This window comes from Hirundo rustica, chromosome 31 (genome assembly GCF_015227805.2).
Source record: "Hirundo rustica isolate bHirRus1 chromosome 31, bHirRus1.pri.v3, whole genome shotgun sequence".
Lineage (NCBI taxonomy): Eukaryota > Metazoa > Chordata > Aves > Passeriformes > Hirundinidae > Hirundo > Hirundo rustica.
Window position 1 is genome coordinate 103,365 of NC_053480.1, and position 70,203 is coordinate 173,567.

General features: G+C 50.7%; 4 protein-coding genes across 4 annotated transcripts; 3 read left to right on the forward strand and 1 right to left on the reverse strand.

The window, feature by feature from the left end:
• Positions 1 to 14,889: 14,889 nt before the first annotated feature.
• On the forward strand, positions 14,890 to 17,974 carry LOC120764526 (zinc finger protein 239-like). Its single transcript, XM_040088516.2, has one exon. It carries the CDS (start codon positions 14,890 to 14,892, stop codon positions 15,715 to 15,717), a length of 828 nt encoding a protein of 275 aa, XP_039944450.1. The 3' UTR covers positions 15,718 to 17,974.
• Positions 17,975 to 24,519: 6,545 nt separating this feature from the next.
• LOC120764527 (uncharacterized) lies at positions 24,520 to 26,552 on the forward strand. The gene is made up of 2 exons (XM_040088517.2): positions 24,520 to 24,765; positions 25,936 to 26,552. The coding sequence occupies exons 1-2, from the start codon at positions 24,520 to 24,522 to the stop codon at positions 26,437 to 26,439; spliced, it is 750 nt and encodes a 249-aa protein (XP_039944451.2). The 3' UTR covers positions 26,440 to 26,552.
• A 1,745-nt stretch (positions 26,553 to 28,297) lies between these two features.
• On the reverse strand, positions 28,298 to 45,179 carry LOC120764579 (zinc finger protein 391-like). Its single transcript, XM_040088583.2, has 2 exons — positions 45,098 to 45,179; positions 28,298 to 30,738 (listed from the first exon to the last, which is right to left on the reverse strand). Exon 2 carries the CDS (start codon positions 30,709 to 30,711, stop codon positions 30,055 to 30,057), a length of 657 nt encoding a protein of 218 aa, XP_039944517.1. The 5' UTR covers positions 30,712 to 30,738; positions 45,098 to 45,179; the 3' UTR covers positions 28,298 to 30,054.
• A 2,380-nt stretch (positions 45,180 to 47,559) lies between these two features.
• On the forward strand, positions 47,560 to 51,877 carry LOC120764581 (uncharacterized). The gene is made up of 3 exons (XM_040088591.2): positions 47,560 to 47,629; positions 49,317 to 49,423; positions 49,781 to 51,877. Exons 2-3 carry the CDS (start codon positions 49,409 to 49,411, stop codon positions 50,366 to 50,368), a joined length of 603 nt encoding a protein of 200 aa, XP_039944525.1. The 5' UTR covers positions 47,560 to 47,629; positions 49,317 to 49,408; the 3' UTR covers positions 50,369 to 51,877.
• The last annotated feature ends 18,326 nt before the right edge of the window (positions 51,878 to 70,203 follow it).

A 70,203-nucleotide genomic window follows, 5' to 3' on the forward strand; every position in this document is an offset into this window, starting at 1 on the left:
AAATGACTTATTAAAGAAATGAGGGTATTGATCTAGTATCGATACCGAATTGTGATAGACAAAAACTCTCTAACAGTTTCAAATTAGAAAGTGCATGTTTGTTACGGCTGGGCAGCACGTGGGATATCTCTCTAACGTGCACTGCGAAATTCACAGGTAATTACAAAGCCTTTTATCTACAAAAGTGTTGAATATCTAAACTACAAAGGCATATTTATACCCCTGTCACCTCCCATTCCTCGCTTCATATGCTAATTGGCAAAAAGGCTATTAAGCGTGCGTACTTTGTTTCTTAAAATGAGTCGGGGGTCTCTTCTGGGGAGGGGTCACCCAAAATGAGGAAGTAAGATGAGTCTTTCTTGTTCTGACCTTTCTAACTTTTCAATGCATTCATGACAAATGAGACTTTGGTAGAACTTACAGTTTCCTGTGTTTAATGGGTCCTTTAAGCAGGAAATCTGCAGCTATCTTATGTCCTATTTACCACATTTTGTTTTTCATTACAAGCACAACTACATAAACATAAACCTGACAAGAAATGAGTTACAAGATCCCGGGTAGCTTATCTAAGATCCGGCTTCTGTTAACTGCAAACAAAGATTACCTATCTACTTCAGCTAATTCAGCAACTTATTATCTTAACTTTCCTAAAAATCTTTAGTTCCTCAAAATTAACATCTCAACATCACCAAAAAAACACCTCCCGGGAACCCCCAGTATCCACCCAAAGGGGATTTCGGCTCAGCTTTGGAGTCCTGCAAGATCCAAACATTGCTCCGCCCGCCCCATCCAGAAAGAGAGAAACAGGAACCCCTAAAGATACTTTGAGTGAGCTCCAAATATCCCTCCCTCCTTCAAACAATCCCCTGCCAGGACGGCCCAAGACACTCGGGGCGAGGTCCCCCTTCCCGGTCACCTGCGGGATGCGGTGGGGCCGATGCTGGCGGCGCCAAGGGGCTGCAGATCCAGAGAGCGATGGATGCACGTGGTGCCTCCTCTCGCTGCTCCTCCTCCTCTTCCTGCTGCTCCTCCAGCCCTCCTCTTCCTCCCGCTCCTCCTCCTCCTTCTCCTCCTGCTGCATCCCTCGGCTGCGGGCGCGGAGCTCTCGGGTGAGCGGAGCGGGGCCGGGACCGGGTGGGCAAGGGGTGGGAGAGGGGGATAAGGGGAGGTGGGACAGGGGGAAGGGGGTTCTCAGTGGGGGGCTCCCAGTTCAGCCCAGCAGCCCGAAATGGCCTCGCTGTGCTCCCAGCCCCTCCCGGCGCTGTGGGGGCCGGGCCGTGCCCCAGTGCCGGCTCAGGGGCTGCTCCAGGCTGACGTGCTCCACCTGGCAGCTGGAGGTGACCCCGCGCCGCGGGGAGGTTTCCAGCAGCACCAGGAGCTGCTGGCTCCAGTCCCCGTTGGGGACCACGGCGGTGCCACCCCGTGCCCCGAGAGCTGCTGCTGGCCCTGGAAGCAGCTCAGCTGGATGTGGGCAGGGTAGAAATCCATCAGGGAGCAGAGCAGGCGGCCGGGGCCGGGCTGGGAGCTGGAGGGCAGCAGCGAGATGGAAACGCTGGGAGGGGCAGGGGGCTTGGGGACCCCCCCAGTGCGGATCTGTCCCCCCCTTCCCCCCAAGCCGCAGGGAATCGCTGCAGGGAACGAGTGCTGCGGGACACGGAACCACGTTCCTTCCATCCCAAGGCCACTGTGAAAAACGAGGTTCACTTTCCTGGTAAATTTTAGTAATAGGTTTAATAAAATAAAAATACGACTATTAGGAGACAGGTTAAGCCAAATTACGGCCGGGTGAATTGGCATTCAGCCAAATTCACAAGCTGCGATTACAGAAATATTCTTTACATACCCTTTCTATTGCATCAGTCTGTTGCATATTCATGTTTCTTGGCTGTGTCTTCATTGTCACCTCCAGGCTGGGCCTTGGTCCATACTTTCTTCAGATGGTAGATGCTGATAGTTGGAATATCAATAGCAGGATCTTCTTTACATGTTCACTGGATGTTATCCCGACCAAACAGACAGTTTAAGCATACTATATCAACTACTACCACTATGCCTAATTTTTTACTAATAGCAGAAATAAAAACTTAGATACTTACAACAGAGTTATTAATCATATACCACACATCTTGTGAAAAGCCAACTTCATCATACACACTTATAACACCCACCTTTCCCTCCCCTCTCCCCCCTTTCTCAGGTTCCCCCAATCCACAGACCCCTCCCAAATCAATTTTGGTTTCCCTGTCCCTCCCCCTCTTTGGGGGTCCCAGACCCCTCTTTACCCCAGCTCTTCTGCCCCTTCCCAATCGTCCCCCCAGTCCCCAAGCCCTCTCCCCCGTGCTGGGTTTTGGGGGTTCCAGGCCCCTCCTGCTCAATCTGGGGGTCTCAACCCCCCTTTCACTCAATTCAGGCAGTTCCTAGCAGATTTTTTCTGGGAGGAATCCCTGAGTTATGGGATTTTTGGGGTGTAGTTTTGGAACAGGACAGCTCTGTCTGGCATTCGTTTAAGCCATGGTCCGCCAGGGAACCACAAAAACGTGTCTCACTCCCGTCTTTCCACATTTGGACCAGTACAGGAGCTACTTTCTTATTTCCCTTGTTACCTCTTTCATCACTTTGGCATTGTCAGCTATTTGCAAACAACATCTTTAGTCATTTAATTTGGAACAAACTCCTCCTTTTTCTGCTAAAACATAATCTGATCCTATCCCAAGGTGAAAGGCCGCGTTCCTTCTCTGAGTGGATTGGTCGGCAGGAAGGTGAGGAGCTGAATCTGTCTGGTTGGTTATTATTTCAAGGACATCTTGTAATCTAATTATGCCATTGAAATGATAAATGGGTTCTCTGGCCCCTGATATGAATTCATTCGGGTTCCCAGGGGCTGCTCCATGGTGTTGTAGGATTTGTTCTGGTGGTTGTTCATCTTTTCCCCATTTTTGGGTTGCTCCCTCCAGCCAGGGCTGCATCAATTGATCTCTTTTCTCTAATTAAATCATCACATACTTGGATTCCCAACTGATTTCTCTGAACTTGTGGTAGCAAGAACACCCCAGTGGTCTCATGCTCCCTGTGTGACCTAGACAGTGACAGCACATGTTGGAGTGGGGAGAGGGATGATTCCCCCCCAGTTCTTTTAGTGAAGTTTTCACAGCGTTCTCCATTTGCTGTTTTCCTTTGCAGCTGCACCAGTTTCTGTTGCAGAGTCAGATATCCTGAGTGTGGGCTCTGCCTTTGGCTGTGCAAATTCCATCTGTGCAAGCAGGCAGAGCTTGGGGTGAGGGGCAGAGGGCATCAGCCCAATTCCTGCCCCAGGCAAGAAGACCCTGGTGCATTGTCCACACTTTTCCCCAGCAGTGTTAATTTGCATTCCTAAAGCTCCTCTCCTGGCTGCCTGGAGCCAAGCTTCTCTTCCAGGGCAGCCATCGAGTGATTCACATCTTCCTACCCTTCCCATCCACCACCCCCTGCCCCCGTTTTGTGTTTTTTTCCTTTTTGTTTGTTTGTTTTTAATTAAACAAGGTTTCATACTGTAATAACCAAGCACTGCTCATCCTTTTAGAGGCTCTTCAGGTTATCAAAGCTTGAACTTGATGCCAGACTTAAACAACAGGAGCTCCTTGTGCTGTCAGTGTTCAGGCCTCAGGTCCCCTTAGAGCTGTGGCTGCACAATTGTGCAGACAATGAGGGGGCCACTCTGGCCAGTGGGTTAAATATTGTAGCACAAGGATTCCTTTGGCATGGCCCTGTTTAACATTCACATACAATTCCAGTTTGTTTTCTGAGTCTGGACGAGCCATGGCTGGGGCATCAATCAGTTTGGGGTTTTAATTTTCTCAGGTTTGTTCTCTTTCTCATGTCCATACCATAACATTGAGGCTGTCTGGGGTTAGAAAGTCATACAATGTTCTGGCTAGAAGAGAGAATCCTCAATCCAGGTCCTGCAATTTCCTCTTAATCCTCAGAATTGTCTCAGCTCCTTTTTATCCCTGGGTAATGCTACTTCTGAGATTCCCTGGACCCTCTCTGGGTCAATACCCCACAAACCTTCAGTCAAAATATGTCCTAAATATTTAACATTTTTCTCCACTATTTGCACTATTTTTCCAAATATTTAAAGATGCTTTTTAGCCTGAAAATTGAGCCACTTCACAGAGGCTTCTTCTACCACTTCTTCTTGTCCTCCTTACTGGAGCAAGTCATCCACATTCTGTGTTAACCCAGTCCATGGGGGTGAGGTAAATTTTCCCTTCTAACCCTTGTTCCCAGTCAAAGGCCAGCTCCTGTTCAGCATCCTGTGTAAGTGGGCATCCCCAGAAAGCATCTTTTCCATCAAGTGCTGAATGGTAGCAGTGTGAGGAGGGAACCTGGTTGCAGATGGTGTAAGGATCTGAGACTGTGGGGTGCCTCGGTTTAATAATCTCATTTCTTATTCTTAGGTCCTGCAGCATTCTATAGATTCCATCTGGGTTCTTGATTGGCAGCATTGGAGCATTCCAGGGAGAGATCCCAGGCTCCAAAAGCCCTGCCTTTAAGAGGGGCTCAATGCCAGGCTGTGAGCCCTTCCTTCCCTCCCTTGGAATAGGGTATTGCTTTTAGACACCACTTGTCCTGGTTGCTTGAGAGTAATTTGGAGAGGCTGGGTGTCTGATTTTCCCTATTTCCCTGGGGCTGCCCACACTTCTGGGTTCACTTCAGCATCGGCCTTGTCAGACATTTGACACAAAGGTACCCCAGAATTAGCAATGGCAATGCCTCTGCCAGGTGCTTGTGGCCGAGCCCGTCCCCTGGGTGCTGGGGCCCCCTTGGGCCCTGGGGTTCATCCCTCAGGGGCTGTAGAAACTCTGCCATGGCCTTTGTCTTCACCTTGGCCTTTTCCTCACTCCTTCTTGCATTCACCTGCTGTGCCTTTGTGACCAACTGCTCCAGGGGCTTCTTGTGCCACTGCTGCAGCCCCCCTGACTGCCTGTGGGTGCTCATCCTCTGACAGCTGCTGAGCTCTCTGCAAGGGCATTCCTTTCTGCAGTGACCCAAACAAAATCCTTCAAAGATGATCTTGATCCTTGCATGAATAACCCCCATTTCCCAGCTGTTCCTTCCTGCTCCTGGTCCTTGTGCTCGCCCTGCCCTCCCCAGCCCGTATCCCAGAGGCGGTGCCTGTCCTGCCGCAGTGTCCCAAGGCGGCTCCCCCGGCGGGCAGGGCCGGCAGCTCCACGGGGCCGGGCAGCGGCCGGGGCGTCCCGCAGCCTCCTGGGGGCCGGGGGCCACTGCCGGCCCTGCCCGGGGGGTGGTGGGGTCAGGCAGCGCCCGGCGCTGAGCCCCGGCTGCCCCACAGCCCCGGCCCGGCCCCGCAGCTCCCCACAGGCCCCCAGCCCGTGCTCCCGGTGCCGCACCTCTGCGCCCGCTCCTGCTGCTCCCCAGCACAGAGAAACCCCCTGAAATCCTGACCTCCTTGTTTCCCTGTCCTGGAAACCAGGGATACAAAGGATCTGGGTCAGCTGGCAAATTTAAGAGGATAAGACCCTCCTGCAAAACATCCCAGTGCTCAGTATTTTTCTCTTCCTCCTCTTTTCCATCATCCTTTTTCCTACCCCAGAGATTCCTCCTGCTGCTTCTTGCCTTAACCGTATGTCTTGGTTTTGAAAAGACAGGTGTCTGCTAAGGAGAGGCAGGCCTCTCTAGGAAATGAGGAATTTGAATCCTTCCCTCCGTGTTATTATAATTTGGAAGATTAAAAAATAAAACTTTTCAGCCAGAGCTATGGGGAAAAGGAATAACAGTCCTTTACTAGTAAATATAACAGGACAGACAAAAAACAACAGCAATTATAACAATAGTAGAACAGAACTAAGAACCCCGAGGACAAACGGTGGAAGCTCCGGCGCTGATGGCTGGAAGCCGGGCGCGGTGGATTGTCCTCTGCAGGCACGGGGTGTCCTCGGCAGGCAGAGGTGGCAGTGCCGGAGAAGCCGCGGCGGCGGGACCCGGGCTCACCCAAAATCCAGCAGGATAGCGAAGAAACTCCGAATTCCTGGATACTCCAACAGATGATAGAATTCCCAGGACCAGACTCCTTCGTTACCCGTGGACTGCAGCAGCCGTGGCCCGATCCCTGCTCCCCCCCGGAAAAAGAAAAGAAAAGCCGCGAGATCCCCCCACCCTCCGCTCTCTCCGGGAGCTTTTTTCCCTCCCCCAAACTAAGTTATCAGTTCTTTTGTCCACGTTAAGCACTCAGCATTTAGTCTCCTAGCAACTTGGGAGGGGGGAAAAAATTCTCCAGGAGACTTAAACCCCAACATTATCCACCCCGAATTTTTTTCCCACACCAACATATTATATTGAATTTAAATCTTTAAATAATATACATATATATACATGTGAATATAAATACAGACACAGTCACAGTGTTCACCGAAAAACAAGGTCCCCTTGAGGTATGCAGCGGGTCTCTCCATCCTTTTGCATCACCCACCATGTGCAGCCAGGTCCCTGAGCAAAAACAACCCCAGGAGCGGGATTGTCTTTGCTGGAGGCAGAATTAATCCAAACAGTTTTTCCCAGCATTCCTCTCATGTGTACTACTGGAACCTTATCTCCATCTCTTGTTCCCAGGGGCTCAGATTGGGCGGGGCCTGCTCGGTTGGTGGAACCTCGAGTGTTCACTAACCAGGTGGCCTTTGCTAAATTATTCTCCCAGTTCTTAAAAGTCCCCGCACCCAGTGCCTTTAAAGTGGTTTTAAGCAGGCCATTGCATCGTTCAACTTTCCCGGCTGCTGGCGCATGATAAGGAATATGGTACACCCACTCAATGCCATGTTCTCTAGCCCAGGTGTTTATAAGGCTGTTCTTGAAATGAGTCCCGTTGTCAGACTCAATCCTCTCAGGGGTACCATGTCTCCACAGGATTTGCTTTTCAAGGCCCAGGATGGTGTTCCGGGCAGTAGCATGGGGCACAGGGTAGGTCTCCAACCATCCAGTGGTGGCTTCCACCATGGTCAGCACGTAGCGCTTGCCTTGGCGGGTTTGGGGAAGGGTGATGTAGTCAATCTGCCAGGCTTCCCCGTACTTATACTTGGACCATCGCCTGCCATACCACAGGGGCTTCACCCGCTTGGCCTGCTTAATGGCAGCACACGTCTCACAGTCATGGATAACCTGAGAAATACTGTCCATGGTTAGATCCACCCCTCGGTCTTGTGCCCACTTATAGGTGGCATCTCTACCCTGGTGACCTGAGGCATCATGGGCCCATCGAGCTAGAAACAACTCTCCCTTGTGTTGCCAATCTAAGTCTATCTTTGACACCTCTATCTTTGCAGCCTGATCTACCTGCTCGTTGTTTTGGTGCTCCTCATTAGCCCGACTCTTGGGGACATGGGCATCTACATGGCGGACTTTGACAGGTAGCTTCTCTACCCGAGCGGCAATGTCCTTCCACTCATCTGCAGCCCAGATTGGTTTTCCCCTACGCTGCCAATTGGCCTTTCTCCACCTGTCCAGCCAACCCCACAGAGCATTGGCCACCATCCACGAATCAGTGTAGAGGTAGAGCTTTGGCCACTTCTCTCTTTCAGCAATGTCCAGGGCCAGTTGAACAGCTTTGAGTTCAGCAAGTTGGCTTGACCCACCTTCTCCTTCAGTGGCTTGTGCAACCTGTCGTGTGGGGCTCCATACAGCTGCTTTCCACTTCCGGTTCATCCCTACGACGCGGCAGGAACCGTCAGTGAAAAGAGCATAGCGTGTTTCTTCTGCTGGCAGTTGGTTGTATGGTGGAGCTTCTTCAGCACGTGTCACTTGTTCTTGCTCCTCTTCATCCATGAGACCAAAGTTTTCACCTTCCGGCCAGTTTGTAATTATCTCCAAAATCCCAGGGCGATTTGGGTTTCCAATGCGGGCGCGCTGAGTGATGAGGGCAATCCATTTGCTCCATGTGGCATCGGTGGCATGATGGGTGGAGGGAACCTTTCCTTTAAACATCCACCCCAGCACCGGTAGTCGGGGTGCCAGGAGGAGTTGTGCTTCTGTGCCAATCACCTCTGAGGCAGCTTGAACTCCTTCATAGGCGGCCAAGATTTCCTTTTCTGTTGGAGTGTAGTTGGCTTCGGACCCTCTGTAGCTTCGGCTCCAGAATCCCAGTGGTCGGCCCCGAGTCTCCCCAGGCACCTTCTGCCAAAGGCTCCAGGACAGGCCATTGTTCCCGGCTGCTGAGTAGAGCACGTTCTTCACATCTGGTCCCATCCTCACTGGGCCAAGGGCCACTGCATGAGCGATCTCCTGCTTGATCTGGGCAAAGGCTTGTTGTTGTTCAGGGCCCCAGTGGAAATCGTTCTTCTTGCGGGTGACCAGGTAGAGAGGGCTCACAATCTGGCTGTACTCAGGAATGTGCATCCTCCAGAAACCTATAGCGCCTAGGAAAGCTTGTGTCTCTTTTTTGCTGGTTGGTGGGGACATTGCAGTGATCTTATTGATGACCTCAGTGGGAATCTGCCGCCGTCCATCTTGCCACTTTACTCCCAGGAACTGGATCTCTCGGGCAGGTCCCTTGACCTTGCTCTGCTTGATGGCAAAACCAGCTTTCAGGAGAATTTGGATGATCTTCTCTCCTTTCTCAAACACTTCCATTGCCGTGTTCCCCCACACAATGATGTCATCGATATACTGTAGGTGCTCCGGAGCCTCACCCTTTTCCAGTGCAGCCTGGATCAGTCCATGGCAGATGGTGGGGCTGTGTTTCCACCCCTGGGGCAGTCGGTTCCAGGTGTACTGCACGCCCCTCCAGGTGAAAGCAAACTGAGGCCTGCATTCTGCAGCCAGAGGAATGGAGAAAAAGGCATTAGCAATGTCAATTGTGGCGTACCATTTTGCTGCCTTGGACTCCAGCTCGTACTGGAGTTCCAGCATGTCCGGCACAGCAGCACTCAATGGTGGAGTCACTTCGTTCAAGGCACGATAGTCCACAGTCAATCTCCATTCTCCGTCAGGCTTGCGCACAGGCCAGATGGGGCTGTTGAAGGGTGAGTGGGTTTTGCTGACCACCCCTTGGCTCTCCAGCTCCCGAATCATCTTGTGGATGGGGATCACGGCATCTCGATTTGTCCGATACTGTCGGCGGTGCACCGTCGAGGTGGCAACTGGAACTCGTTGCTCTTCTACCTTTAGAAGTCCTACTGCAGATGGGTTCTCCGACAGTCCAGGCAAGCTATTCAATTTCTTAATGCCCTCTGCCTCCACAGCTGCTATTCCAAAAGCCCACCTGAATCCCTTAGAGTCTTTGTAATAACCATTCCGGAGGAAGTCTATGCCCAAAATACACGGGGCCCCTGAGCCAGTCACAATTGGATGTTTCTGCCACTCCTTCCCGGTCAGGCTCACCTCGGCTTCCAACAGAGTCAGTTCCTGTGATCCCCCCGTCACCCCAGCAATGGAAATAGGTTCTGTCCCCACATATTCCGATGGTATCAGGGTACACTGAGAACCAGTATCAACTAAAGCTTCATATTTCTGTGGCTCTGATGTGCCAGGCCATCGGATCCACACCGTCCAATAGACCCGGTTTTCCCGTGCCTCTCCCTGGCTAGAGGCAGGGCCCCTCTAGCACCGGTCATTATTCCCCTCCTGAGCATACATGGTAGAGGTTCCTTCACGGGGATCTGACATATCATCCTCACTTCTATAATACCTGGCAGCCTGGTCGTGCGATGTCGAGGCTACCTTCATCTTAGTGGAACCCCCTCGGTTAGTGTTTCTCTCCTTGAGCTCACGCACCCGTGCTGCCAGGGCAGAAGTGGGTTTTCCATCCCACCTTCCCATGTCTTCCCCATGGTCACGCAGAAAGTACCACAGGTCAGCTCGTGGGGTGTACCCTCTCTCTCTAGCTGGGGGCTGTTGAGCTCTGACTCTGGGGCCCGTAACTCGCACAGGTGCCACATGGGAACTGTTCCTCCTCATCTCCTCCCTCACCTCCCTTATCTCCTCTGTCACCTCCTCCATCCTCTCCCTGAGTTCCTTAGCCACGGCAGAGACCTGAGCCTGCATTGGGCTACTGATGATACTCTCGTAATTTCTAAGCTTGTTGGCTACAGAACCCACTGTCTCTCGGTTGTTATCAGGATGAATTGTTGCAATGTATGTGGCGTATTGAGATGGTCCTAGAGTTGCCAGATTCCACAGCATTTGCCCTGTGCACTTGACTTTGTCAGGGTCATTATCATGCTGTCCACCCCTCCCAAAGAGTACCTCCAATACCGCCACTTCTCTCAACTGTTGGATCCCTTCCTCAAGGGTCTTCCAGCGCATTCTATGATGGTGCTCCTGCATTCTGTCTCTGTGGACAAACCTCTCCCGTACACTCATTAAAAGCCGCTCCCAAAGGGAAAGGGGCCCTGGCTCCCTTACAAATACCTGATTCACACCTGAGTCCTGGGCCAAGGGTCCCAAATTCCTTGCCTCACTACTATCTAGCTGCACACCTGTACCTATAAGGTCCCAGACCCGAAGTAACCAGGCTGTATAAGCCTCACGTCCCCGCCGTGCAAGATCTTTTTGCAGATTACGGAGACTTTCATATGTCAGGGACTCAGTGATGATCTCAACCTCTGACTCCTCCCCGGGTTGTGAGGGCCCTCCTTTCTTATCCTTGTTGCCTGGGTGCTCTGATTTCACCTTATACTTCTTTGTTTCCACAGGGGCCACTGCTGCTGGCTGTGGCTGCCCCTGTGGTTCAGCTGGAACCTGGACGGTTGTAACGTCTGTGGGTTCTGCTGCTGCACCATCAGACTCTCCTTTGTTGGGGCAGGGGGAGGGTTTCCCAAGGTACTCCCTCAGCATCTGGCCCATCTCACGGATCTCCTTCACCCAATCTGGGTGGTTTATTCCTGAGGCAGGCTGTGGGACAGTGTCAGGTTGTGGGGCAGGGTCAGGCTGTGGGACGGGCTCAGGCTGTGGGGCAGGGTCAGGTTGTGGGGCAGGGTCAGGTTGTGGGGCAGGGTCAGGCTGTGGGACGGGCTCAGGCTGTGGGGCAGGGTCAGGCTGTGGGGCAGCATCCTTATTCTCTAGGGTAGGTATCAGGGTGGTTATCCAGGTCAGTCTCCCCTTATCTCTAAATGCTAAACAGAACAGGCATACCAGCAACACCAGCCACTGTATGATGTCATTAACATTCAGAGATTTGAACCCTTCAAAGACTGGTGGGGTAGGCCCAAAGAGCTGGGTGAAGGGTTGTGAAAAAATTTCTCCTGGTGTCATTTCTTCACAGTAGGTACCGTTGTTAAAGTAACTCCAGAAACACACAGTTAGTGTATGATAGCCCTGAATCCATGTGCCTGCCTTCCAGAGGAAATTAAAAATCCACGATTTCCTCACTTCGTTAACCCATATAGCAAGATTGATGACAGCCACAGTAACCTTAGTTACAGGGCCCATGTTTAGAAAAGGGCCTGCAAATGGGAGAAATACGGCCACACCCACATGCCACCCAAACCAGGTTAAGCCAGACCACATGATATCCAGTGCACAGCAATGTAGGCACTTAAGAACTGTTATTCCTTTTTCTCTCAATGCCCCACGATATGGGCGCCAAATTCTGTCTTGGTTTTGAAAAGACAGGTGTCTGCTAAGGAGAGGCAGGCCTCTCTAGGAAATGAGGAATTTGAATCCTTCCCTCCGTGTTATTATAATTTGGAAGATTAAAAAATAAAACTTTTCAGTCAGAGCTATGGGGAAAAGGAATAACAGTCCTTTACTAGTAAATATAACAGGACAGACAAAAAACAACAGCAATTATAACAATAGTAGAACAGAACTAAGAACCCCGAGGGCAAACGGTGGAAGCTCCGGCGCTGATGGCTGGAAGCCGGGCGCGGTGGACTGTCCTCGGCAGGCAGGGGGTGTCCTCGGCAGGCAGAGGTGGCAGTGCCGGAGAAGCCGCAGCGGCGGGACCCGGGCTCACCCAAAATCCAGCAGGATAGCGAAGAAACTCCGAATTCCTGGATACTCCAACAGATGATAGAATTCCCAGGACCAGACTCCTTCGTTACCCGTGGACTGCAGCAGCCGTGGCCCGATCCCTGCTCCCCCCCGGAAAAAGAAAAGAAAAGCCGCGAGATCCCCCCACCCTCCGCTCTCTCCGGGAGCTTTTTTCCCTCCCCCAAACTAAGTTATCAGTTCTTTTGTCCACGTTAAGCACTCAGCACTTAGTCTCCTAGCAACTTGGGAGGGGGGAAAAAATTCTCCAGGAGACTTAAACCCCAACACTGTATTCCTGCACACTCACCTTCACCCTAACCCTTCCCAGCACACCAACACCATCCATCCCCGGTTGTCTAAATCCCTTCTTAACTTCCCCTTTTGCCCCTCTGGGTGTCCATATCCTTAATCACCTCTGGGAGAATGATGCCTTGGGAAGGCTGACCTGAAACAGAGACTACATAGAGCTAGAGAATAAAGTAGATATTTATTGAAATGCCTTTATGTTGCCCTTTGGGTTGGGCAGGAGCCTGACCAGGGCTACACGCAAGGTGGACTTAGAGTGGTCACAAAATGGATAACCAGTCACAAGGTCCTATTCTTTTATAAGTATTGGTCCATTTGAATATTGGTGCCCAATTGTCCAACCACAGTATCAGGTCGTGAGGTGTCATGCTTGTTTCTCTCTTTAGTCCACTGTTGTTTATGCTTTTGTGCCTCAAAGTTGTACTCATTGTCCTTGGTCTTCACCAGGAAAAGGATTTGTTTTGTCTACGTACTCTGTAAAGAGAGCTTACAAGCACTTAACGTGAGGCTCAGAACTACACCCCTAGGTGTTGTGTTCCTCTGAGGAATGGTTTTTCCCCTCAGAGTCCCCCTGAAACCTGTGCTATGTAGTTCAACCCTTTTTCCCTATCATACCTACTCCTGACCCTATTGGCTCAGGGCCAATATCTTTCCTTGGCCAAAAACTAGATATACCCCTGTTTCTTCCTGGTTCTCTCTCTCTCTCCTCGGCCTCCTGGAACATCATATCGAGAATAAAGCCTGGAGGGAAGCTGGGGGTGAGAGCCACTCTTTTGAAATCTCTATTCTGTCTCTCTGAAATATATTTCCCTAAAACCCCTGAATAACTGAGCTAGCGAGAGCCAGGGGGTGGCTAGAGGGAAGTATATTTTCACCTAGGCAGCACAGGATCTGAAAAATATGAAAAATAAAACTTTGTGCAAACTGCCTCAACATTCTCGCAAGGGACCCTTCAGAGATATTTTGGGATCATCATCCCTTTGGCCAGGAGGCTTTCCTGGCTTTCCCTTTTCCACCCTGCATGTGTTCCCTGCCGTGTTTGCTCCCTGAAGATGCCAGTGTCCTCACTGATGAGATTTTCAGTGCTCTCTCCCTGCTGACTCTTCACAGCCCCCCCTGATCTGTCACTCGTCTGTCTCCTGGACACTCTTGGGTACCCAATCAATCCCCGGTGCCGCCGCCACCCAAGGGAGCCGATCACCCAAACTGGGTGAGGCACCTTCAGCTCCACTCACTGCCCGCTGTCCCAGAGGGTGGAAGGAAATCCAGAGGAGCCCCAAGGTGTGTGGGAAACTTGACATCAGCAAAGGTTTGTGTCCACAAAGAAGACAGAGGAGTCCTGTAAAAGTAATTTTATTCTTTAAAAAATGGAGATGCCATGGGACATTTCCCATGGGGCCTCTCCAATTGTTGGAGGATGCAGCCTCCTTTTCATCCTAATTTTCCTGGTCACATCTCTCTCTCCCTTTCCCCATTGGCTGAAGTATTTAAGAGGTACAGACTTCCCAATCCCCCTACTACATACCCCCCTTATTATGCACCCCACTTCTGCACAGGTAACAATATTCACAGCTCTGTGAAGTCTTTGTTCTTCTCGAAGTTCATGAGTTTATCAGGCCCTTGGCTGAGCAGCAGTCTGTGTGGTCAGTTCATAATATTTTCTGGAGCTGATGGCTTCTTCTGTGCCTTCCTTCTGTACAAGTGCCTGGCCCTATCCCCAAGCAGATTGACAGTGTGTGTTTGTAAAGACACTTTGCTCTTCTTCCTTTCCTGGGGGTGCCCCGTTTGCGGGACATTCCCCCTAGAGCATGGGGCACCCCCGTGAGGGGAATTTGGGGAGGTGGGAGGGGGGAGCGCCAAGGCCGGGCCCCCCCGCGCTGTCCTGGCGGGAGCGGCTGCAGCGGGGACCGAGTGCGGGCGGGAGCGGCCGAGAGCCCAGCGCTGCCCCAGCCCGACCTGCCCCAGCTCCATCCCTGCCCCTGCGGTGGGATGCTGTGGGTTTGGGGGGAAGAGGGAGCCGGCAGTGGGTGCTGGGCCTGGGGGCAGGAGGAGAAGGGAAGGAGAAGCAGGGTTGAGGAACAAAATGTTGATGCACATGGGAGGAGAAGGTGGGATTGTGCAGGAGAAAGAGGAATAGTGGGAGGAAGAGGAGTGTGAGGAAGAGTAGGGACACAGGAGTGTGAGGAGCAGGAAGAGGAGGCACCACAAGGTTCCAGCCCTCCCTGTATCTGCAGCCTCCCCCCAGCCCCAGGAGTGTTTCCCTCCCCACATGCAGCAGGTGACTGGGGAGGGGAATCCATGATTTTCATGGGAGTGAATCTTGGTGTTTCGGAGCTTGATTGAGCTAAATGTTGATGCTTTGGGTTTTTACAAGGGGCTGAATATTTTACAGGAGGTTTTGGCTGAGTCTTGATGTTTGGGGAGTTTTTGATCTGTGTCTTGATGTTGGGAGGACTTTTGGGTGAATCTTCTTATGGAGGTTCTTACAGACCAATGTGGCAATTCTTACATTGCCAGTGAGTTCCTGAGATGAACTTGTGCAAGGAAGAACCCCCAGCCTAAGGTGCTCTCCTCTTGTTTTTCTCCCCAAACCAGGATTTTTCATTCCTAAGGAGTGGCCAGATGGAGGAGGAGGAGGAAAAGCCCTGGAGGTGCCGCACGAGGAGGGGCAGCAAACCCAGCGCAGGGAGCTGTGAGAAGCAAAGACCCGCCCTGTGCCAGGAGGGCGGCCGGAGATCCAGCCAGAGCTCAGAGCTGGTGGAGAAGCCTCATGGAGGGGAGAAGCCCCACAAGTGCTTGGAATGTGGGCAGGGTTTCAGCCAGAGATCCAGACTGATCGAGCACCAGGTGATCCACACTGGGCAATGGCCCTATGAGTGTGGGGAATGTGGGAAGGGTTTCAGCCGGAGCTCCAATCTGATCCGGCACAAGAGGGTCCACACTGGGGAGAAGCCCTACGAGTGTGGGGAATGTGGGAATAGATACAGGTATAGCTCCCACCTGAGGAGACACCAGGTGATCCACACTGTGGGGAAGGCCTACGAGTGTGGGGAATGTGGGAAGAGCTTCAGAGACAGCTACAGCCTGATCCAGCATCAGGTGATCCACACTGGGGAAGGGCTCTACACCTGCCTGGAATGTGGGAAGGGCTTTGGATATAGCTGCGACCTGAGAAAGCACCAGCGCATCCACACTGGGGAGAGGCCCTACGAGTGTCCCGAGTGTGGGAAGAGGTTTCACACCAGCTCCAATCTCCTCGTACATCAGCGGATTCACACAGAGGAAAGGGCCTTCCGCTGCCCTGACTGTGGGAAGGGCTTCAAGCACAACTCACACCTCACTGTCCACCGGCGCATCCACACCGGGGAGAGGCCCTACGAGTGTCCTGTGTGTGGGAAGAGCTTCTCCAGGGGTTCTCACTTGGCCAAACACCAACGGAGGCACCGCTAAGGGAAGCCCTGCGAGTGCCCCGAGACCGGGAAGAGCTTTGTGTGCTGCTCCAGCTCCATCCCCTGTGGTTTGAAAAGACAGGTGTCTGCTAAGGAGAGGCAGGCCTCTCTAGGAACGAGGACTTCAAATCCTTCCCTCCATGTTATTATAATTTGGAAGATTAAAAAAAAACTTTTCAGTCAGAGCTATGGGGAAAAAGAATAACAGTCCTTTACTAGTAAATATAACAGGACAGACAAAAAACAACAGCAATTATAACAATAGTAAAACAGAACCAAGAACCCCGAGGGCAAACGGTGGAAGCTCCGGCGCTGATGACTGGAAGCTGGAAGCGGTGGATTGTCCTCGGCAGGCAGGGGGTGTCCTGGCAGGCAAAATGGGCAGTGCTGGAGAACCCGCAGTGGCTGGACCCGGGCTGAGCCAAAATCCAGCAGGGCAGCGAAGAAACTCCGAATTCCTGGGCGCTCCAAGAGATGGTAGAATTCCCAGGACCAGACTCCTCCATTAACTGTGGACTCCATGCAGCTCTGAGTCGCCCAATCGTGCTCCCCAGAAAAACTGAGAGCAGTGAGCCCCACCACCCCCAGCTCCCCGGAGCTTTTTTCCCTCCCCCAAAACTAAGTGATCAACTTCCTTTGTTCGGGTGAGCACCCTTTAACTACCAGTATTTAGTCTCCTAGCAACTTATGGGGGGGAAAAATTCTACAGGAAACTTAACCCTCAACAATCCCCCATGGGAGGATCAGTGTTGGATGATCCCCAGTGATCCCTATTGGGCAGAGCCCTGCTGATCCGTGGTCCTGGTAATCCGTGTTGGGAAGACACCTGGCTGGGATGCTCCACATCTTCCTGGCTCCCCATGGGCACCTGGATGAACACAGGGGCAGGAACATCCATCGGGGCACAGACCGACATTGGGAGTTCCTTGGGCAGAGTGGATTTGTTGACTTTCAACCCCAGAAAATCTTTTGTGTTCAATCCTATCATCTGGAGGCATCAAGGAATACTGGATGGTCTTGGAGGTCTTTTCCAATCTCCGGGATTCCACGATTTTGATTTCCTGTTTCCCAAGTGTGTCTTGCACAGCCAAAGAGTGAAGATGAAGTGCAGGAACCAAGATTTTAGAGACAGTGCGGTGGAAACCCCTCCAAAAAAGGTTCTTCCCTCCCAGCCAAACACATGGATCCTCAGCTGGCATAGACACAGCAATCCTTTTTGTTTGACCTTGATTTGTTGTTCATTTCTCTTCATCACTTTAAATGTCCAACATTGTGGTAAAAATAAAGAGATTGAACTGGGACATGGGTAAGGACATGGGGGACATAGACATGGTGGGACATAGACATGGAGAGTGACATGGGGACACATGGACAGGGATGTGGCCATTCATGGGGACATGAGGGGAAATGGGCACAGCTGGAGATGTGGGGGACAATGACAGGGATGGATTTGTGGTGGGGAGACAGCCATGGGTGAGGACATGGTGGGACATGGCCAGTGACATGTGGGGACATGGCCATGGCCGGTGCCATGGAGGGAACTTGCAGGGGCTGTGGGGGATGCTGGGTTTGAGGGAGTTGAGGGTTCCTGGGAGGGACTTGGGGCTTGCTGAGGGCTTTGGGGAGCCCAGAGCTGGGAGACCCTGGCAGAGGTTGTGGGGCAGCTGCTCAAGGACCCCCTGAGCTGGACCCCCAGCTGGGCATTGGGCTCCTGGAAGGGAATGAAGGTCCTTGTCCCCAGGAGGGAAATCCCAGCAGCCCCAGGGTATTGGGGGCAGCTGAGAGGCCACAACAGGGAGAGGAAAGCCAAACAGAGCTGTCCCCCTCCAGAACTGCACCCCAAAAATCCCAAACTCAGGGACTCCTCCCAGGAACAAGCTGTCAGGAGGTGCCTGAATTGAGGGCAAGGGGGATGGGACCTCAGACTGAGCAGGAGGGGTCTGGAACCTCCAAAACCAAGCATGATGGACAGGGCTGGTGGATTGGGGGGCAGAGGGGAAGGGGTGGAAGAGCAGGGAAGAAGAGGGGGCTAGAACCCCCAAATTGCTTTGGGAAGGGTCCCACTCCTCCTCCTTTCTAATCCCCAAGATGGTGCTGGGGCAGTGCTGGACTCTGGGCCTGGCTTGGGCACCCCCCATGCGCCCCCTCCCCAAATTCCCCTGGCAGCTTCAGGGGAATACACATCAAAAGAACTGTAAACCCCAACACAACTTGTCCCCACCACACTCAACAACCCTTCCTCATTTGCATGAGCCAATCACCACTCCTTATTTATAACAAAGTTAAAATGATGCTCAATGTTGCTAAGCTTTTGGGCCGTGTTCCTTTTAATCCCGGCCCGCTCTGTCTTTTGTCCCATGCACCCAAACACAACACACACCCACCCACACCCCCCTAGAGAGTTCTCAGTTCATTGCTGGTTTGGTTGCCTGGATTTTGTTTGCTTTGGTTGTTGCTGGTTTTCCCTTGTTGTGCCTTAGCTGTCCTGTAGGCAGTAGAGTGAATCGTGCCAACCAAGTTGTTGTGCTTTGTGGCTAAATCTTAAACCTGACTTTTGCTCATGCCCCTGCCACTGATTTTGAAGCAATCTCAAAGACTGTCACTCATGACAGCAGCACCATGTCCTGCATCACCGAGGGCCCTGACACCGCCCGTGTCACCAAGGGCCACGGCCGGCACCCAACAAGAGAGGGACAGGCTGGAAGCGGCACGGAGCAGCCCCGCACTTGTGGCCTTGTAGCCCCTGCCGTGCCCAGAGCCCTGGGAGGCTTTGGCCACGGTGCCAGCCGACAGCCCCAGCCCCGGCCTGCAGAGCCCTGGGGCTGCAGCCCGGGCTGTTCGGGGCACGGGGAATTGGCCGGCCGGCCGTGCCAGGGCCTTGTGGGCAGCGGCTCCGTGTCCCGCGGGAGGCCGGGGACGAGGGGTGTCCCTCAGGGCTCTGCCTGGGCCCCGGGGCTGGGCACTGCCTGCCTCAGTGACACCCAGGGGCACCCAGCGCAGCCTGGGCGCCTTTGCAGGGCACGGGGAGCTGAGCGGGGCAGGGGCACCACGGAAACACCGAGGGCCTGCCCGGGGCACAGCTGGGGGAAAGCCGCGCTGGAAAGCTGCCAGAGGCTGCTTGTAGAAATGCCTTCCTCCCTGCTGCTGCTGAGGACTTCAGGATGGTGTAGATGGATGTAGATGAGAGATCTCTGAAGTTGGGTTTTAGAAGAAGAGGTTTATTGTATGGGACGTGAGGCCTTGCTCGGAGCCACCAGGCGCAGCTGTAGCATGGCCTTGGACGGTGGGGGCAGGGAGAGATAAAGAAATTCCAAGAGCAAGATGCAAGAGGCAAGAGAGAGAAGAAGAAGAGAGGCCCACTCTCGCAGCCCCCTGATAAGGGGTCTCCAGGTGGGCTGTAACAGGCTTGTGCCAATGGGGTTACAGATACCTGATACTTCAGGGGAGGGGTACAGGTGTGGGATGAACCATGCATTGGGGGTGAGACAGGACATTCCATTTGACCTCTGGGTCTGGCTGCAGGTGACCTTCAGCTGGTCACATAACTGTTTTCCCAGACATTCAGTAGCTAGGACACCTCAAACATCAAAACTTACTTTCAATTCTATCTCACATACAGGTTTCACATTCTCAGAATCATATTTATAGGGCTTTCTGGCTTCATCCTCCCCAACAACCCCTGGGTTAAAAGGAGGTCCCAGCCTTTGAGACAAAGATGATTTTAGAGAGAAAGTGATTTGAAGCCCTCGGCTCCTGAGGTAAAAGGTCTTTATTTCTTCTGAGATAGAGATGATTTTAGAGGTAGAGGAGAATCCTCGTTTTGTACTAGAAGAAACATCCTTAAAGAGTACCCCAAATACACTGAGAGGCCCATGAGCAGCCAGGGGAAGGCTGCTAATGGGTGGAACCGCACAATTTGCAAAAACTCCGGGCAGCTGCAGATTTGTGACACTGGGAGCCACTAAACTGTTAAAGTCTTGTGGCGAGTGTCTCCATGGTACTCTAAGGAGACTCCTCTCCCACAGTGATGAAGGATCATGTTTAAATGGTGAAACTGACTGAAAATCACAGGTTGTGTCTCTCTATGTTGTTTTGTAAGAAAGCTGACACTGCAGAAGGAGGGAAGAATGTTTTGGAGTTTCAATCTGTTTTCTTTTAGTTTTTTCCCAACTTTCTTTTTTCCATCTTTTCAGTGTGTGTTAATAAAACTATTTGTTTGTTTTAAGCCTGCTTTGCTTTTCTCTTCTCCTAATCTTTCTCCCACAAAAGAAGAATAAACCTTAACACCACTACACTCAATTTAGCAACCAAAATTTAACGAATATAAAACCACTACCGCAGGCAGAACCAAAGGAGGAGTGGGGCAGCCCAAATATCCTGTGCAGATGCAGGCCTTGAGCTCTGACTCGAGAGCATTTGTGCTCCTGCCACTTGGATTTGTATCCCTAAGTGCAATCTCTTTGGCTGGAGGAGAGTTTTGCTCAAGTGAGGAAGCAGCAGGATCAGGGAGGCTGCTGGCAAAGGTGCAGAGCTGGTGCAGAGCTGTCAGCGAGCTGGAGGTGAGACTCGGCCGCACCTTGCCCAGGCTGGAGCCCCAGCAGAGCCCTGGCAGAGCCCGGAGCAGCCTGAGCCTGGGCAGAGGCCGGCTGCACTGAGGCCCTTGGAGCTGCAAGAGGCAGCAGCCCGGCCCTGGGTGCCTCTTGGTGGCACCGGGAGAATCCTCGGCTCTCAGAGCCCAGGTGGCAGCTGGCTGCTCCCGAGGGGAAGCGCAGCCGTGCTGGGCACAGCACAGACTGGGGGCATTGGCCGTCTGCAGTGTGCACAGAGGAGAGAGAGGCAAACGACAGCCCAGGGCTGCAGCCCTGCCTGAGGATTCCTACTCTTGTGCCGGCTGCCCTGTAACTGCTGGGAAAGGTGAGCAGTGTGTGCAGCACTCTGGGCACAGGGCAGGGAGCCGGGCTGCTCCGCAGGCTCCAGCACAGCGCAGCGTCCTTCAGGCACAGGCGCTTCTGCCAGGGAAACCGAGGCCAGCGTGAGGCAGGGACAGCTTGTCAGGTCAGATCTGCAGGAGCCAGAGCCTCACACAGCTCTGGCAGGAAGCACCGACAATCCTGGACTTCTGCACTGAGCCACAGCAAAGGTGTGAAATGCAGAGTGTTTTGCAGAAATATCCAGGGGCACCAGGCCAGCCTGTGTTGCGCTGTCTGGCACACAGCAAGCACTGTGCAACACAGCCCTGAGCTGCTGGGAGAGAAGTGTTAGAAAGGAGCCAACTCTTTGATGAAATTAAATGGGGGCAAAATCATAAAAAGCAAAAGAGAACTCTTTCTTAGTAAGGATTCACCTGAGCTGGGTGTGTATCTCGCTCTCACAAGAGCCAAACACACACACACATACACACACACACACACACTCACACACTCACACACACACTCTCCAACAGAGTGCTGCTTTTTATTGCCTTTCCCAGCCCAGGGTGAATTTTGTCCCCTTTCCCTTTGGCTGGGTGCTAGGGAACTTACATTCTCTCCCCACCGCCTACTTGTCCGTCCCCTCCCCTCTTATCCTACTTCCCTTTTGGTCTGGTCTTCAACCTGGCCCCTCTCCCAGCTCACAGCAACACCCAACAAATTAACTAGAACAAATCCAAACCCGAAATAGTAACATCTAGAAGCAATAACTTTCATTCTTTTTTCAAGTAATCTTTTGGCTGCAGCAAAATATTCCCTCCTAGCTCACTGAGGGAATCGGGGATGAGCCTGTGGCTTGTGAGGCTTGAGCAGTGAACTGATCTGAAAGGCAGCAGAAGGGTTTCAGTAGGCAATTTGTGTTTTCTTTGTTAATTTCTGAAGGAACGACACAATGTGGCTTCAGTCAGCAAAACCATTTTCCAGTGCATTGACGAAATGCTTGTGAGCAATTCCAGGAGAAGGAAGATGCTGAGAAAGTGTTTAACAAATCATGAATTCCGTTGCCATTAACAGTGTTGAGCCCTCTATTTCCCCAGTGCAGTGATTGATGTGTGCAAGTGGCTACCTGAGCCTTGAGAATAGAGTAGTCCTCCTAAGAGGGTAGCTGGAATGCATTCAGGGGGAAGAAAGGGGTTGTAGGAGGCTCTTGACCATCAAAGGAAAATGTGAGGAATGGGATGTTGCCCAAGTGATGACCAGAGACCCTCAAGAGACTCCATATCTCCCATCAGTAACTTCTGAGAAGTGATTTAAATAGGTCAAATAATTTGAGGGAATGTTTAACCTGTGAGTTTCAGCAAAGTCATGAGTAGGTCTTATTTCCATGGTTAAAAAGTAGTAGGTGAAATTTCTGAGAGAGCAGAAAAGTGTTAGAAAAGTGATTCCCCAGGCACCCAGCACTGAAATAATGTCATGCCTCCTTTGTCACACTGGGCTGGCACCGGGGATGGGGCCCTGCTTGGGAACTTTCATTTTAGTCACTTCTGTTGAAAGGGGAAAATGAAACCTGTTCCAGCTCTTTCCCTCTGGTTTCCCTTTCTGGGGACCAAAGCTCTGTGCTGCAGGTGGCCCAGGTGTGTGCAGAGCAACGCAGCCTCCACAAACCCCTTGGTTTTCAGCCCAAGTGGTCATGATTTGTTGGCAGCTGTGCCCAGCTGTGGCAGCAGAAGGAGCCCGCAGTGCAGTGGGCGCCGTGCCCTGCCCAGCCAGGGCTCTCTGGCACAGAGCAGCAGCAGCGCCAGCACCTTTCAACCCGCTCCTGCCTTGGCTTCACCTGGCACACTGAAGCCTCTGGAAATCAGCACTGCCAGGCGCCTGCCCAGCTTGGAGCAGCTGCTGCTGCTGCTGCTGGGCAGATCCTCCCAGTTCAACTGCTTCCACAGGGCAATCAAGGCACAGGTGTCCATACACAGGAGCCCTGGGCACGTCCAAGAAATGTGCAGATACGTGGGGAGGTTTGTTAGGAATTCTGTCAGCTCTTATGCCAAGAGTCCTTTCTCTGCTGGTTCTGGGCAATGCTTTGGGCCATGTTCTTGCTCTGCTTTCCTTTGCTTTGGTCCCATCTCAGTGCTCAGCTGGGCTCCAGGCTGGAGGTGCTCTGGGCACTCCAGGAGTTCCTCTTGGATCCCTTGAAAAACAGAGTTTGGCCCACCAGGGGCTTTGTGCTTCTTTGTGACACAGGAGAACTTCCCAGGCTATTTTGTGTTTGCTGTAGGCAAGGTTGGGTTGCTTTGCATCACTTCACAGACCAACACAGAGCATTGGCTTTGTGATGTCAGGGCTTGGTTGCCATGTGGTTGTGCTGACATCACAAGGTTGCCTTGGTGCACGGAAGGCCTCAGTGGTGTCAGAGCAGCTCTTGGGCTTGCTCAGTGCAGGAGCATCCTCCTGCTTGAGGCATTTGTCAGCGGGCAGCTGCACACTGACAGGAGCCTTGTTTGTTCCTGTGTTCCAGCACACTCTGCAAACTTGCACAGCAGTGCCACAATGATTGGGCAACTCGCTGCTGCAGTTTGCTCTGTCTATGGCATTGCTTATTCCGGCTATTACCTGACTCACCTGGCACGTAAGTAGAGGTTTTCTCTGGGCTGAACCTAATTTGGCTTTTGTATGTCTTCCTGTTTTTTCTTAGTGACTGGGTGGATTTTGAAACAGAAAGACAATTAGGATGCCAATGGTTTGGTAAAGCTGCTGTCAACACCTTCAGCTCAAAAGGGGGTATCTGTAGCCACAGGGGCAGCGTTTGCAAGGGAACCTGCAGGGCTTCTGTTCCCTCCACGGGACAGTCTGTGGCAGCAGAGTCTGTCCTTCCCTCAGTTTGCAGGGTCAAGCAGGACAACTTTGAAAAGGTGGACTGGGAGATCTCAGAAGGCCTTCTAAAAGGTTCTTCCCAGAATTCAGAGAAAGCTTCTTTTTTCTAAATTTTGTCATGAAATGATTTCGCTGTCTAACTTGACCTTTGACTGAGTGCTAAAATAGTGATTCCCTTGGCAATGAAGAGCAAACTCCAAAGCAGTGAGTGTCTGCTCCTGAACCCAGGAGCTGCTGCTCTGCTGTTTCACAATAGAACTGCCACAGCTCACAGGGATTTGGGGGAAGCTTTTGTGGGCAACTGTTTTCAGCAAGTTAATGAGAATTAGTGCCTGCAACTGATTTTGAAAAAAAAGTACCTGAAGGAGAGGATTAGAAAAGCTGTTTTATGTATTTGGTAGAACAGAAGCTCTCTGTGTTAAAGAACAGTTTGCATAATCTTGATCAAGTTTGCGTTCTTTTGCTGGCAAAACAAGCCAAAGTGAAGACACAGACAAGAATATTGTCCTGTTGTCTTGCTGGCTGTAGAAAAGAACTGTGTCTCCTGGAGGGATGTGGTGAAATGGAAAATACTCCCTGTTTGTGTTGACTTCTTCTGAGGGATTCACCAGCCCAGGCAGTTTTCTTAAAGAATTTGCTGCATTTTCCTTACCCACTGCAGGTCACCTGACCCGTGTATTCAGAGGTGATGATCCTGAGGTGACTGGGAAATGAGCCTTTGATGTTCCCAGTGTTTTACAATTGTGGAGCAAGCTGTGAGCTTGGCCAGGGGCAGTAGAGTGTGGAGGGCAAGTTGGATAGGCTGAAAGAAAATCCATTTCCATGTCGGCAGCAGCAGTAGCAAAGGCATTGCTGGCTATTTCCTACTTTTCCATTTGGGAGCTTTAAAGAACTAAAAAGCTCAGTTTGGCAGAGAGAACATTGCTTGCTGATTGTAGCCAGGGAGGAATACTGAATTCAGAGCCATGGGCAGTTCTGTCAAATCAGCCCATTTGAATTTAGTTGGAGTGACTTAGAATCCCATGGCGATCAGAGCTTCCGATTTCTCCTTAGTCGAGCTGGTTGTAGATGGGAAAGGAAAGAAGGTTCTAAATGATAGGTCGAGGGCTGTCCCTCATGCTTCTCTCTTTCCACAGAGCACAGAAGCAACAGCACTCTCTGCCCTGGCTCCCTCTGCTCCTGGAGAAGAGGCCAAAGAGGAGCCAAAGGAGGGAAATTACTGCCTGATTCCAGCTGTGGTCACAGCACAGCTGGAATATTCCAAGCCAGTAAGTGCCACTTCTGGTGGCTGCTGTCTTGAGTGCAAGGCAGAGCTGCAAGTTTGTGGCCAGGCAGCACTTGCTGCTGGGGGCTGAGGATGCTGAGTGCTGGAGTCCTGCCAGCACCTAGCAATTGCCCCAGCCAGTGACAGCTGGAAAATGGGCTTGGATCTGCAGTGTTGAGGCACCAAAGAGCTGGTGCCTGGGCGGGAGCATCTGGCTGCTGGGCTCACTGAAGCTCCATCTCTTGGCTTCTGCAGCGCTATGGCCAAGGGCGCACGGGGTCCTTCTGGAGCTCACAAGGCTTTGTTGCTTTGTTTTCCCTCTTGGGAAACCTGTGTTTGGCTTGTGGAACTGTTCTGCAGTTTTCCTGAGGAATTCTTCACTTCTCCAGAGTCTTTTGGCCCAGCTGTCTTTTGGTTTTCCAGAAGCTGCCAGGAGCTGATTGTGTTGTCCATGAAGCTCTGGGGGGTTCATTCTTGTCCCGTGTGGCAAAAGAAACCAACCGTGTAGTTCTGAACTCTTCTTCTGAGGCAAAACCCAGAAGCAGCAGGTTTCTGTTGGTCCATTTTGGGTGAAGTCTGCAGCTTTGAAAACTGCATTGGAGCCTCGAGTGGAGTGAAGCTGCAAGTCCTTGACTGCTGTCTTGTGTTGCTGAGAACAGCAAGGACATCTTGAAATGCTGGATGCTGTATCTGAAGTGCAATGTGCACCTCTGTACCTGGGGAGCTGCCTGGGACAAAAGGAGCCAGGGGTGCGGGTCAAGAGCAGCTGAACAGGAGCCAGCGTGTGCCCAGGTGGCCAAGAAGGCCAAGGGCATCCTGGCCTGGGCCAGCAAGAGTGGGGCAGCAGGAGCAGGGCAGTGACCGTCCCCCTGTGCTGGGCACTCTTCCTCAGAGTTGAACTTCTCACCCTGCTCTCTTGTGCATGTCTGCTGATCCTTTGGGCACAGTCCAAGCCATAAGGCCGCTCTCATCTACTTCCAGGCGCCCAAGGAGCCTCGTTATCTCAGTGTCCTTGGGAGTTTAGCAAACCTGCATCCTGTTCCACTGAACATCCTTCTCCTGATCAGCTCTCCTTGCATTCCTTCATGCTGTTTTCGTGTGCACGTCCTGTCTTTTCCTTCACAGGCCTCTTTCTAATCAATGCCTTCTAATTTCTACTCCCCTATCAATCCAGGGATCCGTCCAGCACCTTGTGGAACAGCAGGATGTGGAACACAGTGGGGATGTGTCACCAGCAGTGACACCCACTTCAGCAGGGGCAGAGAGTGGTGCACACGAGAGCCTCAGCCCCTCAGCTGATGAGCCGCTCTTCTTGAATGCAGCTGAGCACATGCACACTGAGGTGGTTAAGGAGGCCGTGCTTGTGGCCCAGAGACCCTTGGAGGAGCCAGAAGATCCCTGCGAGCAGAAACAAAGTGGAGATGAAGAGATGGGAGCAAAAGCCAGAGCAGCAGAGGCAGAGAGCCCTGCCTATGTCCCACACAGCCCCAGAGCCGATGGCCTGGTTCTCCTGGACACAGCCCAGTCCATGGCAGCCTCAGCAGAAGGGACAGAGAGCCCAGGACATACTGTGCACAGTCAAACTGCTGATGCTCTGCTATTCCTGCACCACAGGGACTTCCTCCAGACTGAGGGGCTTAAGAGGGCTGTGCTGATGGTCCAGGAACCATTGGAATAGCCAAAAGAAGTGCAGAAGCAGGAAGGAAGCATGCACGAGGCAGGAGCAGGCAGAGACAGAGAGCCTGGCACATGCCCCACACAGCCCCACAGTCCATCACCCACCTCTGCTGGAAACAGCAGAGTGTGACAGGAGGGGCTTTCCCCTCTTTTTTGGGTCTTCTTGTTTTGTAGGGTTTGAATGGATAAAACCCAATCTATCTATCTATCCAACTATACATGTATCTACAGATCCATTTATATAGACACCTCTATTTATATAGACACAAATATGTACGCATATGTATATATTTATAAATACATACACATATATTCCTCTGTCTATATCCATGTCTATATCTGTATCCACATGTGTAATGCACCCCTTGGAGTTAATTACTCACAGCTCACTTAGAAATGTGTTTCTTCCCTCTCCCTTACCGGGCAAAGGCAGATCCAATCTCCCTCCTACTCAAATGTGCTTTTCTTGGATATTCCACACAAAAATCAGATGAGAATGGAAACATGAACACCACCAACCCAGTATTTTAAAAGCACTGAGATGGTTTCTTTCATTAATAAATACCATTACCTTCTTGGTCTTGATTTGTGTTGGGGCTTTTTCTTGGCTTCTTTGTTGGTTTGTTGGTTGGTTTGATGGTGTGGGCTTCTTTTTCCTCTGTTGTGGTTTAGCACCAAAGAGGAGATTTCCTGTCTTTGGACCACCTCTGTAAGAACCCCATCCAGATTAGCTGGACACCAAGTTTAGAAACAATTTCAACCACCCAGAAAATTCCATCTGGAATCACCATGGCATTAAACTAGGAAGATATGTAAACAATGAATTCAGCCTCACTGTTACATTTCTTGGAGGCTGGGGAAGGAAACTTAACCAAAGACATGACAGGTTTCAAGGCTCAGACTCTCTGATGCCGAAAAAAACCCCACAATAAATGGTCCTTTGGAAGATGGTTCATTTTTGAAAGCCATACCTAGAGATGGTAGTGAGAGCGTGGATAGGAAGGTAGTGCAGAGAACACTGGAAGAGCATTTAGCTAAACAGATGTCAGAATCCAATGCTCTCTCAGCACATTCTATGAAGCATTTCACACATGGAAGGTGCCAGCACTAATATCAACTTGACTCATTTGAAGGTGCTTGATACTACATGGGATTTCTGATTTTACATAATGGTCCAAAAAAGCACAATCAAAATAGAAACGACTGTTAGCAAAATACAGCAATTGCAAGACCCAGTTGAGATACCAGTGGGACTCCCATGACTTTTCTCTGTAGCCTACTCAGCAGCACAACTCCGAGGCACTTCTGTCTCTGGGAAGACAGGCCAGCTGAAGCAATGGTTGAAAGCAGCTGAAGGCCTTTGCTCTCTTGCAAAGTCTTTCCTAGTTTTCTGGATTTGATGCTCTGCTTTCAGCTGAGTCACACATTCCCTCCTCCTGTGCTGGGCTGGCTGATGAGTGAGACACTTATGCTCAATTAATGACCTCAGTGGGAATCCTTTACACCACTGATCCCCTCAGCTGCAGTAGAGAGAGCTGATGTTACACTCAGGAAATCTGACTTAGTGCTCCTGACTTAGTGGAGCAATACAAAAAATGTAACACATAAGACAACACAGATCTAAGTTAGACAAAATCCTTCCCTTGAAATCAAGGTCAGGTTTTGGTCCCTTTTCTTTTCAGATAAAATGCGGGATTTTTTTGTTTTGCAACAGCTGAGTTGCCACAGCCTGCATTTTCACTGAGCTTAAAGATCATCTCTTGAGCATGCCACTAATGGGAGCCTAGCACATGAAAATTGTTATAAATGACTCAAAATCCAGGTGGGAATAAGTAAATAAAATTTAATTTGAAGCCATAAAAAGTTACCAACCAAAGTGGGGAACAGCACTGGGAGCTTGATGGGACTCCTGCCCACCAGAGGCTCCACTCACAAAGTGGCAGTGAGAGGGACAGTGGAGAGGGACTTGGGGGGACCCTGCGGGGGGACCATGATTCGGGAGGGGACAGAACGGGCCCCAGGATGGATCGGGAATGGGGACCCCCGTGTGTCCCCCCTGTGTCACCCCGCTCTGGGGACTCCTTGGGAGGCACCTGAACCCCAGCACAGCACCCAGCCAACACCAAAAGGCGCCTGGGCGCCCTGAAGCTGCCAGGGGAATTTGGGGAGGGGGCGCATGGGGGGTGCCCAAGCCAGGCCCAGAGTCCAGCACTGCCCCAGCACCATCTTGGGGATTAGAAAGGAGGAGGAGTGGGACCCTTCCCAAAGCAATTTGGGGGTTCTAGCCCCCTCTTCTTCCCTGCTCTTCCACCCCTTCCCCTCTGCCCCCCAATCCACCAGCCCTGTCCATCATGCTTGGTTTTGGAGGTCCCATCCCCCTTTCCCTCAATTCAGGCACCTCCTGACAGCTTTTTCCTGGGAGGAGTCCCTGAGTTTGGGATTTTTGGGGTGCAGTTCTGCAGGGGGACAGCTCTGTTTGGCTTTCCCCTCCCTGCTGTGGCCTCTCAGCTGCCCCCAATACCCTGGGGCTGCTGGGATTTCCCTCCTGGGGACAAGGACCTTCATTCCCTTCCAGGAGCCCAATGCCCACCTGGGGGTCCAGCTCAGGGGCTCCTTGAGCAGCTGCCCCACAACCTCTGCCAGGGTCTCCCAGCTCTGGGCTCCCCAAAGCCCTCAGCAAGCCCCAAGTCCCTCCCAGGAACCCTCAACTCCCTCAAACCCAGCATCCCCCACAGCCCCTGCAAGTTCCCCCCATGGCACTGGCCATGGCCATGTCCCCACATGTCACTGGCCATGTCCCACCATGTCCTCACCCATGGCTGTCTCCCCACCACAAATCCATCCCTGTCACTGTCCCCCACATCTCCAGCTGTGCCCATTTCCCCTCATGTCCCCATGAATGGCCACGTCCCTGTCCATGTGTCCCCATGTCACTCTCCATGTCTATGTCCCACCATGTCTATGTCCCCCATGTCCTCACCCATGTCCCAGTTCAATCTCTTTATTTTTACCACAATGTTGGACATCTAAAGTGATGAAGAGAAATGAAAAACAAATCAAGGTCAAACAAAAAGGATTGTTGTGTCTGTGCCAGCTGAGGATCCATGTGCTTGGCTGGGAGAGAAGAACCTTTTTTGAAGGGGTTTCCACACCACTGTCTCCAAAATCTTGGTTCCTGCGCTTGATCTTCACTATTTGGCTGTGCAAGACACACTTGGGAAACAGGAAATCAAAATCGTGGAAACCCTGAGATTGGAAATGACCTCCAAGACCATCCAGTATTCCTTGATGCCTCCAGATGATAGCATTGAATGCAAAAGATTTTCTGGGGTTGAAAGTCAACACATCTGCTCTGCCCAAGGAATTCCCAATGTCGGTCTGTGTCCCAATGGATGTTCCTGCCCCTGCATTGATCCAGGTGCCCACGGGGAGCCAGGAAGATGTGGAGCATCCCAGCCAGGGGTCTTCCCAACACGGATCACCAGGACCACGGATCAGCAGGGCTCTGCCCAACGGGGGTCACTGGGGATCATCCAAGGCCGATCCTCCCACGGGGGATGGAGCTGGAGCAGCGCACGAAGCTCTTCCCGCTCTCGGGGCACTCGCAGCGCTTCCCTTAGTGGTGCCTCCGTTGGTGTCGGGTCAAGTGAGAGACCCTGGAGAAGCTCTTCCCACACTCAGGACACTCGTAGGGCCTCTCCCCGGTGTGGATCACCTGGTGATTCCTCAGGCTGGAGCTATAGCCAAAGCTCTTCCCACATTCCAAGCAGGTGTAGAGCCCTTCGCCAGTGTGGATCACCTGGTGCTGGATCAGGCTGTAGCTGTCTCTGAAGCTCTTCCCACATTCCCCACACTTGTAGGGCTTCTTCCCAGTGTGGATCATCTGGTGTGTCCTCAGGTGGGAGCTATACCTGAAGCTGTCCCCACATTCCCCACACTCCAAGGGCCGTTCCCTGGTGTGGATGCTCTTGTGTCGGATCAGATTGGAGCTGTGGTTGAAGCTCTTCCCACATTCCCCACACTCATAGGGCCGTTCCCCAGTGTGGATCACCTGGTGCCGGATCAGGTGAGAGCTCTGGCTGAAACCCTTCCCACATTCCAAGCACTTGTGGGGCTTCTCCCCTCCATGAGGCTTCTCCACCAGCTCTGAGCTCTGGCTGGATCTCCGGCTGCCCTCCTGGCACAGGGGGGGTCTTTGCTCCTCGCAGCTCCCTGCGCTGGGTTTGCAGCCCCTCCTCATGCGGCATCTCCGGGGCTTTTCCTCCTCCTCCATCCGGCCACTCCTTGGGAATGAAAAATCCTGGTTTGGGGAGAAAACAAGAGGAGAGTGCCTTAGGCTGGGGGCTCTTCCTTGCACAAGTTCATCTCAGGAAGTCATTGGCAATGTAAGAATTGCCACATTGGTCTGTAAGAACCTCCAAAAGAAGATTCATCCCAAAAGTCCTCCAAACATCAAGACACAGATCAAAAACTCCCCAAACATCAAGACTCAGCCAAAACCTCCTGTAAAATATTCAGCCCCTTGTAAAAACCCAAAGCATCAACATTTAGCTCAATCAAGCTCAGAAACACCAAGATTCACTCCCATGAAAATCATGGATTCCCCTCCCCAGTCACCTGCTGCATGTGGGGAGGGAAACACTCCTGGGGCTGGGGGGAGGCTGCAGATACAGGGAGGGCTGGAACCTTGTGGTGCCTCCTCTTCCTGCTCCTCACACTCCTGTGTCCCTACTCTTCCTCACACTCCTCTTCCTCCCACTATTCCTCTTTCTCCTGCACAATCCCACCTTCTCCTCCCATGTGCATCAACATTTTGTTCCTCAACCCTGCTTCTCCTTCCCTTCTCCTCCTGCCCCCAGGCCCAGCACCCACTGCCGGCTCCCTCTTCCCCCCAAACCCACAGCATCCCACCGCAGGGGCAGGGATGGAGCTGGGGCAGGTCGGGCTGGGGCAGCGCTGGGCTCTCGGCCGCTCCCGCCCGCACTCGGTCCCCGCTGCAGCCGCTCCCGCCAGGACAGCGCGGGGGGGCCCGGCCTTGGCGCTCCCCCCTCCCACCTCCCCAAATTCCCCTCACGGCGGTGCCCCATGCTCTAGGGGGAATGTCCCGCAAACGGGGCACCCCCAGGAAAGGAAGGAGAGCAAAGTGTCTTTACAAACACACGCTGTCAATCTGCTTGGGGATAGGGCCAGGCACTTGTACATAAGGAAGGCACAGAAGAAGCCATCAGCTCCAGAAAATGTTATGAACTGACCACACAGACTGCTGCTCAGCCAAGGGCCTGATAAATTCATGAACTTCGAGAAAAACAAAGACTTCACAGAGCTGTGAATATCATTACCTGTGCAGAAGTGGGGTGCATATCAAGGGGGGTATGTAGTAGGGGGATTGGGAAGTCTGTGCCTCTCAAATACTTCAGCCAATGCGGAAAGGGAGAGAGAGATGCAGCTGGGAAAATTAGGAGGAGAAGGAGGCTGCATCCTCCAACAATTAGAGAGGCCCCACGGGAAATATCCCATGGCCTCTCCCTTTTTTTAATGAATAAAATTACTTTTACAGGACTCCTCTGTCTTCTTTGTGGACACAAACCTCTGGTGATGTCAAGTTTTCCACACACCTTGGGGCTCCTCTGGAATTCCTTCCACCCTCTGGGACAGCGGGCAGTGAGTGGAGCTGAAGGTGCCTCACCCAGTTTGGGTGATCGGCTCCCTTGGGTGGCGGCGGCACCGGGGATTGATTGGGTACCCGAGAGTGTCCAGGAGACAGACGAGTGACAGATCAGGGGGGCTGTGAAGAGTCACCAGGGAGAGAGCACTGAAAATCTCATCAGTGAGGACACTGGCATCTTCAGGGAGCAAACATGGCAGGGAACACATGGAGGGTGGAAAAGGGAAAGCCAGGAGAGCGTCCTGGCCAAAGGGATGATGATCCCAAAATATCTCTGAAGGGTCTCTTGGGAGAATGTTGAGGCAGTTTGCACATTCTCCCAGAGGTAATTGAAGGACATGGACACCCAGAGGGGCAATAAGGGAAGTCGAGAAGGGATTTAGACAACCGGGGATGGATGGTGTTGGTGTGCTGGGAAGGGTTAGGGTGAAGGCGAGTGTGCAGGAATACGGTTAAGGCAAGAAGCAGCAGGAGGAATCTCTGTGGTAGGAAAAAGGATGATGGAAAAGAGGAGGAAGAGAAAAATACTGAGCACTGGGATGTTTTTCAGCAGGGTCTTATCCTCTAAATTTGCCAGCTGACCCAGATCCTTTGTATCCCCGGTCTCCAGGACAGGGAAACAAGGAGGTCAGGATTTCAGGGGGTTTCTCTGTGCTGGGGAGCAGCAGGAGCGGGCGCAGAGGTGCGGCACCGGGAGCACGGGCTGGGGGCCTGTGGGGAGCTGCGGGGCCGGGCCGGGGCTGTGGGGCAGCCGGGGCTCAGCGCCGGGCGCTGCCTGACCCCACCACCCCCCGGGCAGGGCCGGCAGTGGCCCCCGGCCCCCAGGAGGCTGCGGGACGCCCCGGCCGCTGCCCGGCCCCGTGGAGCTGCCGGCCCTGCCCGCCGGGGGAGCCGCCTTGGGACACTGCGGCAGGACAGGCACCGCCTCTGGGATATGGGCTGGGGAGGGCAGGGCGAGCACAAGGACCAGGAGCAGGAAGGAACAGCTGGGAAATGGGGGTTATTCCTGCAAGCATCAAGATCATCTTTGAAGGATTTTGTTTGGGTCACTGCAGAAAGGAATGCCCTTGCAGAGAGCTCAGCAGCTGTCAGAGGATGAGCACCCACAGGCAGTCAGGGGGGCTGCAGCAGTGGCACAAGAAGCCCCTGGAGCAGTTGGTCACAAAGGCACAGCAGGTGAATGCAAGAAGGGGTGAGGAAAAGGCCAAGGTGAAGCCAAAGGCCATGGCAGAGTTTCTACAGCCCCTGAGGGATGAACCCCAGGGCCCAAGGGGGCCCCAGCACCCAGGGGACGGGCTCGGCCACAAGCACCTGGCAGAGGCATTGCCATTGCTACTTCTGGGGTACCTTTGTGTCAAATGTCTGACAAGGCCGATGCTGAAGTGAACCCAGAAGTGTGGGCAGCCCCAGGGAAATAGGGAAAATCAGACACCCAGCCTCTCCAAATTACTCTCAAGCAACCAGGACAAGCGGTGTCTAAAAGCAATACCCTATTCCAAGGGAGGGAAGGAAGGGCTCACAGCCTGGCATTGAGCCCCTCTTAAAGGCAGGGCTTTTGGAGCCTGGGATCTCTCCCTGGAATGCTCCAGTGCTGCCAATCAAGAAACCAGATGGAATCTATAGAATGCTGCAGGACCTAAGAATAAGAAATGAGATTATTAAACCGAGGCACCCCACAGTCTCAGATCCTTACACCATCTGCAACCAGGTTCCCTCCTCACACTGCTACCATTCAGCACTTGATGGAAAAGATGCTTTCTGGGGATGCCCACTTACACAGGATGCTGAACAGGAGTTGGCCTTTGACTGGGAACAAGAGGAAAAGGAGAATATGATAAAGACATGGATGGTTCCTCTGCAGGGATGCACAGAAGCACCAGCCTTATTCAGGCCAGCCTTGCAGAAAATATCCAGAGAATTCACCTCACCCCCAGGAACTGAGTTAATGCAGGATGTGGATTATTTGCTTCAATCAGAAGGACAATTAGAGGTGGTAGAAGCAGCCTCTGCGAAATGGCTCAATGTTCAGGCTAAAAAGCATCTTGGAGTATTTTAAAAAAATAGAGAAAATGGTGGAGAAAAAGGTTAAATACATGGGGCATATTTTGACTGAAGGTTTGTGGTGTATTGACACAAAAATGGTCAAGGGAATCTCAGAAGTAAGGTCACTCAGGACTAACAAGGATCTGAGACAATTCTGAGGATTAATAGGGAATTGCAGGACCTGGACTGAGGATTTTCTGTTCTAGCCAGAACGTTGTATGACTTTCTAACCCCAGACAGCCTCAATGTTATGGTATGGACATGAGAAAGAGAACTAAACTTGAGAAACTTTAAAAACCAAAATGATTGATGCCCCAGCCATGGCTCTTCTAGACTCAGAAAAGGAATTGGAATTGTATGTGAATGTGAAACAGGGCCATGCCAAAGGAATCCTTGTGCTACAATATTTAACCCACTGGCCAGAGTGGCCCCCTCATTGTCTGCACAATTGTGCAGCCACAGCTCTAAGGGGACCTGAGGCCTGAACACTGACAGCACAAGGAGCTCCTGTTGTTCAAGTCTGGCATCAAGTTCAAGCTTTGATAACCAAAAGAGCCGTGCTCGGTTATTACAGTATGAAACTTGTTCAGTGGCACAGGAGGATGCAGAATTGAGGACAGGGGAAGGGTTTAACCCAGCCTCCTGTTTCAACAGCCAGGACAGGGGGCTGGCAAGAAACCCAGGACTGCATTCAAGTGACAGAGCTCCAGACCCAGCCTAGGAGAGATTTATGAGACATTCCCTGGCCTGAGGGAGAAAATCTGGTTATGGATGGGTCTTAGAGGGCAGGAGAAGGGAAAAGAGTTACAAGACAGGCTGTTATTTAGGAAAGGGAATTAGACAAAGCTCAGGTTACCGCCCACATGATCAGCTCAACCGGCAGAGCTGTGTGTGCTTGTGAGAGCCTGGGACTGAAATGCCCTGAGCAGGAAGGCTCAAATATCTTCTGCTAACACCATGTCACCTAACAGGGTGCCAAAAGCAATTCTGACTTCTTCAGTAATCACTGCATCACTTAGTAAGGTAATTCTAAAATAAATAATTCCAAGAGAAGGGATTGTGGAACCAATAGATTTAGATGGGGAACTCATTTTCCAGGAAAGATCCTTCAGGGGCTTATGGCAGCTTTAGGAATACAATGGGACCTCCACAACCGCTGGCAACCCCAGAGCTCAGGTCAGGTAGAAAGAATGAATGGGGAAATGAAGAAACACTTTTGGAAGCTGGTGAGAGAAACCAAGATGCCATGAGTATGGCTTTTGCCATTGTTTTTTGCAAGAACAGGAGCCAGATCCAGGCCGAATATGCAATTATCTCCCCAGTAATTGAGCTTTGGAATTCCTTACCTTGCTAATTCTCCACCAAGTGGGGTAGTGGACATAAGGGATGTGTATTTAAAGCAGTCTGTGGCCAGAATCCTGTCTCTGGTGAAATCTCTCCCACAGGAAGCTCGGCTGGCACAGACCCTGCCTTGGGACTTTGCTCTTCACAACATCCAACCAGGACATCGGGTCCTGCCTAAGGACTGGGCAGAAGCAGCACTGGTGGCCAAGTGGCGTGGCCCATTCCAAGTGTCCCTGAGCACAGAAACAGCCCCAGCACAGCTGAACACGGGGGGACCCCTCACCCTCGGCTCAAGGTCTCGGAAGCCCCGGAGATTTGGACGTCCCGGCTGCAGGAGGAGGATGGGAGGCCACGACTGACCCTGCACTGAAGGCAAGGCAGCAGCAGCCAGGGCTCCACAGCAGGGGAAGCCCCTGTGCCTGCCCACACATCCTCTGCTGGAATAGTCTGCCTGGGCACCCTCCTTTGGCATCTCCAGCCACTGCAGCCCAATCCTTGCTGCCACTGCTGGAGCTTCAGTGCTCTCTGTGCCTGCACTCGCCACAGCTGCTGGGGAACACAACGTGACAATTCCACTCTGGGGCTCAGTCACACTCACACACTGGGCTGGCTGCCACTAAACTGCTGAAAAATATTCCAACTTTAAAATTACTTTTTATTTTATTTCTCTACTCAGGTTTGATTTGCCTTTGCCCTGGGAAAAGGAATTTTAAAGGTTTTATTTTAAGGGATCTTACACCACTCTACAGAGATGAGTTTAACATCTCAACAGACTGGGAAGAGCACAAAAGATACCCACAAAGATAACGACCACCAACAAAACATCAAAGCCCATCAGCAAACAGCAAGGAACATCTGCCACAGACACTGCCCCTGGAACAGTTGGAGACACCTGGTCTGGAAAAGGCTGATAAGGAAATCCGGGAGTGCAGACCTAATTAACATCACAGGCAAAGAAATCCAACCCCAACTGGAAACCAAATACTAAGAACTTCACAACGTGGAAGCAAGGAACATGAAACCAATGGATTTTTATGGGTTCAGGCTGTTTAAAGTTTAGGAAAAATCTAGTAAAACTCACGTGTTGTGGAATGATTTTCTTTGCACACCCTGGCTATGTGTGGTTGAAATGATTTCTGTTGCACATCCTGGCCAGAATTGTGATAAACATTAACTATTTTTTGTTCACTGGAGATCAAATAACTCAAGATAACAGGAAGTTACTATATTACTATCTAAGCTTATAGGCAAACATACCTTCACCCATTTCTGTTTCTCTCTCTACTTGCTTAATCAGCTTTAAGTTTCAGGAATTCCAGCTTAGTTACCATATAAGGAAGAGGACAACTACAGCCTTCATCTCTGCGACCACCAAGAGACAGAAAGAGACCCTCCCAGCAACACGTCACACATACATCATCGGAGGAAAGAAGCAAGATAAAAGCAAGACTGAAAAACCTGCCAATTCACGGCAGTTGGTGGAGCGAGACTCCCCTGCCGTCCAGCGCTGTATTTGCCTTTGCTTTGCCTGCTGCAATGTAATAAATTCCTATTGGAACTTTTCTTTGTGTTCATAGTCTATTACAATTTGGTGCCGTGACTCGGATCCACCTGCGAGATAGGACTTTTGGTTCTGCCTGGGGGGCGCCCCGCCGATCAGTCGGCGGCCCTGGTAGACCCGATTCCTGTCTCGGTTGGACCGACAAACCTAAATTCAAAGCATTAGGCAAAGGAAGCCGGCAGACCCTATAAACTTTGTGCACAAAGGTCCGGACGAAGACGCAAGACGCGTGAGTATCTGTGTGGAAGATTCCGTTCGGTCTGGGTCGGGTATCCTGGAGTGCTGCGAGTGTGTGTGTGAGTGAGAGGAGAACCGGCAGCTCGGATTTTCCAAGCGATTGTGGACCCTCAGTAGTGCGGTTCTCATTGTCCGAGAGGGCGTGAGCCACGAACAAGGGGAAGCGAGTGATTTCTGCACCACACTTGTGTGAGGGCACTCCAGAAGATGGGACAGGGGAAGAGCAGGCCCTCTACTCCCATAAAACAGATAGCCCACTGGGGTTCATATTAGACAATTGGAAACATTACCCTAACACAGGGGGTAAAGATAAAGCTAAAATGATCCATTATTGTGTAGTAGTATAGGGTGGAAAGGAGATTTCCTGGAATATTTTTTAGCCTATTTTTGGATCATCAGAAGATTGGGTGAGGCAAAAACTCAACTTGTGGGTAAACACTAAAATTCCTTTTAGTCAGGAAGAAAGTGAATATGCTAATGTATGGGTTACAAGACCTGGGGGTGAAGTGCTCCTGTTTCCCCTCAACGAGGGAGGACGAAAGAAAGACAGGAGTAAAGAGGAAGAAGCCTTACTAATCCCACCTCCTTACATATACCCCCTCAGAACCCCCAGATTCCGGATGCACCTCCAATGGAGCCTCATGAAGCAGGGAGTAATCCCGAGCCCCCCGAGGAAGTGCAGGGACCCATAACCCGAGGTCGGGCTAGACAGCATAACCTATATCCCCTAAGAGAAATGCCTGTGGGGGCGGGCCAGGGACCTCACCCAGTGATAGGGTTTGTTTCAGTACCTTTGAGTTCTGGGGATGTTCGAGAATTTAAGAGGGAGATGGGGAGCCTCCTGGAAGATCCTTTGGGGGTGGCAGAGAGACTGAACCAATTTTTGGGACCCAGTATTTATACTTGGGGCGAGTTGCAAGCCATATTGAATATTCTCTTCACGGCCGAGGAAAGAAATATGATTAGACGAGCGGGGATGCGGATATGAGATTCACAACATGCACAAGGACCTTTAGCAGACACCACGTGGCCTTTGCAGGATCCCAATTGGAATCATCAGCAGCAGGATCACAGAATCAATATGCAGGATCTGAGGGGGATAATAGTACAGGGGATCCGGGAAGCGGTGCCTAGGGGGCAGAACATCAACAAAGCATTTAATGAGAGACAGAAAAAGGAGGAGACACCTACGGATTGGCTAGAACGCTTGAGAAAAAACCTGCAGATGTACTCGGGCTTAGATCCTGAGACACCGTTAGAGCAAGCACTACTAAAAACACAATTTGTGGCTAAATCGTGGGAAGATATCAGAAAGAAGTTAGAAAAATTAGATAATTGGCAAGATAGAGACCTGGATGAGCTATTGAGGGAAGCACAGAAGGTATGTGTGAGAAGAGATGAAGAGAGTCACAAGAGACAAGTAAGAATGATGGTGGCAGCAGTAAGGGATTTAATGCCCCTCCCAAAACAAGTCAAGTGGCCCAGAGAAATGGGGGAGGGGTTCCCCGGGTAGAGAAAGAGGATGGAGGCGTATGTTTCTACTGTGGAAATAAAGGACACTTTCGGAGAAACTGCAGGAAGCGGCTGAGGGATGAGAGAGTCTTCAAAGAGGACTGAAGGAGTCAGGGGCTTCATTTGCTGGGGACACAGAAACATCAGGAGCCCTTGATAAAATTAAAAATAGGTCCTCAGCAGCAGGAATTTGAGTTTTTAGTAGATACTGGAGCTGAGCGATCGACAGTCCAGGTACTACCGGAGGGATGTAAGATATCAAAGGAAACTGCTCAAGTGGTAGGGGCGAAGGGGGAGCCCTTTGAAGTCCCTGTTATTAAGAATGTACTGGTGGAATCGAGGTCCAAAATGGGAATAGGGAACCTTCTGCTAGTACCAGAAGCAGATTATAATTTGTTAGGGAGAGACTTAATAATAGAAATAGGTATTAATATAGAAGTAGTAAATGAGGAAATCAAAATAAAACTCTGTCCCTTGAGGGTAGAGGATGAGGAAAAAAATTAACTCAGAAGTATAGTACACTCCTGATAGTGTAGGAAGGTTGAATATACCCCCCTTCTCGGTAATCATTAAAGATCCAGAGACACCGATAAGGGTTAAACAGTACCCCATCTCCCCAGAGGGGGGTAGGTTGTTTGTAGATGGCTCATCGTGAGTAATTAATGGAAAAAGGGTCTCTGGCTATGCAATAGTTGGGGGAGAAGGACTTGCAGTTATCGAATCAGGCCCTCTAAGTGGATCTTGGTCGGCGCAGGCCTGTGAACTTTATGCTGTACTGCGGGCATTGCAGTTGTTAAAAGATAAATCAGGTACCATCTATACTGACTCAAAATATGCCTATGGGATTATACACACTTTTGGGAAAATATGGGAAGAACGGGGGTTGATAAACTCCCAGGGAAAAAAAAAAAAACAAACACAAAAAACCAACCAAACAAACAACAAACCAACCTGGTTCACCAGGATCTAATCAAGAAACTGCTGAAGGCCTTGAGGGGACCTAGGAAAATTGCTGTTGTTCACCTGAAAGGGCATCAAAAGGGATTGGATTTTAAAAGCAGGGGAAATAATGCAGCAGATCAGGAAGCAAGAAGGGCTGCTTTGCAGACGTCACAATCTACCCCCCAGAAAGATCCGAAGGCTGAAAGAAAAGAGCGTGAGACTAGCAGAGGGAATTTGCAAAAGATATATAGTTTTACTATGCAAAAAAAAGAAAAGATGAAAAGAATGGGGTTGAGAGAAGACCCAGAAGGGGAATGGCGACTTCCAGAGGATAATAGAACTGTACTGCCTAAATCCATAGCTATGGATATTATGAGGAGAATACATAGCAAAACACATTGGGGGGCACAAGCATTGGTAGATCAATTTGCCACCAAACATATGTGTATTGGGGCAGATGACTTGGCAAAGCAGGTAGTGAGGGGGTGCGTTACCTGCCTAAAGGTAAATAGGGCCAATTTAAGAAAAACCTTAATGGGGGGACGACCTACAGCATACCGGCCATTTGCTAACATCCAACTAGACTTTACTGAGTTACCAAAGACTGAGAGGTATAAATATCTATTGGTAATAGTGGATCACCTAACCCATTATGTAGAGGCATTCCCTACGGCAAGGGCAACGGCACAAACAGTGATCAAGACCCTATTAGAGCAGATTATTCCCAGATATGGGGTCACGGAAACCATTGACTCGGACAGAGGCCCTCACTTTACATCCAAAATAATTAAGGAAACCATGGCAATAATGGGAATACAATGGGATTATCACACCCCCTGGCACCCCCAAAGTTCGGGAAGAGTAGAAAGAATTAATGGGGAAATTAAAAAACAATTGACCAAACTCGTGATTGAGACCAAACTGTCATGGGTAAAATGCCTACCATTAGCATTGCTAAATATCCAGACACAACCTAGATCGGATATGGGAATATCTCCATTTGAAATGTTGTATGGAATGCCCTACAATATAGAGGAACCGCAAGATCATCCAATGCTGAGGGATCAAAATATGAATGTATACATTACCAGCCTAATGAAATATAGGGAAAATCTATGGAAAAAGGGAAGGTTAGCTCAGAGACCCCCACTAGATTTGAAACTGCACCAGGTGCAACCAGGAGATTGAGTAATGATAAAGTCCTGGAAAGAAGCAACCTTGGCCCCACAATGGGAGGGCCCTTACCTTGTATTGCTTACCACAGATACTGCAGTCAGAACAGCAGAGAAGGGATGGACCCATGCTAGCAGAATTAAAGGGCCAGTGAGCAAACCGACTCCTGAGTAGCAGGTAACAAGCAATCCTGGAGACCTGAAGTTACGGATCCAGAGGAGAGATCGTCAATGAATGGACACCGTGTAGGATATGCACCAGAACCACACTACACGGAGGAAAGATTAATTTGTAACTCTGATAAGGTGTAGAGACCCAGAGTGCAATTGTTATCCTTTTGTTTGTTATATTTGTAAAATCTGCGGGGACAGGTGGTAGAGTCATTGTAGGCGAAGAACCACTCCTAGAGGAATTTGCAGCCCCTGTTGGGTACTGCAGCGGAACATAAATGATTGGATTCTAGAATATAAAGTTAAATATGAGGGATTAATAGAAGAATCAGAAGAGTGGTGGAAGATTTTTGCATTAGGGATTAAACCAAAATATTATTGTTATCACCCTAATGAACCCATCCCGTTCATAGCTGAAATTGTTGACTGCACCTGCCGCACACGCCTAAAGGGAATCCGGTGTGATACACCCCCGGTTAAGTATCAGAACTGGGATTCCTATGTCAAGAGGCAACAGAGTCGCCCCCGGGGACCTCCTGAAGAATATCCCTGCTGCCGAGAAGATGGTACCCCCCGTGGCTCGAGGCAACCGAGTCGACGGGAAAGGCAGAGGGGTAAAAAGCTGTGGAGGAAAGAAACCCCAGGGTGGGACAACAAAACAATATTTGAGGAATTGCCTCAAGAACAGGAATTAGAGCAAAGACCCTAGGCAGAGAGACAGGTTGCAGTCTATGAAATAGAACAATCCTCAAATATACTCCCATTCCTATGCCCCCAATGATGCTCACCACGTGACCCAGCCGATTACTTTTCTTTTGCTGATGTTATACTTAAGAGGGATTAATGCCTTAGACAATCTACCACACCAACCCTTTAAATAGTCACTATGGCGATGGGATGACAATGAGATTTTGCAAACTGTAACTACTGTAGGAGCACCCAGTTTCAGAGTAGGATTGTGTGATCTGACCAACATAAATCATTGTAGAAAAGTACTGAACCTAACGGGATTTTACATGTGCCCAAGCTCAAATCACAGTAAAGGATATTGTAATTATCCTGGGGAATATTTTTGTAGATATTGGGGCTGTAAAACAATCGCCTCTGACTGGACACCCAGGGGAGGGCATGATAAATATTTGCAAGCAGACTTTAGACCATGTATATTTAATAAACTGATTACTATAGTGAAAAGCCGGCTGGAAGCGGCACATCTTATACTTCTTAGGACTAAGTATGATCAGATACCTGAAGAAGAAAATTTAAAAACTTTAGAGTTAGCTAGACAAGAACTGCAAAGATACAGTGAACAAAAATAAGTAAGAACAAGAGAAATGGGGGAATTGTGATAAACATTAACTATTTTTTGTTCACTGGAGATCAAATAACTCAAGATAACAGGAAGTTACTATATTACTATCTAAGCTTATAGGCAAACATACCTTCACCCATTTCTGTTTCTCTCTCTACTTGCTTAATCAGCTTTAAGTTTCAGGAATTCCAGCTTAGTTACCATATAAGGAAGAGGACAACTACAGCCTTCATCTCTGCGACCACCAAGAGACAGAAAGAGACCCTCCCAGCAACACGTCACACATACATCATCGGAGGAAAGAAGCAAGATAAAAGCAAGACTGAAAAACCTGCCAATTCACGGCAGTTGGTGGAGCGAGACTCCCCTGCCGTCCAGCGCTGTATTTGCCTTTGCTTTGCCTGCTGCAATGTAATAAATTCCTATTGGAACTTTTCTTCGTGTTCATAGTCTATTACAGAATCAAGTAATGCCTTGACTCTTAAACACAAAAGATATTTTTAGAGTTTTTGGGTTTTTCCCACAGTTTCAGAGAAAAGATTACACCGTTAGAATAATTTTTCGTAAAAATCTGGTATTTATATTGTCAGTTAGGTTTGGGCCAGGGGTGGGAGAATCAATTTTCAGTCCTTGGAGAAGAAGTAGAAAAAACTTGATTGCTTTGGAATATTTTTGTGTATGTTTGTGTGTGGCTCTTAGTGATGGCAAAATTTTGGTATGGATTTTTCGATGTTCACCTTTAGCTTGCATTCTGCAAAACTAGAAGACCTTTAAAGGTGACTCTTTAAGGCATAAACAGGTAATATAATATGGTAAAAAAAAATAAAAGGACAAAAAAGATTGTGGGGGGACCACATGTGAATCATTCAATGGCTGCTCTGGAAGAGAAGCTTAGCTCCAGGCAGCCAGGAGAGGAGCTTTAGAAATGCAAAGTAACACTGCTGGGGAAAAGTGTGGACAATGCAACAGGGTCTTCTTGCCTGGGGCAGGAATTGGGCTGATTCCCTCTGCCCCTCACCCCAAGCTCTGCCTGCTTGCACAGATGGAATTTGCACAGCCAAAGGCAGAGCCCACACTCAGGATATCTGACTCTGCAACAGAAACTGGTGCAGCTGCAAAGGAAAACAGCAAATGGAGAATGCTGTGAAAACTTCACTCAAAGAACTGGGGGGGAATCATCCCTCTCCCCACTCCAACATGTGCTGTCACTGTCTAGGTCACATAGGGAGCATGAGACCACCGGGGTGTTCTTGCTACCACAAGTTCAGAGAAATCAGTTGGGAATCCAAGGATGTGATGATTTAATTAGGGAAAAGAGATCAATTGATGCAGGCCTGGCTGGAGGGAGCAACCAAAAAATGGGGAAAAGATGAACGGCCACCAGAACAAATCCTACAACACCATGGAACAGCCCCTGGGACCCTAAATGAATTCATATCAGGGGCCAGAGAACTCATTTATCATTTCAATGGCATAATTAGGTTACAAGACTTCCTCGAAATAATAATCAACCAGACAGATCCAGCTCCTGAGTCTGGCTGATCAATCCACTCAAATGAAGAATGCGACATTTCACCATGGGATGGGATCAGATTATCTATTAGCAGAAGGAGGAGCACAGTGTGGAAAATTAAATGACTCGAGAGCCTGTTGGCAAATTGATGACAACCAAAAAGAGGAGAAACAGGTAACAAAGTAAATAAAAAGGCAGCGCATATATTGGTCCAAACATGGAAAGGATGGGAATGGGACACAGGTTCATGGCTCCCTGGCACACCATGGGTTAAACGAATGCTCTTTCTCCTCTGCTGTGCTACAGCAACTCTCATCTTTTGACCATGCACAGACACCTTGCTGAGTGCAGCTCATTCAGCACGGGAGCAAGGGGATGCAGGTGGCAGCCAGGCCTCCTGAGCCACAAACGGCTCCAAAAGGACAGGGAAGGAGGTCACTGAGAATAATCCCAAATCCAAACAGGAACCAGGAAGAAAAAACAGAGTCAAACAGTGAATATGCTTGGAGAGAGGGTCAGGGACTTGGAGATAAGGAAGTAAAGGGAGAAACCATCAGTTTCAGAAAATGTTACTCATTGACACGGACTGCTGCTCAGCCAAGATCCTGCTAAATTCCTGAACATCGAGAAGAAGAACAAAGACTGAACAGAGCCATGAATATCGGATATTATACAAAAGGGGTAGTGCATATTAACGAGGACACGCAGTAGGCGGATCGGGAAATCTGAACGTTCCAAGTACCTTCGCTACTGGGCAAAGGAAGAGGGAGATGCAGAAGGCAAAATCTGGATAAAAAGGAGGCTGCGTACTACAACAACTGGAGAGACCACATGGCAAATGCCGCATGGCCTCTCCCTTTGTTCAGGAAGAAAGTCACTTTTACAGGACTCCTCTGTCTCCTTTGGGGACAGAAACCTCTGGAGACGCCAATTTTCCCGCACACTCCCGGGGACAGGGCAGCCACCTCCGTGCTACCCACAGGAAGAGGGACGAGCCAGCGCTGCTCCGGCACCGGCTCCTGCCGAGGCCCCAGCGGCAAGGAGACCGCGGGCAGCCGCTCCCGCAGCGCCCTCAGGCCACGGGCAACACGGGGCGGACACGGCACAAGGAACCCGCCAGAGCCCCCGGACGCCCCCTCGGCCCGCAGCCAGCCCCGAGCCCCGGCAGATCCCAGCGCGGCTCCCACCTGCGCTGGGGCCGCCTCCGAGCTCCGCCGCCGCCTCACCGGGCTCCGGCCGCTGCCGCCGCTCCCGGGCCCGCACAGACGCTCCGCCAAGGGCGGCTCTGCTGCGCCAGGGGCGCCTGGGGAGGGGGCGGCCTCGGGGCCGGGCTTGGCCCCGCTCTGCCCAATCAGCGCGCCAGAACCACGAGTGACGGCACAATCGCCCAATCGCAGCCAGGGGCGGGCTGTGCACGCGGCCCAGCCTCGGCCCGCGCTCTCCGCGCCCCCCGGGCTGTGTGAGGGGAAAGGCGGAGATGAGGAACAGCCCTGGGACGGGCCCGGGCCCGAGGCGGCGTTGATCTGAAAACACAAACAAAGTTCTCCGCAGCTCCCGGCCCGCCTTTTCCAGCCCTGCGTGTTCGCTGCCACCGGCTCAGAGGAAAGCCGTCAGTTCTCCTACCCCGAATTAGGAGCAGCAGTGCAATGGCTTTGATTGTCCCCAGAAAGGGAAAACCCCCAACGCCCTTCGGCTGAGTGGAGGAGGGGGGAGATTTCTGGCAGACAACTCCCAAAGTCGTTATTCCCCAGAGTTGGGAAGAACGAACCAAACTCAAGTGAGGTGGGGCCCCACACCCATTCCAGCTTGTTCGGCCTCTCCCCTTTCACCCCCCGGGAACAGCGGCGGGACTGGGGGGCCGGGAGAGGGACTGGGGGGCTCCGGGGGCTCCCCAGCAGCGGGGGGATCCCTTGGAGCTCGGTCCTGTGTGTGTCTCTCCCCCCTCCCCGTTATCCGCCGGGAGTCCCCGTTATCACCAGGACCCTTCCCCAATAGACCGAGGTCCCCGCACGCACCGGACACTCCCACTACCAGCCCTCCCCGCCTTCACCGACCCCTGCAAAGCGCTTGGACCCCCCGATCCTTGAGCCCCCCCGTGCGCCAGGACCCCCCCATTCACCGCCCCTCCCCCACCCATGGGACACCCCCCGGTATTGATTGAACCCCCCCCGGAATGCCCCCAGCCCCTCGGCCCCCCCGAGCCCCCGGTCCGCGTTGGGCTCCGTCCGGGGTCGGGCCGGCTCCACCGCCCGGGGCCGCTGGTGCCCTGAGCCGTTCAATGAAGGCCCATCGCTCCTGTAGCCACGCCCATAAGGGGGCGGATAATGGAGGGGGCGGGGACTGGAAAAAGCCGTGGGAATGAGGCCTTGGGGAAGGGGGCGGGGCCGCAGGAGCTGCGGCCAATGGGGAGACGAGTGGGCGTGGCCTTGGTGGTGGGAAAAGGGCAGGGACGGAATGGGGCCGTGGGAAAAAGGGAGGGGCCTGAGCGGAAGCGAAAGTGGGCGGGGCCTGCGTGGGCAAGGAAGTAGGCGGGGCCATGGGAGCGGAGGGAGGGGAGACAAAGGGACCCTTGGGGACATCGGGGGAGGGGTTGGGGATCCCGGGGGCCCCAAATGATCCTTACTCCTGCTGGATCCCACAGAATGGTCCCTAATCCTGAATCCTGAACAATTTTAAATTCCAGATCGCAACTCCTGCTGGATCACAAGGAATGATCCCAAATGACCTCAAATCCTGCATCCCAAACAATCCCAAAATTGACCCCAAATTGACCCTGGATCCCGTATGATCCCAAATCCTGCTGGATCCCAAGGAATGATCCCAAATGACCTTAAACCCCAGATCCTGGATCCCATAAAACCCCAGATCCCAAATATTGCTGGGTACCCCAAATCCAATCCTCAAAGATCTCCAGTCCTGGATCCCCAAACAATCCCAAATCCCAGAGCCCAAATGCTGCTGGATCCCAAAAAACAACCCCAAAAATCCAATTCCAAATCAGGGTCTTGGCAGGGTAAATCAGAGCGGTGAATGGGCCCTGGGGTGGTCTGTGGGGTCCTGGAAGGATAAATGGGGCCCTGAGGGGGGTCAGTGGGGTCCTGAGGGGTCAATGGGGTCCTGAAAGGATGCATGTGGGTAAATCAGCATCCTGGGGGGTAAATCAGAGCCCTGGGTGGGGTGAATGGGCCCTGAGAGGGTCAGTGGGGTCTTGGCAGGGGAAATGGAGCCCGACAGGATCAATCCAGGCCCCAAAAGGGTCCCTGAGGTCCTGGCAGGGCAAATTCTGCCCCTTGGGGGTAAATCAGGGTTGTGGGGTAATAAACACAGTCCTGCAAGGGCTGAATGGGGCCCTGGAAGGATAAATGAGATCGTGAGGGGTTAAATGGGGTCCTGAGGGGGTAAAATGGGTCCTGGTATGATAAATGATTGCCCCGAGGGGTTAAGTGTGGTCCTGAAAGGATGAATGGGGTAAATCAGGGTCCTGGCAGGGGATATGAGGCACCTGAGGGGGTCACTGGGGTCCTGGCAGGGGAAATGGAGCCCTGGGGGAGCAATCCGGGCCCCGAGGGGTTAAACCCAGCCCCAAAAGGGTCACTGAGGTCCTGGCAGGGTGAATTCTGCCCCTTGGGGGAGGATCAGGGCGTGGGGCCCTCCCTCCTCCGAGCCTCGGCACCCTCGGCCCTCAGAGCTCCAGGGCAGGGACAGGGACGGAGCCCGAGGTAGGAACCCCAAAACCCCTGGGGTCACCCCCAGCGGGCACCCGAGGGGATCTGGGGGGTCTGGGGGGGGATTTTGGGGGGTTTTGTGGGGGGTTGGTGAAGTTTGGGAACCCCCAGGGCTGTGGGTGCGGCCGGGAGGGAAAAGGGAAGTGGAAAGTTCCAGAGTCTGTGGAGTTCAGAGGGGCAGGGAGGGTGAAAAGGGGAGATGGGAGCCCCCAGATTCCTGGGGATATTCAAGTGGAACCCCCAAAAATCTCACCTGGGTACCTGGGAACCCCAAAACCTCCCAGTGGCCTCACCTGGGACACCTGGGAAACTCCAAATCCTCACCTGGGCAGCTGGGAACCCCCAAATCCTTGGGGATTCTCACCCCAGAAACCCCAAATCCTCACCTGAGAGTCCCTTGGGACCTTTACATGGACACCTGGCACTCCCCTAAACCTCACCTGGGACACCCCAAATCGCCTCAGAACCCCCCAAAACCTCACCTAAACTCAAACTCCACATGGGAGCCCCTAAAACCCTTCCAGGACTCCCGGAAACCCTCCCAAGACCCCCCAAAGCCCCCTTAGGATCCCCAAAATGTCTTCTGGGACCCATCACCCCCCCTAAAACCTCACCTGAGACCCCTAAACCCCACCTGGTGACTTATTAAAGAAATACAGTATTGATCTAGTATCGATACCCAATTGTGATGGACAAAAACTCTAAGAGTTTAAAGTTAAAAAGTGTATGTTTATTACGGCTGGGCTGCACTGGGGATTTCTCCCTAACACGAACTGTGAAATTTACAGGTAATTACAAAGTCTTTTATTTACAAAAGTGTTGAATACCTAAAATACAAATACATATTCATACCCTGTCACCTCCTATTCCTCGCTTCATATGCTAATTGGCAAAAAGGCTATTAAGCATGCGTACTTTGTTTCTTAAAATGAGTTGGGGGTCTCTTCTGGGGAGGGGTCACCAAAAATGAGGAAGTAAGATGAGTCTTCCTCGTCCTGACCTTTCTACTTTTTCAATGCATTCATGACAAATGAATCCTTGGTAGAACTTACAGTTTCCTGTGTTCAATGGGTCCTTTAAGCAGGAAATCTGCAGCTATCTTATGTCCTATTTACCACATTTTGGTTTTCATTACAAGCACAGTTACACCAACATAAAACTGGCAAGCAGTGGGTTTCTAAATCCAGGACAGCTTATCTAAGATCCGGCCTCTGTTAACTGCGAACAAAACTTACCTATCTACTTCAGCTATTTCAGAAACTTATTAACTTTCCTAAAAATCCCTAATTCTTCAAATTCAATGTCTCACTGGGATCCCCCAAACCCCCCTAAACAAGGATGGTGCTGTAAGCACCGGGGCATGGGGACACCCCAGGGGGACGTTGGGGGCCTTGGGGACACCCCCGTGTCCTTCCCTCAGGGACACTAGGGCCACCCTGATCTTCCCTGTCATGTTTTGGGTCACCACGATGTCCCCGATGGTCCTGCAGTGTCCCCAACAGGACCTCAGCGTGTCCCCAGTATCCTCAAGAGGACACTGGGGAGACACTTGGGCTTTGTTGGGGACAATCAGGGGGACACTGGGGACACTCAGCGGGACATTGGGGACCTCGCGGTGGCCCCGCGGGAGGGGGGCGGGCCCGGGAAGATGACATCATCTCTTCATTTTTTTTCCCGACAGGTCTCTCCACATTCCCGTGTGTCCTCGACTGTCACCGGTCCTGTTCGCCCCCAGAGTGTCCCCAAGGCGCCTCCGCCGTGTCCCCAGCGGCCATGGAGCCCCGCGAGGTGCGACAGTCCCGGCGCGGGGGCGCAGGGGGAGACGGGGGTGACACGGGGGTGGCAGAGGGGACAGCGGGTCACAAAGGGGACAGGAGGGCATGGCAGGAAGGGAGAGGTGACAGATGGGTGGAGGAGACCGAGGGTAGTAGGCCGGGGGGGGTGGGGAGAGACAGTGGGGGTGGCACAGGGGACAGCAGGGGGTGGCAGGGTGGTGGCAGAGGGGACAGGGTGTGATAAAGGGACAGAGAGGACAGCTGAGCCCTCCAGGAAGGGGACAAAGGGGACCCCGGGAGGGCACAGGGGCCACTCCTGGAAGCCATAAGTGCCACAAGGTCCCCGCCACCTCCCCTGTCCCATTCCCAGGTGCTGGAGGCGCTGGTGGCCTTGGTGGCCACCCTGGGTGAGCTGGTGGCCACCGTGGCTGGGCCAGACGAGGATGTGCTGCGGGTCGTGTCCCCAAGGTCCCTGCGTGCAGCCCTGAGGAAATTCACCTGGCACCTCCATTGCACCCTGAACCTCCGTGGTGTCACCTCCCTGGGCCAGCGCGATGTCACCTCCCTGGGCCAAGCCGTGGCCGCCCTCGGGGCCAACCCGGGGGCCTCCTCGGCCCGTGCCCGTGTGACAGCAGCGGCCAGCGCCTGGCGGGAGTTGGTGGCTGCGCTCATGGAGAGCTGGGACCGGCTGGCCGAGGACGCCACCAAGCTCCACGAAGACTGGGGGAACGCGACCACCAGGAGTGGACGGCTGCCGACCAATACCTGGATGCTGCTGGAGCGCTTGGTGGCCGCGTGTGACAAAGCCACCGTGTTCCCCTGGGAGCTGCTGCGCCGGCTCGGGGACATCGAGTTAGCCCTGGAGGGCACAGGGGAGGTGACCCCAAATGTCCCTCTGAGGCCCTGGTGGCCGTGGTGGCGGAGGCCGAGCGGCTGTGGGAGGCCAGCTCCCGCCTGACCACACATCACCTGCTGGGGACCCTTGGGGACATCCACAGGCTCCTCGTGAGCCACCCTGGTGGCTCTGGTGGCCGCGCAGTGGCCGAACGGTGCCACAAAGCCATCGAGGACATCCCGAAGCTGCTGGGGGGACAGTGATGTCACTGCTGTGACATCATTGGGGCAGTGACATCATTGGGAACATCGCTGGTGTCACTTGTGCCCTCACCATGCAGGATTTGAGACAAATTTGTGAATTTTCTGGGAATTTTTATTGAACCTGTCCCAAATGCTGATGAGAACTCCTGGGCTAACATCACTTGGGACACTAAAGGCCACACAGAGATGCTCAGGGACACTCAGGGACATGCAGGGATGCAGGGGCAGAGGGTGAATGAGGCCCCTCAGTGCCTTGCAGGAGAGGCAGCAGACCCAGGTTAGCAATAACAAGATAAATGACAATACAATATTGGCTTTCGCATTCATGTACCAGCTTTTGCACGTTGTTATTGATCACAACAATTTTGATACGGTGCAATTTATAATTCCTTTCAGCTGCTTTTTGATGTAATATAGTCTATCAGTTTATGTGTGCACCATATAGCCGACAGAAATGGCAGCATAACAAATCGATTTTATATCATAGGCCTCACCGAAATATTAAAATAGAGACTGCACAATGCTAAAATGCTTTTATATTATAACTATTATAACTAACTTTTTAATGTTATAACTAACTCAGAGAATGGTGTTGTCTTGGTTTGAAAGACAGGTTTCTGCCGGGGAAAGCCAGAGCCTCTCTTGGAATGGAGAATTCAAATGCCCTCCCTCTGAATTATTATAATTTTGAAATTAAGGGGTTCTCAGGCAGAGATATGGGGATAGGAATAACAGTTCTCTACCGGTATGTATAACCAGGCAAACAAACAACAACAGCCACAGCAATAACAACGAACCCTCGAGGGGCTTTGCTTCACAAACCCCAGGGCAGTCTGATCCCAGTGCCCCTGCAGGGCCCTGAGGATCACCAAGCCGGAACAGCAGGAATGAGCAGAGATCCTGGGCTGATGGATGAGATATATCAGAAGCTCCACGGTGGTAGCTGGAATTGCAGGACGTCCTTGGCAGGGCAGGAGGTGCGGGGCTACAGCGTGGAAAGACCCAGGGTAGCGCTGGAGAAAACGCTGAGAGCGGGACAGCAGTGGCCCCGCTCCAGCAGGGCAGGAGGAGGCGAGTTCAGAATTCCTGAGCACATAAGCACGTGGTGGTAGATCTCCCCGTGTAACGGGTTAATGCTTTGTTCATTGAACTTGCCAACACAGGATGACTCATGACTTTTAAGAGAACCTTTAAACTTGCAAACACAGGATGACTCATGACTTTTAAAACTTGCAAACACAGGATGACTCAAGACTTTAGACACATGTGCTATTGCTTAACAAGGCTTTTGAGTTCCAGGAGAAGGAACTGTAACTGTTTTCAGAAGATAGAAGACGGTCTCCTAGCAACAAGATAAACCGACCGATAACAGAAGAAAAGAACTGTATAAAACAGAACTGAAAGACCTTAACCGTGCGGCAGTTGGCGGGGTGCAGACCCCCTGTCACCCAGCGCTGTATTTGCTTATGGCCCGCTTGCTGTAATAAATAAAATTCTAATTGGGACTAAATCTTGAGTCGTGCAATTTATAACAATTTGGTGCCGTGACTCGGATGAGAATGTTCTGGTAGAATAGGAATACTGGGGAGGCGTCCCACCTCAGGTGGCCCCAGGATTTCTGTAACCTACCCCGCTCTCACCGACGAACCTAAAACTCGGGACATAAGCAAAGGAGACCGGTCGACCCTATAAACTTTGTGCACAAAGGTCCGGACGAAGACGCAGGACGCGTAAGTATTGCGTGGAATTACACGTGGGGAGCCGTTCGGTCGGGGTCGGGTATCCTGGAGTGTGCTGAGTGTGCTGTGTGAGAGGGGAGCCGGCAGCCGGACACCCCAAGTGAGTGTGGACCCTCAGTAGTGCGGTTCCCATTGCCCGCGAGGGCGTGGGCCACGAACAAGGGGAAGCGATTGGTTGCACACGTGTGATAGAAGGCACTCCAGAAGATGGGACAGGGGAAGAGCAAGCCCCCTCCACCCATGAAATCTCCCACCTAAAGACAGTCCGTTAGGATTCATGCTAGCTGAATGGAAGCAGTATCCTGGGACTAGAGACAAGGATAAGGCCAAAATGATACGCTATTGTATAAAAGTATGGGGTGGGAAAGAAATATCTAGGAATGTTTTGGGGGTTTTTTTGGCCTGTATTTGATGATGATTGGGTTAGGCAGAAACTCAACTAATGGGTAAGCACTAAGACTCCTTTAGTCAGGAGGAAAGCGACTATGCAAGTATATGGGTTGAGACCCCGGAAGTGTTTTTATTAAGCCTAAAAGAAAAACCTGACTCTCGTGAAGATAAGAAAAGAGGGAAACGAGAGGAAGAAGTTCCATTAGTTCCACCACTGTAGGTACCACCACAAGCCCCTCCACTCCCGGATAATGAAAATGCACAGGAACAAGCTGAGGCCCCACCTAGAGGTCCGATGACTAGACAAAGGGTGAGACAACAGAATTTATACCCCTTAAGGGAAATGCCCATGGGGGGACCTCAGGCTGAAATAGGGTTTATCTCTGTCCCACTAAGCTCAGGGGACGTACGGGACTTCAAAAAGGAAATGGGGAACTTGTTAGAAGATCCACTAGGAGTATCAGAGAGAGTAGACCAATTCCTAGGTCCCAATATTTATGCTTGGGATGAATTACAATCCATATTGGGCATCCTTTTTACATCTGAAGAGAAAAACATGATTAGACGTGCAGGAATGCGCATTTGGGATGCCCAGCAGGTCAGGGGCTCTATTTGCTGGGGACCAGGACACACCAGGAGCCCTTGATAAAAGATAGGTCCCCAGCGCCAGGAATTCGAGTTCCTGGTAGACACAGGGGCTGAAAGATCAACCATTCAAAAACTGCCCCTTGGGTGCACCTTTGCCCGAGAAACTGCCCTGGTAGTTGGGGCAAAGGGGGAGCCTTTTAAAGTAAAATCAGTAAAGGATGGCCTACTTGCTTACAAGCAGTTGTAGCCTGTGCGCTCCTGACGGAAGAAGCACACAAAATAACATTTAACAGCGAATTAAAGGTGTTATCTCCTCATAATATTAGGGGAATTTTACAACAAAAAAGCAGATAAGTGGATTACAGACTCCAGACTTTTAAAATATGAAGGCATCCTTCTAGACTCCCCTAAATTAACCCTAGAAGTGATGGGCTTGCAAAATCCGGCCCAATTTTTATATGAGGAGCCGGATGAAAAGGAATTAGCTCATAACTGCATGACAACTATTGAGGAGCAAACTAAAATAAGACCAGACTTAGAGAAGGAAGAATTAGAAACAGGGGAAAGGCTATTTGTAGATGGATCATGTGATAAACGCCGATCACTTGTTTTAAAATTTTAAAAGTTTAATAGTAAATAAGATGGTTATAAAAATAGAATTAGAGTAAAAAATTGAACAGTTTTAGAGTTAGGACAATACAAGACAATAAAAACAAAGTTACAGACGTCTGGGTGCCTCTCCCGAGCTACAAGCTCTGAAGAAGGACCCCTGTTAACAAAAAATTATCTCTTAAAAGCAATAGCCTGTTGAATATTCATACAATTTATACATAATGCATAAATTCCATTCTAACTAAGAATTGTCTCTGGTTAGTATCACTTTTTTCCTTTAATCTCTATGGCGTCCACTAGGCTGAGAAAAGCAGGAGGAGCTGGTCTCTTCTGATAAGAAAGTAGTAAATTCTTTCTTCTTTGAAAGATTTATATTTTCCTGTGGTTGGTACATAAAAACTACATTTTAACTACAAAACTACATTTACCATACTATCAAAATATTAATACCACATTAACAATTAGCACAACATAACACATATAGTAAATATCTTGCGTAGAGCCATATAATATGCACTTTTCACAATCATCATGGGTTACAGAAGGAAAAAGAGTGCCAGGCCATGCAATTATAGGGGGACCGGAACTAGAGGTTATAGAATCAGGCCCCCTGAATAAAACTTAGTCTGCACAAGCCTGTGAATTGTATGCTGTATTAAGAGGGTTAGAAAGATTAAAAGATAAAGAAGGGACAATTTATACAGACTCTAAATATGCATTTGGGGTAGTGCACACCTTTGGGAAAATATGGGAAAAAAAAAGGGGATTAATGAACTCCCAGGGAAAGGATTTAATACATCAGGAATTAATCAAAAGGGTATTAATAGCATTGAGAAAACCTAAGAAGATTGCGGTAATACATTTAAGAAGACATCAGAGAGGAATAGATTTTAGAAGTAGAGGAAACAATGCAGTAGATCAGGAGGCCAAGAAAGCCGCTCTAATGATAAAAAGAAAAAGGGGGGCCCGGGACAGAGTCATTGGATGAGGAGAAAGCAGAATACAGATTTACTAAAACAGAAGAGCAGAGGTTATCTCAAATGGGAATATGTAAAGACCAGGATGGAAAATGGAAACTCTCTGATGGATGAGAAGTATTGCTAAAAGCAATAGCGCTGGAAATTTTGCATAGAATACACGAGAAAACTCACTGGGGAACCCAAGCTATAGTAGATCAGTTTGGAATTAAATATATGTGTATTAGAATTCATAACCTAGCCACTATCGGCTGTTTTCGAACAGCTCGGGGTGCCAGGACAAGGTCGGGAGTTCGCTTTTACTATAAAAGTGAGTCGACCTTAGACAGAAAACCCTGACGTTGCAACACGTGCTGCGGGGTTCGCTAGAAGATCCCTATAGTTTAATAGTGAGAGGGCTTTAGGACCCTGAGCCCCGTGTGTTTGCGTAACGTGGTTAGAGATTTTTTTTCTCTCAGCGGAACGGCTGAGTTCCGTGTACCGGAGAAAACCGCGCGTTTTTGGGGTGGGCTAGCTACGGGAGGGCCCCGGGACAGAAGCCGGCACCGGGACACCCCCCTGCCCGTGTCCCCGCAGTCGGGAGAAGCGGCCAGAGACGGCCGCCCCGAGCCGCGGGCAGCCCGCCTTGCCCCTGATACCTCGGGAGCGAGCGGGACGCAGCGGCGTCTTTAGTTTTTCACGTCAGGGGTTAAGATTTTTCGAACAGTTTGCCTTTTAAAACATCAGAAACATGGGCATACGTTTATCGAGAAATCAAAAGAGTGTTTTTAAACAACTTAAAAACATTTCAACAGGTCTAAAATTTCCTGATAAGCTCTTAATCAAATTTATTTCCTGGCTGTCAGCTGAGATTCCAGACAGTACTCTACAAGACATAAATTCTGTTTCATTTTGGGATGATGTGGGAAAATTAATAACTTTAAAAGTTGAAAATGGGGAAAACAAAATTTCTTTATTTATTCCAATATTCTTACAAGTACGCAAGAAGCTGTTAGAAGCAGAAAACAGCAGACAGCCATGCAAAACCTCTCAGCAATTCCCTGTTCCCAAGAAGCAGGGATTCCCTGATTCCGTACTGGATTCTGCTCGTCAAACCCACCCATCGTCCTTATACCCTCCTCTCCCACCTGTTTTCTCTCAGCAAGATGCAATTTTTTTTCTTCCTCTCGGGGCTCTGGCCACGTAGATGAGACCCTGGGAAGCTCGCACCATGCGGTCAGCCCTGATGGCGGACGGCTTTGTATTCCTTCTTCTTCCTACTATCCCTTCTTTCCCCCAATTTCCGCCCCGACCCCATATCTCTCACCCAATCCCCCACCTCACCCTTCTCCCCAGTGCCTCCCCCTCCCTCCCAGCGGCCGCGCGAAGGGGGAGAGGGGAGGGTGCCTTACAACCACTACTCCCAGCGCGGATGGGGGGATGGATAATGAAGGGCGGCTGCCAGCCCGCAGCAGCGGAGGGGGGGGGGTGGTCCCCCGCAGCAAGGGCTAAAGAGCAGCCTAACCTGGGCCCCAGGGGAAGAGAGAAGAGCTGCCTGTTGCTGGATCCCAGGGAGGGGGTGGGACAACACCCTCTGGCTGCCTGGGCAATGGAGAAGCAGCAGGATTTTTAGCAACTCAGAATAATGATGAAGAGAGCATACCATCTGTGGCTCCTGTAGTATTTGTAGACAAAAGACACGTGTGTAGAGAGTATTTGCCTTTTTCATGCCAAGATAAAAAAAAAAAAAAAAAAAAAAAAAAAAAAAAAAGAGCTGTGTAAAATGCAGAAACAATTTGGGAAACCCAGTGAAATATTTAAGGGCATGATGAAAGCTACCTTCAATTCAAATGAGATGGTACCCAGTGACATTAAAGATTTATTCAGATGCCTATTAACTCCCTCAGAGTATGACGTATAGGAAGGATTATGGAAAAAAGCGTTGAAAACAGTATTGCAGGAAATTCAGTAAACTCCTGATGCTCAGGACAGCGATTACAATGACATCACACATGATCATTGTGCAGTGAAAGTGATTTATTTAGTGCTGTGCGAATGAGCAAATTTGGTTGTTATCCAAGTCAGTTTTAAATAAGATCTGTAATGCTGCAGAAAAGACTTTTTATCAGATTCCATCACCTGAGATAAAGACCAGTTATGTTAACATTAAACAGTTTCCTTCCGAGAATTTCTTGCAGTTTGTGGACCGTCTGAGAAGTCAAGTAGAAAGACAAGTGCAAGACCCAGTGGTACAGGCAGAATTGATTAAGGAGATGGCTCAGAGGAATGCTAATGAGACCTGTGGTAAAATCATTCTTAGCCTTCCCCTTGACCCATCGCCTAGTCTGGCACAGATGATAGAAGCCTGTACCAAGAGAGCAGAACTTTTCAGTGCATCTGAAAGGAATCCAGGGACTGACACACCCAAAGCCTGTGGCAGCTGCAGCACCAGGAGCAAGGAAGCAACCGATGTCATCAGACCAGCTGCAGCACATCATCTGCCACCGCTGCAAAAGGCCAGGACACTTCGCCAAAGCCTGCCCAGAAAACCAGAAACATCTACTGATTGGACAGTAATTACAGTGGGCCTGCAAAACATTTCACAAGACATGAAAGTTAACCACATAGAACCGAACAGAAGATAAAGTTCAAAGGATGCCACCTTGGAAGTACCTGGGTCTACAAATAGCTGCAAGGACCATTGTTCCACAGAAATTGGAAATTGAGTGTAATCCCAAAACCTTAGCAGATCTCCACTCCTTGTGTGGGTCTTTGAATTGGGTAAGACCTTGGCTAGGCCTCACAAATGAAGATTTAGACCCTCTCTTCAATTTATTGAAGGGGGAGAGGGAGCTGGTTTCTCCCAGGGAACTGACCCCAGAGGCAAAGACAGCAATCGAAAAGGTACAGAAGGCCTTATCAGAGAGGCAGGCTCATCAATGTGAGCCAAACATACCTTTCCAATTCATTGTTCTAGGGAAACTGCCACATTTGCATGGTTTGATTTTTCAATGGATCGAGGGGCAGAGAGATTCACTCTTGATCATAGAGTGGGTCTTCCTCTCTCACCAAAGATCCAAGACCATCACTGAGCCACAAGAGTTGATAGCTCAACTGATTCGGAAGGCAAGGGTGAGATTGTGTGAGCTGGCTGGTTGTGACTTTACATGTATTCACCTTCCGGTCAAACTTTCTAAGGAGGGAAGGAACTCTCCCAAGAGATTGACCAAAGAGATGTTTGAGCATTTGCTCCAGAGCAATGCCAGTCTCCAATTGTCTCTGGACAGCTACAGGGGACAAATATCAGTCCATGCCCCGTCTCACAAGTTGCTCAATGAGGAATTCCACCTCATTCCTTGTGAGAAGAGGAGTCGGAGACCACTCAAGGCTCTCACAGTGTTCACGGACGCATCCGGGGCTTCCCACAAGTCGGTGATGACTTGGAGAAATCCTCAGACTCAGCGTTGGGAAGCTGATGTGGAGTTTGTGGAGGGATCCCCCCAAGTAGCTGAACTAGCTGCAGTGGTAAGAGCCTTTGAGAAGTTCTCAGAACAAATTAATTTGGTAACAGACTCTGCTTACGTGGCGGGGGTAGTGTCCAGAGCGGAGCAGGCTGTGCTCAAAGAAATTGACAATGAGCATCTCTTCAGATTGCTTTCAAAGCTAATTTATTTAATTTCTCATCGAGAACATCCGTTCTATGTGATGCATGTAAGATCACACACGGATTTGCCAGGTGAAATTGCAGAGGGGAATCGTCAGGCAGATTCCCTTGCTGCACCTGTTAAAAATGCACGTCTCCCTGATATCTTCCAACAGGCAAAGCTGAGTCACCAACAATACCATCAGAATGTGCCAGGCCTGATCCGTCAGTTCCAGCTAACACGGAGCCAGGCTCGAGCCATTGTGGCCACCTGTCCCAACTGCCAGGTCCAGGCGATGCCATCGATGGGTATGGGAGTTAACCCCCGGGGCCTTAGCAGTTGTGAGGTATGGCAGACAGACATCACACACATTCCTAGTTTTAGACACCTCAAATATGTTCATGTAAGCATTGACACACATTCAGGTGCAGTGTATGCCTCTGCCCATGCAGGGGAAAAGACTGAACATGCCAAGAAACACCTAGTGCAAGCTTTTTCAATGTTAGGGATTCCAAAAGAAATCAAAACTGATAACGGCCCAGCGTACACGTCCAAGGGGTTCCTAGAGTTTGTCCAGCAGTGGGGAGTGGAACATAAGACTGGCATCCCTCACTCCCCCACAGGTCAAGCTGTGGTTGAGAGAGCACATCAGACACTCAAACAGGTCCTGGCTAGACAAAGTAGTACGACTGTGTAAATGTCTCCACATGAGAAACGCCGCAAAGCCATGTTTACCATCAATTTTCTGAACTGTTCATTTGAAAACATGAGTCCACCAGTGGTACGCCATTTTAACAGTGGCAATCAGTTCAAATTGTCTCAGTGTCCACTGGTCATGATTAGGGATCCAGAAACTTGGGAAACCAAAGGTCCCTATGAGCTCGTGACCTGGGGTCGTGGCTATGCGTGCGTGGCCACTCCCTCAGGCCCGCGGTGGATTCCCCAGAAGTGGGTGAAACCTTTTGTCCCTAAAAATCCAGCTCCAGCAGAAGGGGATAAGAGGCAAGTAGCCGTTGCATCCAAAAGAAGACGCCGCCGGATGGAAGAAAAAGAATCTTCCTAGACGTGGACTCCTTCCGGCAGAAACAGAAACTTTTAACATGTTTTAAAAATGTTTGTTTTTCTTTTTAGAGAAAGCCTACCTCACACTCAACCCTGTGATGAACCCCATACAAGTTGTCATCTTATTGTTGCTGAACAGTCTGGCAGCTGCATCGATCATCCCTCAGCTGCATCAAAATGTCTGGGTGACCCTGGCACAGACACTTCAGCAGGAAAACATATGTTTGTCCACTGTATCAACAGAAAATCCTGTGTCCACCTGTCTGGTAGGAATTCCATTATGGGCAGGAATTCTGTCTCGGCTTTTAGGAGGGCCATGTACCATAGGGCGGTTGTCCGTATTGACACCCAACCAAACTTTGATTGGTGAATGGACTCACAAAAAACAAATCAGCAAACAAAATTCAAAAGAAAAGTGCTGACCAATTGGATCCAAATTGTAATTCAGAAATTTTTCATTGGGCCAAGTCAAAAAGATTCGCTGTGTCCCTGTTCCTTCCGTGGGTCGCAGCAGCTAAAGCTCTAGGTGAATTGGGCCATCTAGAGTGCTGGGTAGTCAAACAGGCAAATTTAACGTCCACCGCCATCAGCTCTCTCCTAGAAGATGAGGAAATTACCAGACAGGCCACTCTCCAGAACTGTGCTGCTATAGATTATCTCTTGTTACTTCATGGACACGAATGCCAGGAATTTGAAGGACTGTGTTGCCTAAACGTGACCTCGAAGGCTCCAAACATCCATGCTGCCCTTTGAAGCATGAACAGCTTGATCGGACAAGTGAAGCAAGAATCTGAAGACTGGATCAAAAAAGTAGCAACTTACAGGGTGGTGGACTTCTATAGTTAAAACAATTTTGTTATATCTTGTTATTCTTTTCCTTGTAACAATAGCGTTCGGGATCCTACACTGTTTAATCTTCAAGGTTATCAATAGTGTCATATCTTCTACCTCAGAAGATGAGAAATTAGAATAGGCCAGACAGGAATTAAAAAGATTCAATGAACAAATTTAGGCTGAAAGAAAAAGGGGGGATTGTAACAGGTTAATGCTTTGTTCATTGAACTTGCAAACACAGGATGACTCATGACTTTTAAAACTTGCAAACACAGGATGACTCAAGACTTTAGACACATGTGTGTTGGGGTTTGAGTCTCCTGTAGAATTTTTCCCCCCTCCCAAGTTGCTAGGAGACTAAGTGCTGAGTGCTTAACGTGGACAAAAGAACTGATAACTTAGTTTTGGGGGAGGGAAAAAAGCTCCCGGAGAGAGCGGAGGGTGGGGGGATCTCGCGGCTTTTCTTTTTTTCTTCCGGGGGGGAGCACCGAGCGGGCCACGGTTGTTGGAGTCCACAGTTAACGAAGGAGTCTGGTCCTGGGAATTCTATCATCTGTTGGAGTATCCAGGAATTCGGAGTTTCTTCGCTGTCCTGCTGGATTTTGGGTGAGCCCGGGTCCCGCCGCTGCGGCTTCTCCGGCACTGCCACCTCTGCCTGCCGAGGACACCCCCTGCCTGCCGAGGACAGTCCACCGCGCCCGGCTTCCAGCCATCAGCGCCGGAGCTTCCACCGTTTGCCCTCGGGGTTCTTGGTTCTGTTCTACTATTGTTATAATTGCTGTTGTTGTTTGTCTGTCCTGTTATATTTACTAGTAAAGGACTGTTATTCCTTTTCCCCATAGCTCTGACTGAAAAGTTTTATTTTTAATCTTCCAAATTATAATAACACGGAGGGAAGGATTCAAATTCCTCATTTCCTAGAGAGGCCTGCCTCTCCTTAGCAGACACCTGTCTTTTCAAAACCAAGACAATGTGCTATTGCTTAACAAGGCTTTTGAGTTCCAGGAGAAGGAACTCTAACTGTTTTCAGAAGATAGAAGACGGTCTCCTAGCAACAAGATAAACCGACCGATAACAGAAGAAAAGAACTGTATAAAACAGAACTGAAAGACCGTAACCGCGCGGCAGTTGGTGGGGTGCAGACCCCTGTCGCCCAGCGCTGTATTTGCTTATGCCCCGCTTGCTGTAATAAATAAAATTCTAATTGGGACTAAATCTTGAGTCATGCAATTTATAACACCCGGACCGGACTTGGTGGTGACAGTGAACTCCTCCTGCAGCAAGCAACAGCTCGGCTGTCCCCTCTCCGAAAATGCCGAGTGAGAGAGCGCAGCTGCCCCCAGCCCTGTCCTTTTCCTGACCCCAAAACTCGCGTTTTTTTCCCCCCCTCTGAGAGAAACTCCCCAAGACAAAAGAAGTGTAGCTCAATGCTGCACTCCTCTCCCGACTTTTGGCCACCCCTTTGTTTTGGTCAAGCACCCACAAGTACCCAGTAGTTAATTTCCTAGCAACTTATGGGAAAAAAAATTCTATTAGTAAAAAAGAAACAAATTTAACTCCCAACATGGGGCAATAAACACGGTCCTGAAAGGGGTGAGTGGAACCCTTGAAAGATAAATTGGGTTCTGAGGGGTTAAATGGGTCCTGAGGGGTTAAATGGGGTCCTGAGGAGGTAACATGGGTCCTGAAAGGGTAAATGAGGGCCCTGAAGGGTTAAGTGTAGTCCTGAAAGGATGAATGGGGGTAAATCAGGGTCCTGGCAGGGGATATCAGGCACCTGAGGGGGTCAGTGGGGTCCTGGCAGGGGAAATGGAGCCCTGGGGGATCAATCCAGGCCCCGAGGGGTTAAACCCAGCCCCAAAAGGGTCACTGAGGTCCTGGCAGGGTGAATTCTGCCCCTTGGGGGAGGATCAGGGCATGGGGCCCTCCCTCCTCCGAGCCTCGGCACCCTCGACCCTCTCGGCCCTCAGAGCTCCAGGATGGGGACGGGGAAGGAGCCGGAGGTGGGAACCCCAAAACCCCTGAGGTCACCCACAATAGGCACCCGAGGGGGATTTGGGGGGATTTTGGGGAATTTTGTTGGATTTAGAGGGGTTTTGGTGAAGTTTGGGAACCCCCAGGGCTGTGGGTGTGGCTGGGAGGGAAAAGGGAAGTGGAAAGTTCCAGAGTCTGTGGAGTTCAGAGGGGTGGGGAGGGTGAAAATGGGGGGTGGGAGCCCCCATGTTCCTGGGGAGATTCAGGTGTAATATCCCCAAATCTCTCCTGAGGACCTCAAAACCTCCCTGGGGCCTCACCTGGGACCCCTGAGAAACCCCAAATCCTCATCTGGGAATCCCTTGGGATGTTCACCTGGACACTTAGGACCCCCAAATCCTCACCTGGGACCCCCCAAAATCTCCTCAGGAGAGGAGATAACCCTAACCCAAAACCCACCAAAACCTCACCTAAACTTTTAAACCCCACATGGGACCCCCCAAAACACTCCCAGAGCCACCCAAAGTCTCCTCAGGATCCCCCAAACTTCATCTGGGACCCTCCACACCCCCAAAACCTCACCTTAGACCCCCCCAAGCCCCACCTGGGACCCCCCAAACCCTCCCCCACCCCCGGACCCCCCTTTCCTGTCCTGAGGTGGGGCTTGTCTCTCCCCGGAGCTCTCCTGCTCTGTTTCTCCCAGGCTAGTGCAAGACAAAACCACAGACAGGAGGAGCTTTTCTGGGTCCTAAGAACCCAGGAGGCGGCTGAGAACCTTTCCCTTTGCACGAGAGAGCGAGACCCTGTCAGCAGCAAAGGAAGGAGGTCTTGCACTTGATCCAGGGACAAAAACAGGGCTTTGTTCAGTCTTTGTTAGGTCCTGCCTAGACCTCTGCCCCATCCCACTGCCCAAAACAAGAGACCACGCAACCACCTGGTTTGAGCTTATATCCAGGGAAGGGGCTCTGGGAGGGGACAAGCCAATACCCAATGAGTGATAAGGTGGGAGCGGAACAGGGTTGGATTACATTCAAGGAAACCAGTGGGGAACATAAAGGGAGGAATCTTCTCAGCCCTTGCCCTATCATTTGATGCGTTTTACCTGAACTCTCCAGAACCTCGGTGGAACAGCCAAATGATAGACAAGGCCCACAGGAGGGGACTGGGAGGAGTGTGGGAGGATGGGCAGGGAAGGGGAGCAGGGACAGTCCTCGGGGTATAACATTTTCCAGGAGGACAGGGGAGAACAGAACAAACCATTATAACAAAAAATCCAATATAAAAAGGAAAGACAATATGAAACCAAATAACACACAGCAACACCCAGGTGTCCCCCCTCTCACTCTCCCCGCTGTGGTGGCCCTGGCGGTGGCCCTGGGGACCCTCGGGGATGAGGACCTGGAGCGGCTGCGGCTGCTTGGGGCTGTGGCTGAGGTGGCGGCAGCGGCACTGGAGCGCGAGGAGCGACGGGCATGGCAGTGCCAGCACTGGCTGCAGGCCAGGCATGGGCTGGCCATGGGGCTGATGGTGCTGTGTGCGCCCATGGGTGATTAAAACCAGTATAAACCAGTACGGACCAGTATGGATGAGTTGGGCTCTGGGTTGGGCGCAGGCTGGCCGTGAGGCTGATGGTGCTGTGTGTGGTCATTTGTGAGTAAAAACCAGTGTGGACCAGTACAGACTGGTATAGACTAGTACAGACCAGTATGGATCAGTATAAGCCAGTATGGATCAGTATAGACCAGTGTAAACCAGTATAAACCCATTCAGACCAGTATAGACCAGTATGTGTGTGTGTGTGTGTGTATATATATAAATGTATATGTATATATACACAGACCAGTAGAGACTTCACCTGCCCTGACCAGTTTAGACCAGTAGGGACCAGTATAAGCCAGTATGAGCCACTATAGAGCAGTATGGACCAGTATAGAGTAGTGGGGACCAGTTCAGACCAGTTCAGACCAGTATGAGTTTCTACAGACCAGGAGGGGCTTTCCCCTGCCCTGACCAGTATGAACCAGTGTTACAGTGTGTTAATTTGGTTTATATTGTGTTTCATTTTTATATTGGGGTTTGCAATGTTTTCTATTGTATCCCCTTGGAACTGTATCACGTGGTTTGTCCCGGCTCAGCCCCTCTCATCCCTCACACTGGAATGTAACCCAACTCTGTCCCACTCCCACCTTATCCCTGATTGGGCAGTGGCTTGTCCCTGCCTCTGGGCCCGTCCCCCCTGGGAAAAAGCCCCAGCATGGCCGGGGTCTTGCTCTCCCTGGCACCGGCGAGGATGGGGAAAGAGCTCCGGCCAGCGGGGGCAGGACCCCTAAGAATAAAGCCGTGATATCCCCCCGGACAGAGAGCAGGCTCTGTGCTTTTTGCCATCAACAGTTGTCTGGGTCTCTCAAAAGAACTCCCACAAACCAGTATAGACCAGTATAAACCAATTCAGACCAGTTTTTGGGGCTTAGGTTTGGTTGCCCCTCGAGGTCCTGGGTTCTGTTTATTATTATTATTGCTGTTGTTGTTGTTTGTTTGTCCTGTTATATTTACTAGTAAAGAACTGTTATTCCTTTCCCCATAGCTCTGCCTGAAAAAAGCTCCTTTAATTTTCTAAATTATAATAACTTGGAGGGAGGGGATTGGAATTCCCCACTCCTAGAGAGGCCCTGCCCCTCCCTAGCAGATACCTGTCTTTCAAACCAAGACACCAGTACAGACCAGTATAAGCCAGCTCAGTCCAATATGGACCAGTATGAATATCTACAGACCTACAGAGTCTTTCCCCTGCCCTGGCCAGTATGAACCAGTTCAGACCAGTACAGACCAATATGCACCAGTATAGAGCAGCATGGGGCTGCAGAGAACCACAACAGACCAGTTCAGACCAGTACAGAGCCTTACAGACCAGTATAGACCAGTTTAGACCAGTTCAGACCCTGCCCCAGGATGGGGACCCTGGGCTGATGCCATGGGTGGCACTGGGGACACTGGGGTGACACTGGGATGGCTCACTGGGGTGGTGGCACTGGCACAGTGACAGTGGGTGTGCGAACACTGGGCTGGTGACATTGCTATGGTGACAGAGGGGCAGTGGCGCTGGGATGGGGACTTTGCTCTGGGGACAATGGGGCAGTGGCACTGGGACCGGTGATCAGGTAACAGTGACAGAAAACAGAGCACCAGAGAAGAATTTGTTAATTTCCCAGGGAGTGTGGAATGACAGGATGGGACCAGGAGAAGGAATAAAATACATGGAACTCATGCGCAAGATGTCCCGCAGACAAGTCAGAAGAGGGAACCAAACTGGAGAGTTCCTGGAACATCAAAAACTCACAGGAATGTTTGAATGATGTCCAAACTCATGAATGTGTATGTGCCCCAGCAATGGAGCGGAGCACAGAGAACATTGTTTTAAAACACCCCAGCGCTGGATATTGTCCCCTTTTTATCCCTGATTAAACTGGTGATAATTTCAAAGAGTGAGCTTTGTTTTTCACACCCGGGTGTGATCTAGGGGGGCGTGGGGGGCAGTCCCAGGCAGCTCCTGCCACCCCCGATCATGGCCCCACTGCTGAGTACTGACCCTGCCCCGGGGATCACCGGGACCCCCAAAAATCTGCACCTGCACCCCCTTCAGTGGAGCTGGTGCCTGGAGAGGCTCCTGGAACACAGTCTGGACAGAGTGAAATGAACAAAACAGGGATTTATTGGAAGGGTTCAGAGGATTCACCCGGGTCAGCACAAGAGCCCGGCCAGGGCTCCCCCTCAGGGCAGTGCTGATCTCATCAATCTCATCAATCTCATCAATCTCTCATCAATCTCATCAACCTCATCAATCTCACCAATCTCATCCATCTCATCCTGCTCCTCCTCGCAGCCCCTCTGTTATAAATAAGTTCTATTCGAATAATCTATGTTTTAGTTACTTAATTGTTAAGTAATTTCATTAAGATTGTTAATGCTAGTTCTGTATAAAGAATTTGCCTTATTCCTGTTTTAATATTGATTTATCACCTTATTTACTTGTTTGTTAATTAAGAATTCACCTTATTACCTGTATCTCTGCTCCCATTCGCTGGATAGTGTCTGAATATGCAAATAAAAAGAACACTGGAATTCTGGGAACAACTCAAGAACAAGAGACTCTAAAAAGCAGAAAACTAAAGTAAAATCCAGGACTGAAGTCGCACTTTAGACTAGTGCAAAAGGTACGGGGGTCCGCCGAAGCAGCTCTATTTAGTCGCCGTGACCTGAGAAGGAGTCCCCCATCGCTGGATGACCCCTGATCAGCGACGCGAAACGGACTCCCCGGCAAGGGGAAAAAGCCCGTGAGGGGGGGTGGGAGTCCCCAGCTCTGCTGTGAAGCGAAGCTGTGTGTACCTCCTCCTCCGCGTTGCCAAGAGAGCAAGCAAGCTCTCCCCCAAGGCCAAGCTTGATAATAAAGCAACATACAAAAAGAGCAAGTCTCTGACTCTCTCTCTTTTTTTTCCAGAACAATTTTGGGGGCTCGTCCATGGGATCTGGCCATGCCTGAAGAGGGACCGAAGACGGGACGGCCGCTCGCTCTTCGGACCTCCGGGACAGCTGGCGAAGCGGGAGCAGCCTGGGACCAGCAACGAGGAGGAGCGCCGGAGGGTGAGCATTCCGGCGGCGGGTAAAGGAGACGTGCGAGTGGGAGTGTGAGAGAGTCGGGGGCCGGCAGCTCGGACCCCCGGAACTGAGTGTGGACTCCTCGGTACCGTGGTTTCGGACCCCCGCGAGGGGGCCGGCCAGGAAAAGGGGGAAGCGAAAGAAACTAGTGAGTGAGGCGTCTCCTTAGGGGCAGAAAGAGCCCCTCCCCTGGGCGTGCAGGGGAAAATAGAGTGTGAGTGGCACGCATTAGGGGCAGGTCCCCCCATAAATGCTAGAGTAGCCTAGGAGAGTTTGGAATCCCTGGAGGGGCGGGAAAACCGTACCAGGGTTGACGGGGTGTCCCCAGACACTGCGGGTGCCGAGAGCTCATGAGAGTCCCTGCTTCCCAGGACTGAGCCAGACGCACCGGAGAGGGTGTGCTGCCGCGGTCTCAGGGAGGAGGCCGTAAACCCATAGCCCGAGGACAGCGGGGTGGGGAGTCAGCTTGGAGGCAAGGCGGGCATCCTGCACACACACACTCATCCCTCTTGCCGAGGCTGCTTCGCTGGGGAGAAGTAGTCAAGCCAGTCCTGGTGGAAGGCAAAGGGGTCGGGCCCTGCTCAGGTTGATCCTTGGAAACAAGGAAGGGATACCCCCCCAGGTAACCCGTGCGGAGTCTTGACCTCTTACCTCCGTTTCAAAAAGTGAAGAGGGGAACGGTACTAGTGACAGGGCAGTCTAGTCCGGGGTTCGGACTGAAGGTGTCCAGCCTGGCGGGGGCTAAGGCGCGGGAAGGCCCTGAGGCCCGGAAGGGGATGTCAGTACTAGGGACCCTGTCGTGCGCCGCAAAGCGTGTCCAGAGTCTCAGGGGTGAGGCAAGGCGCGGGGGTACATAGGAGGTGAGGTCATTAGGACTCACCTCAAAGGGGTCAGAAGAGAGTCTGAGCCCCTGGTGTAAGTAAAGTGTGAGCGTCCAAGAAAGTGAAGAAGGTTAGAGAAAGTGAGTAGAAAGAGAGAGTTTGTTCCCTAAATGAAAGCAAAAGTGTAGGAAAAAGTAGAAAAGCATAAAGTTTAGAAGTTTTTTTTGTTGAAGTGTTCAAGAATTAAGGCAGGAGATTTGAAGCAGAGTGAGAAAGGCCGAAGAATTTTTTTTTTGCTTAAAAACCTGTGTTGCCCATCAGTAGAGGGCACCTTTGAATTTTTTTTCCAGTTTAAAGAAAATGGGACAGTGTACTAGTAAGAAAAAGAAATCTGAAAAGGAAAATAACAAAGTGAAGAGTATTCCACCTGGTAGTCCCTTAGAACAACTTTTAGCTAAATGGGATTCTTTAGAAGCCACAAAAGGACTAGATCAGGTTAAAATGGTGTTTTATTGCACAGAAGTCTGGCCAAAATTAAAATTACCAGGAGAGTGGCCATGGTTTGGAACACATGATGAGTGGATGTGCTATCAGTTAAATCAGTACCTAAGAACTCAGGAAGATCCAGACGTAAATCAGTTAGCCTATGCTGCTTGTTGGCAAAAGAGAGCCACAAGTAAAGAGAATATAAAAGTCTGCAAATTAAAAGAAAAAGAAAAGTGTGAAAGAAAAGAAGAGAAAGAGGAAAGGAAAACTAATCAAAAATGGGACCCTCTAGACCATCTACCCCCTCCAATTTACCCAGAAGTGCCCCAAGTCCCTCAAAATCCTGTCCCAGTTCCCCTACTAACTTCCCCGAGTCAAACTCAAACTCCTTCAGAACCCTCTCTTCCTCTTCCCCCAGTGGTTCCATCATCACCCCTCCTTAACACCCCTTCTCCTCAGTCCTTAGTACCTTCTCCCCCTACTCTCCCAACAGCCCCTTTGCCACCTCCTTCCAATAGTCAAAGTTCTTTAGCCGCAGTTATAACCCCTTCAGTTTCCCAAAACACAGCCTCTTCCCTAGCCCCCCTTCCTCCCACAGTACAATCCTCTGCTTCTCCTCCTACAAATTTTACTACCTCCCCCTCACCTACAGCAATTCCTTTGCCACCCCCTAATTGGGGGTTAACCAAAACCCCTACAGACTCCCATGAGTCATCCCATTCTCCTGGAAATCCCCAGGCATTCCTAGCCCGGACAGTGTTATCTGTTGATAACGTAAGTGAAGGACCCTATTGTAACACCAGATCAAAAGCCTTAAAGCCAGAAAGACTTTTTCCCCTCAGAGAAGTGCCTATGGGAGGAGTGATTGGAGGGGTAGGATTTGTAAATGCCCCATTAACAGCCTCTGAAGTAAGAGGATTTAAGAAAGAGTTAGGAAATTTAGTTGAAGATCCCATAGGTATTGCCACACAGGTAGACCAATTCCTTGGACCCAATGTTTATACATGGGGAGAGTTAAATTCTATATTAAACATCTTGTTCTCCCCTGAGGGAATACGAATGATCAGAACAGCAAGTATCAGAATCTGGGAAAGGGAAAATAGGTTAGGGCCACCTGGAGATCATAAATTACCGATAGCTGACCCGGGGTGGGACCCAAATCGAGAAGAAGAAAGACAAAATATGAGAGACTATAGGTCCTTGATAGTAAGAGGCATAAGGGAATCTGTCCCTAGAGGGAATAATACTAAATTAGCTTTTGATGAGTCCCAAGAAAAAGATGAGACTCCTGCCACCTGGCTAAACCGGTTAAAAAGAAATTTTCAATTATATTCAAGCATAGACCCTGATAGTCCTGAAGGACAAGTAATTCTAAAAGTGCAGTTTGTAACAAAGTCATGGCCAGATATACGGAGAAAATTAGAAAAAATTGAAGATTGGCAGGAGAAAAGTATTAATGAATTATTAAAGGAAGCCTTAAAAGTTTACTTGAGGAGAGAGGAAGAAAAAGCTAGAGCCAAGGCTCGCATTATGGTAGCTGTAGCAAGGGAAAGTACTGGAGTAGCAGAAAACCAGAGAAACTCCTCTTTGAAATCTAGTGAGGGAGGACCAAAACCCTCATTTAAAGAACCAAAGTCACCCATAGTACCACCATGGGTAAATTTAAAAAGAAGTAACTCAGGAGAGAATAGAACTTGTTATTACTGTGGTGAAATAGGGCATTTAAAAAGGGACTGTAAGAAATTATCCCTTGATGAAGCTATTGCAAGGGAGCAAGATGCCCTAGAAAGGGTGCTGAAAGGGGAAGATTAGGGGTGTCAGAGGCTCTATAAAATAGGGGACCCCATGGAACAACAAGATGAGCCTCTAGTAAACTTTGATGTGGGGCCCCAAAGTGAAGAATATGAATTCTTAGTAGACACAGGAGCTGATAGGT

Bases quoted from the DNA above. Each gene is read 5' to 3' on its own strand.
- LOC120764579 (XM_040088583.2), bottom strand. From the start codon at position 30,711: ATGGAGGAGGAGGAAAAGCCCCGGAGATGCCGCATGAGGAGGGGCTGC.
- LOC120764527 (XM_040088517.2), top strand. From the start codon at position 24,520: ATGGCGATCAGAGCTTCCGATTTCTCCTTAGTCGAGCTGGTTGTAGAT. The intron at 24,766-25,935 runs GTAAGTGCCACT...CTATCAATCCAG, and splicing joins AGCTGGAATATTCCAAGCCA to GGATCCGTCCAGCACCTTGT.
- LOC120764526 (XM_040088516.2), top strand. From the start codon at position 14,890: ATGGAGGAGGAGGAGGAAAAGCCCTGGAGGTGCCGCACGAGGAGGGGC.